The sequence below is a fragment of the Lolium perenne genome, chromosome 4 (genome assembly GCF_019359855.2).
Source record: "Lolium perenne isolate Kyuss_39 chromosome 4, Kyuss_2.0, whole genome shotgun sequence".
In the NCBI taxonomy this organism is placed as follows: Eukaryota; Viridiplantae; Streptophyta; class Magnoliopsida; order Poales; family Poaceae; genus Lolium; species Lolium perenne.
The window spans coordinates 330,080,989-330,153,077 of NC_067247.2; the positions used below are offsets into that span (position 1 = coordinate 330,080,989).

General features: G+C 43.1%; 3 protein-coding genes across 4 annotated transcripts; all 3 read right to left on the bottom strand.

The window, feature by feature from the left end:
- Nucleotides 1–11,295: 11,295 nt before the first annotated feature.
- LOC127296436 (two-component response regulator ORR21) lies at nt 11,296–17,545 on the bottom strand. Of its 2 annotated transcripts, none has more exons than XM_051326506.2 (6): nt 17,156–17,545; nt 14,416–14,568; nt 13,905–14,303; nt 13,623–13,699; nt 11,766–13,085; nt 11,296–11,452 (listed from the first exon to the last, which is right to left on the bottom strand). In XM_051326506.2, the coding sequence occupies exons 1-5, from the start codon at nt 17,280–17,282 to the stop codon at nt 11,781–11,783; spliced, it is 2,061 nt and encodes a 686-aa protein (XP_051182466.1). In that variant the 5' UTR covers nt 17,283–17,545; the 3' UTR covers nt 11,296–11,452; nt 11,766–11,780. The 2 variants fall into 2 exon arrangements, with proteins under 2 accessions (XP_051182466.1, XP_051182465.1); XM_051326505.2 differs by having other exon boundaries at nt 11,758–13,085; nt 17,156–17,543.
- An 8,083-nt stretch (nt 17,546–25,628) lies between these two features.
- On the bottom strand, nt 25,629–30,002 carry LOC127296437 (probable UDP-3-O-acyl-N-acetylglucosamine deacetylase 1, mitochondrial). Its single transcript, XM_051326507.1, has 7 exons — nt 29,869–30,002; nt 29,483–29,788; nt 29,179–29,385; nt 28,400–28,498; nt 27,800–27,864; nt 27,152–27,296; nt 25,629–26,090 (listed from the first exon to the last, which is right to left on the bottom strand). Exons 1-7 carry the CDS (start codon nt 29,926–29,928, stop codon nt 26,025–26,027), a joined length of 948 nt encoding a protein of 315 aa, XP_051182467.1. The 5' UTR covers nt 29,929–30,002; the 3' UTR covers nt 25,629–26,024.
- Nucleotides 30,003–32,961: 2,959 nt separating this feature from the next.
- On the bottom strand, nt 32,962–43,581 carry LOC127296438 (nuclear pore complex protein NUP155). Its single transcript, XM_051326508.2, has 13 exons — nt 43,320–43,581; nt 41,652–41,821; nt 40,881–41,007; nt 39,516–39,778; nt 37,802–39,431; nt 37,517–37,729; nt 37,146–37,393; nt 36,638–37,031; nt 35,728–35,915; nt 35,298–35,643; nt 34,527–34,745; nt 34,113–34,441; nt 32,962–33,445 (listed from the first exon to the last, which is right to left on the bottom strand). The coding sequence occupies exons 1-13, from the start codon at nt 43,479–43,481 to the stop codon at nt 33,343–33,345; spliced, it is 4,392 nt and encodes a 1,463-aa protein (XP_051182468.1). The 5' UTR covers nt 43,482–43,581; the 3' UTR covers nt 32,962–33,342.
- Between the last annotated feature and the right edge of the window lie 28,508 nt (nt 43,582–72,089).

Consider the following 72,089-nt stretch of genomic DNA (forward strand, 5'->3'; position numbering starts at 1 on the left):
AAAGGCTACTACTGTTGCAAAATTCCAAGATCAGGTGCAACAAGTGCACCGATTCTTCGACAAGTGTCATGCATGCATGAAGATGATCTGGAAAACAATGTTTCCCCTCAACCCAATACCTCCATCATTTTTGGCCTTGATAGTAAACTTCACGAATGCTAAAAAGGTGCGCGAATTAGTTCGCAATCAACTTCTTGCAGGAGCCGAATCAGCTTTCGCTTTTGTGTTGTCGCAGCATCCTTCATTGGACTTGATGGCAATTGCAAATGCTGATAGTGACGTAAGCCAATTTTATCCCGCTGTAAAAGTCCCCGCTTCTATAGTAATTGATAGGCTAGAAGACAGCACGGAAGTAGATGACCCAGTAGGAATTCCGTAAGAATAACTTTGATGATGTTTGTATTCCTGTTGTAATGATAACTTTATGCATCTGATAATTTCTTGCACCCAAATATTCGGGTGCATTAGGTACAAGTTTATTCATGTGTATGATGTAACTTTTCTTACCCAATCTTTTAAAAAAAATTAGGATGAATTACTTGTTGGAGACGACACATTTGCATGTCCCTTCTTTTGGCAAAATATCGATTCCTCACAGCTTATCTTCAAACGACGGTGGCAGATTTTCTGATGTATTTGTTGACTAGGTTGCAATTCTTGATGCTCTTAGCTTTTTTAGGCATCGGTATTGTGATGCTCTTTTATGAAAGTTATCGGTGGCAAAGTCTTTGAGTGATCATCTCATGTTGCGGGTTCAATGAACCCGTAGTAATCGCAACTTTGCCACAACCGATGATGTATGTTTTGGCGGCAGCCACCGAGTAAATCGAGGAAACTATGCCTACTATCGAATCCGTCGCTCTTAGTACCTCCTTGTTCGATGTACCGGCATGGGCTTTCCATAATTATTTTTGTCCTTGCCATCAGTAGCACTCTCATGTTCCCTGAGGCTTTGGCAAAGAATAATTGTATATTGTTATTTTGTAAGTCTCGGTTATTACCATCCATTGCAGCGCTCGTATTTTTCTCGAGGCTTTAGATGATAATTTCGAGTATAACCAGCGACCCTCGATCTTTTTTATCGGGTTTCACTTGTTGAAGTCAATGTTCGCGGTATTATGCGAAATAGTCTTGAAAAGATTGCTCAGGTGTCCCGAACCAACCCAATACTCGAATAAACGAAACTTGTATCTTTATTAATAATTCTATGAAGATAAGATATGCTAATACTGCTATGAATAAAAAGCCTTATTGAAAGTAAAATTCTATGAAAATAAAGATGTATGCCACTGCTCGTCTTCTTAAGTAAGAGGAGGGTCCTTCTTATCTTGATCCATGCCTAAGGAACCGGTAGCTCTTGAGGTGCCGATGATTTACGGTGCAGCGTCGATGGTTTCCTTAGGAGTACTTGCGATTATCGCCAGAGTGTTAGCGCCTTCGACTAAGACTTTGTCATCAGCTGCCGAAGGTGCAATACCTGGAACTGCCATTGCAAAATCATCTGGTTTCTTCTTCGACTTATTAACGATGTCATCCTCCTTAAGCTTGGGATCTTTGTCATGAGAAGCTAACTGCTTAGAGGGGAAGTCGATAATTTCCTGTTTTACTCCAAACTTGGCAACAATATTCTGAAACTCGCGATCACAATTATCCGACCGAGAGAAGCTTCCATGAACTGTGATATTGGTTCCATTGTTGCCTGGCATTTTGAGCTTTAGATATGCATAATGCGGCACAACCATGAACTTGGCATAAGCTGGTCTCCCAAGTATAGCGTGGTACTGCGATTTCCAATTCACTACCTCAAACTCGGTCCTTTCTTTCCTGAAATTGTCGGGTTTTCCGAAGACGACATTCAAAAAATTCTACCAAGAGGATATGCTTGCAAAGTAGGGACAACGCCATGGAAACATGTATCAGACTCCTGCAGCATATTGGTTGTGATGCCCATATTTTTGACTGTTCTTGCGAATATCAGATTCAATCCACTTCCACCGTCCATGAACACTTTGCTTATACATAATCCTCCAATTTGTGCTTCGACTACCAGGGCAGCATGACCTGGTCTTGGGATAGACATCGGATGGTCGGCCCTGCTAAACAAGATGATCTGTGATGATCAGTCGATATATTCCGGGATGTTTGCCATGGTACTTTCTGCGAGGTTGATTTCTTGCGTAAGCTTCTTCATCTTTCTTCTAGAAACACCAGTTTTATGAATCATGCTCATTTGTCCCCGCGGTGGGGGAAAAGCTTCATTAGAAGTACGAGTTTCAATTTGCTGAAGTGCTGAGGCGGAGGTGGTGGCGGGTTCAGCTGTTGCGGATGTCCCCTACCTTTTTCGTAGAACTTCTGAATGTCAATAAACTGTCGACAGCTGAGCAAATGACTCGACTTCTTGGTCTTATCCTTGGGATCGATGTACGCGTGTCTGTAACAGGGAGCATTTAGCTGTTCAGCAAAGGGTAACTCTGGGACCCTTGAAGGTCGCTCCCTGTAATTGCCGCGATTTCCTCCCAAGTTATTGCGATTGCTGTCCCGATGATCATCACGCCTATCGCCATGTTGATCATCATATCGATCGTCACATCGATCGGAATATCTGGTAGCTACAATATTAGTATCATCGTACCCATGATCTTTCCTCTTCTTACGACGATCACGCCGATGGCCTGAAACATGCCTCTGCTGGTCATCATCTTCATCATCACTGCGCGGACGAGGTTTCCTTACGTGATCTTCTCCATCAGCCCAACTGTTGGCAATCTCCATAAGCTTAGTAATGGTTTTTGGCTTCTTCCGACCAAGTTCTTCGATATAGGATTCTCGTCGGATGCTATCACTGAAAGCATCAATCGCTTTGTCGACGGAAACATCTTTGACAGTGTTTAGGAGCTTAGTAAAACGCCCGATGTACGTGCACATTGATTCCTCCGGCTTCTGCTGACAGTGACGTAGTTCTTCGGTTCCGACCGGCCTCTTGTACGTGGCCTGAAAGTTCTTGACGAAAGCGTCGACCAAATCTTCCTAGGATCTGACGGCAAGCCTCTCAACCATGCTCGTGCCGAATCTTCTAGGTAAAGCTGCAGACATTGCATCACTGCTATTTGATTTCCCTTGTGTAAGATCACGGTGAAAGTAGAGGGTAGAAATAGGGAAGGGTATTCAACGGGAGGTGAAGAAATCCTTCCCATCCATATTTTCCCTTTTCGCAGTACCCCGCCCATGCTCCCACTATCTCCATGACCGGCCACACTCGTGCATGCAAAGATGCCCTTTTTTAATCGGGGGAGCACGAGAGGGTGGCTCCAGGGAACAGCTGACTCAACATTTTCTCTCAAGTTAGACCCAAAGGTGCTTTAAGAGCATCTCCACCGGCGGCTCCCAAATAGGCGCCGGCAGGGGCGCCGGCATAGCATCCTCTATTTGGGGATGCTTCTCCCACACCCCCCCATAGTGTAGCCCCAATAGAAACTTAAATTTAAAATGACATTTAAAAATCGAAATTCATAGAAATTTATAACTCGAATTTAAACCTAAATAAAACTTAAACTCCATCCTAATCTAATGGTCGTCAGTTAGGGCGTGCGACGGGCCTGCCTCGTCGTCGTTCTTCGCCTTTGCCGCATGCGTCCGTGCCCGCTTCTCGTCCCTTGCTTCGCGCATTTACCGGTGGAGCATGGATGCCGGCGTCGCAGGAGCTTGCTGGTGGCGCTGTCCCCGCGCTTCCAGCCTTTGCCGAGAAGCCTCGTTCTCAGCGCGCCTCGCTTGCTCGCGGGCGAACGCCTTATAGTGGCGATGAACGTTGAGCTCGTAGAGCTTCTGTCGCTCTGCCTCCATGATGAGGCGTCCCGACTCCTCCGTGGCCGCTCGCTGGCGCGAGATCTCGAGGGTGTGCTCGAGGTTAGCATCATTGACGAACTCCCGCTCCTCCTCCTTCAACCTCTGGAAGCGTTGCGCGTTCAACGACGCCAGGATCGGCGCCTGCTCCGGGTCGGCAGGGGCCTGCGGCTGTTCTCCCCACTGCGCCACCTCCTCCGCTGCCTCAGTTTCCACGTCTGCGACGTAGGCCTCGTGCCACGCCGCGAACCATGGGCCCTCATTGTCGTCGAAGCTGTAGTCCGCGTCGGGTTGCGGCTTCGGCTCCGGCTGCCGGTGGTGGTGGAGGCGGCACGTGGCCATTGAGGCCAAGCATGGAGTACATCGTCTTCAGACGGCACGACATTTTTGAGGTGGAGAGTGGAGAATGGCGCGGCGGCGGTGGTGGAGATGAGAGGATAGCACCGCGATGGTGAACGGCGTACGTACTAAATAGTGGTGGCAACTACCCGCATTTACGGCGGCGTAGGCGACTGGACAACGCGTGGGCAGTCGCTGCCCTCGTGTCCGCCTCGGTTTCCGCGCGGGAGTCCATTAAACGCCAATTACCAACCTTTCCGCGTCGCGACTGATGTGAACCATCGCGTCCTCTCGCTGACAAGGCGCCCCCTACCCGCCAAAACCGTCGTGTCGCGAGGCGCCTGCGCGCCCGATTGGCGCCCTACGAGAGCGAAGGGGCCGGCACGGGGATGCCGGCAATTCTATTGGGCTCAAAAACTAGCCGGCGTCGTTTGGGGCGCACCAGTGCGAGCCCAAAAACCACGCCGGCCCCCAAAACGCTATCGGGGCCGCCGGTGAAGATGCTCTAAGAGCCCACGCTAACCACAACATGGAGACCTACCGGGCAACCAATCAGCTCATTTTTCTACTTCACGGGTCTGACGGGATATCATACGAGCTACCAAGGGTGCGTTTGGTAGGCTGCATGCCCCGTGGCTCGCATCGGCGCAGCTTTTTTCGCCTCGTTTGGTTTCCTGGTCGACGCCGTGTTCTTGCAGGAACCGGTTCTCAAAGCACCCTCAGGCCAGGCCCTGGAGGAACGCCCGGTTCGGCCGTTTCTAGCGAGCCACCCCCGTTTCCGCAGAAGTGGAGAACGCGGTGTCCTCGCAGAGCCACCGCGGGAGATGGCGGGAGCTCGCGCTGGATGGCGAAATCTCTGCGCCATGAATTCGGTCACCGCGCTTGAATTTTCGCTACCGTATATAGGGTGGCCTCTCTCACCAACAAATCCAAATCCCCCATTTCCCCCATTTCGAGCTCATCCAGCATCCCCGATCTAGCGACATGGCCGGCTCTACCTCACCCGCACGGTCGGCGAGGGCGGCTATGGCGGCGGCTACTGGCCGTGGAGGATGGTCGTCTTCTACGTGTGCGTCGATGACTTCGGTTGTGGTAAGCTTCTGTAAACCTTAGCCTTAGATCTAGAACTTATGGGTACACAACCTGGGTCTGAACGAATCCATTGTAGGACATTCCTTCGTCGCCGGTGGAGGTTGTGGAGGTTTTCCAGGTTCCATCTGACTCTACGACGGGGACGGTGGTGCTGCCTGCATCTTCCACTGGGACGGTGGTGCTGGCTGCATCTCCGCCAGGGTCCCCTGCTTCCCCTACCTCGGTGTTGTGTGTGGCTTCTTTGACTGTAAGGCCGATCTTACCTACCTCGCTGTTCTTTGATGTGGTACTGGTAGTTCATAGATCTGCTAGTGCTTAAGGATTTCCATTTGGTAGTTCATTGATCTGGTAGTGCTTACGGATTTCCATTTGGTAGTTCATTGATCTGGTAGCGCTTACGGATTTCCATTTGGTAGTTCATTGATCTGGTAGTGTTCATCATGTAGGCGATCATACCTTTGGGCTCCCCTGATCTGTCTGCGGCAAGTGTGAATGCTCAGCCATCTCTGACAGCAAGCAAACCAGCCATGGTTTGGAAACCTGAGCTATCAGAGTTTGTGCTGAACCGGTTGGTTCAGCTCGTCCGTAGCGGTGTCTGCTTCAACATGGGATTCAAGGAGGAGCAGATGAAGAAGGTAGCCACGGATGTTCTTGCATTCGCCGGGGTACATGTCACCACTCTTCAGCTGTACAACCACATCTGAAACTGGAGGACGAAGTGGAGCGTCATCACGAAGATGAAATCCGATCGCATTCTGGACTGGAGCGATCGCATTCTGGACTGGAGCGAAGCTGGTTGCTGCTTCTACGGCGGTGATGAAGGGACGGCGGACAAGTACATCCTGGTACGAATCCTCATGCATAGATCTCAAAGTATATACTCCCTCCGTCCCATGGAAAGTGTCGGACCCGCTGTATAAATGTAATTTTACAAAACCCCCCCTTAAAATTACAATTCTTCTCCAATCAAGTCCTTCCACGTTCAAATCAAAATCGCGTCTGTTCCGAAGACGACGAGGCCATCCCTGGCCATCCCCGGCCGTCCGCCGCCGTACGCCTCGGCCGTCCTCCGCCCTCCGTAGTCACCTCTCGCCATCCGCAGCTCCCTCCGCTCGACTAGGAGCTCCACTTCCTCCTCCTCTCCTCCGCACGACCAGGAGCTCCGCCGGTGGGGCGCACAGGAGGAGCTCCGCCTCCGCTTCCTCCTTCTCTCCTCCGCTCCACCAGGAGCTCCGTCGGTGGGGCGCATAGGAGGAGCTCCGCCTCCTCTTCATCCTCTTCCGCTCCAGGTGGAGCTCTGTCTCGCCGAGAGGTTCTGCTGTTGCTCACGATCTCCCTGTGGCGCTTGTGGTGGCCACGATCTCCCTGCGGCGCTGCGTTGCTGGTCCTGCGTTGCGCTGTTGCTCCTCCGCTGCACTGCTGCTCCTCAGGCTCGCCGCTAGCCTACTCGTGGCCCTGCTGCCCAGCTCGTCGTTGTCCTCAACAGCTAGACCTCTTCCCTGCGCCACTGCGCCGTCGGCTGCTGCGAGGGCGAGCTCCTCTGCTCCCTGGACAAGATCGTCGTCCTCCCCTGAACATGCTCACTGTCCTCTCCTGATCGAGCTCGTCGTCGTCCGTGAATTGTTACCTGAAGAAGGTACTGCATGCAGTTTAAACTTTAGTTTCAGATAAATTGCTGCAAATGCTCAGTTTCAGAAAAACTTCAGTTTCATATGTAGTGGATGGATCTATCTTGGAAAAATATTACTGCAAATATTCGATCACTATATTTCCCAGCCATCATACTCCAACAAGAAGCCAGACACTGTTTGATGGGAGTAGAAGTAATGGAGTACAACAGAAAATACACCAAATGTAAAACTGTAGAACGGAGACATGCTTTTAAATGATTATTTTCACTGGAATTGTATTGCTTGCTGCTACTGGACAAATTACTCATGCTTTTCCTTCCATTTCCTGGTACTCTGGAGTACTACTGTAAAAATCCCTTCCAGTCTTTAGGCAACACATCTGCCAATACTATCAGCGAAGAAATGTTACTCCTACAGTATACAAAATGGGTGCTGGTGACAAGCAGAATTGGTCCTGTACAGAATTGGTGCTAGTGACTTGTAGAAGAATAAACTCATGGAGATAAATGCCCCACGCTAGCACTAGCACTACAGACCTGTCATCTGAAAATTTTGCTACTGAATATTCTTTTTCTGTCGATGACTAGGCCAAAAGATGCTCAGGAAAAGGTGCAAAACAACATGAAACTATTAGTAAGAGGATAGACCTGTAGTTCAGGATATCCCTGATGTAGTCCACTACCAGCAGAAAGCAGAAATATGTCCCTGATGTAGTTGTAACATATGTCCCTGAAGAAGCAATCAGAAAAGGAATTGGTGAAGATGAAATGTATTGCTCAGGCATCATACTTACACTTGATCTCCGCCCATCTCTTGCTTGGTTCACAAACTGATGCAGACGTCGCTTCATTCTCCTGTAACAACGCATGCAACCCATCCTTTTTAGGGTCTTGCATAATCTTTGACAGTACTCGGTAGTTTCAACCAAACTACTCTCAAAAAAGCTACCCATCCTTTTTAGGGAATGCAGTATCCCTTATAAAATGCATAATTGACAGGGTACCTACACAGGATGTGGAGCATTAGTAAGAAACATCAGAAAGAAGTTGAGAGTATGAATGACAGGCAAGAAACATCAGTATAACAGTAAGAAAAAGGCCCTATGCTGACGCATCAGTAATGACAGGCAAGAAACATCAGTATAACAGTAGTTTCTCACAGTTAAGATTTATACGATGACAGTGGATTTTATTGCACCAACATACTGAACTTGTTGCTTACAACCTGTCATCTGAAAATTATGATGCCTTTTGGATTTTAAGATTTCTTTGTTTGAAAATGCAGACAACAAGAGAAACTTGTTAAGAGCATGATACAAGACATGTCTAGCCTCCAATATGATGAGGAGATTGTGCTTTCGAATGAGTAAGAATAAAACTTGTTAAGAATATAACTTGTTATTTCTGACGGATGGTGGTGCTTAAATTTGATCTTGTCTTTGCACAGGTTAATGAGGCAACTAATTGCTGGCAACAATTTACGGGAGCTGGTTTCCAAAAGGAGAAAAATGCCAATTACAACAGTGGATGTGTAAAATGCCAATTTACGGGAGCTGGTTTCCTTTTGTAGTTCTCTGTTGTCTTCAGAGATATTGTATCAGAGCCACATCCCACAGCCTCAGAGCCATTGTAGCTTCATTAGCTGTAGTTTGCAATCGGGATTACTTTGTGTGATCAAATGATTTTGTTTATATTAAAGCCAGTCAATGAATTCCACCCGTACTTTCACTGAACCTTGTCTAATAAAAAGGAAGAAAACTAATCAGTACTTCTGACAAAGAAATGGTGAAGAATGTGGAACAGCAAGTGCATTGAAGTAGCCAGTGACTCTTGGCCAAGAGAGTGAACAAAGCAGTATTATTTTCAGAAGGGGAAAACCGTGAGCTCACCAGATGAGAAATTGAGAACATAAGAAAACCGTGAGTTCACCACATGATCACTTCACCAGACCGGAATGTCAGCATAGTTTCAGTTGGTTCAGTACCAAATATTCCTCTCTCTTTAAGGTTTTCCAGAGATCCTCTGAGTATGGGTGGCATCCATCCACTAAAATACTGCCAAAAGAAACTATGCATGTAAGAAAGCAGGTTACGTTCATCAGTAGAACAAGTAACCAATCTAATGAGGAAGACCAAGTACATCAGCTGGTTCAGATAGACTGGCCACTGTAACCTATAACCAATAGTAACTTAATTCTAATTACAAGCATAAAAGGGCTAGGAAATAAACATGAACCACCTTTGCATCATGCTGAAATCCTTGCAAATAAAAAAATAAAACTGTATACACAGGTGTAATAATCACTACAACCTTAAGCAAAGGTATAAGCAGTTCCATAACCACTGATCGAAATTCTGAAGAAACTCTAAATTTCCACACCACGTGATCAGACAGACCCACTCAACCGCATCCAACCCATCCAATCCCCATGAACAAATCCAATACTAGTAGCTTCTTATCGACTATAGTAAGCAACACGTCCCGGATCAACAAGCGTGGGTAGGTTGAGGCGCTCACCAGAATACCAGATGGCTGGCCAGGATTGCGCCCTTCTTGAGGAGGAACTTCATGGTCGGGATCGAGGTGCGGATGCGGGTGTCACAACTTAGCAGGCCTGCTCGCCGGCACTCTCCTCCACTCCCTGAAGAAGGAGCAGTACCTCAAGCGGGGAAGGGGGCCGATGGCCCATGCTGCTAGTGAAGTTGAGGTCGCTCCCGTGCATCGTTGGCGACGGTGAAGAACGAGGATTGCGACCTGGGGCTTCTCCTCGCCGTCAGGGAGCACATCGAGCAGCGCTGCTCCCAGATCCATCAAGGTGGCGTGGGAAAGCAAGAGTGTGGCGGTGTATTGGACAGCAAAATCGAACCTTGGGCAGAAAAATCCAAGCTTCGTAGCGCGGGGTAACTAGACGGCGGAAGGGAGCGGCGCGGGGGAGTTAGACGGCCGAGGGGACCAGCGAAGGCGAGCCATATGGCGGCGCTAGACGGCGGAAGAGGAGCAGCGCCGGAGATCTGCGGGCGTGCGAGCGAGGATGCAGCGTGCGAACGGGGTGAGCAGAGCGAGGAAGAAGACAGGAACTGCGCTGTTTGTCGGGAGAACGGCCCGTCCGACACTATCCGCGGGACGGAGGGAGTACATGTCAATGTCGTGTACGTTTACAGGTGTTCCTTGTCGATTGCAGCGGTACCCGAAGCACCGTCAGTACATCGGCACTCCGATCAACAACTACGCTCAGATGAAGACGATCTTCACTCCCCGGTTCGTCTGCAAGGCGCAGCTGTTCCAGCCTAACTTGTTGGTCAGGGCAATCGATTTCATTGCAGACAATGAAGCCGAGTATGCCGTCTACCGTAAGCTGCAACCACCGGAGAGGAGGAGCTGGCTTAGGACCTGGCTTTGCAACCAGTTTCCTACTTAGTGCTTCTGCTTCTTTCGTCATGAACCGCTGATTTTGGGAGGTGATCTTGTATCCCTCCATTAGCTAGAACTTGCTACAACCTGATCCCCGGTTTGTAATGATGAACTTGTTCGAGGTGGTATATACTAACCCCTCGTGACGAACCTGTGATGCATCACGAAGTAGTTGCTTCGTTCGTGATGCATCGACCACTAAGTAGTAGTTGATGTGTATTACCAGCATATTTTCTGATGAACTAAATCTCATGTATGTTGTTATTCAGTACTAGGTAACTTCACCACTCAAAATGAAGGGGTTACCACAGCACTGAGCTATCTGCAACCGGGCTAAGAAGAATGAGCTAGAAATGGGTAACCAAACGATGGGGCATGGATTCCTTCTCCGGAGCGCAAAAAAACTCACAGGCTACCAAACGATCAGCCGAAAGTGGTCCATGGCCCGTTCGCAACGCAATGCGTCCCATCTCGCTGGCGCAGTCATGCAAGGAATCGGCCCAGTCACCCCAAAATCATCAGTACTGCACACACCTATCAGACAGACAACACGCAGATCGCAATAGGACTCTGAAGATCCTGTTGCTGGCACTGGTACCGGCATAAACCAGGCACTACTTGCCAGATGAGACTCGCAGTCTATGTAACAAAGGATCGATTTTAGGATCGAATACATTAGGAAGAAACACGGGTGCAGCGAGTCCGGCATAGGCTCAGTTTCCGAAGATAGGAACGGCATAGGAGTTAGGCAAAGCAGAAACTATTGTACTACCTCTGTCCATAAATAGATAAATAGATGTCTTAGATTTATCAAATTTTAGATGTATATAGACACTATTTAGTGTATAGATACATCCAAATTTAGATAAATATAAGACATCTATTTATGGACGGAGGGAGTACAAAAATTGCTGTCAGATGAGACTAAATGAACACATATAAACTTAACTAAGGCAAGGAGCTACGTAAAAAGGACTAAGTAATTTAAAGTTCTTTAAACCGAACAACTTTCTATAAACCAAGATTCGACATGCTGTCACAGAAATTATTCCCTTTATAAACCAATTACAGAGAAGAAAGATGAAACGAAAAAGACAAGCAACCATTCATCAAGCCACTAAATTGTTTCCGGTGATCACCCTGCACAACGTAAGCAACTCTGTTAGAAAACAGGCGTTCCAATTAAAAGTGATGAACATGATACAACAGGCTATGGTTAGATTAGGTTGAACAGTATGCTCAAGTTAAAGGCTACTGTAAGAGCTACTAAGTGACAATAAATAGGATGGATACAAAAACAAAAACAAATAATTGAACGCATCAAAAGTTAATACTAATAGGGAAAGAAAGGTATTGTTAGCTTGAAAGCTGACCAAATCTATCCTTGTCCAAAAGAAACAGTACCATGAATATTATGACAAAGTTGCATAGGAAGCGATGCTTACCTACTTACAAATTCAAGAAGCCTTCACATCTGTCCACTAAATCCGTACATGTCAGGGATATCTCCACTGCTTCCAATGCTGTGACTCAAGCTGTTCGTTGGAGATTCAATTTCATCCACTGCAAAGCGGTTTGGGATGCAAGTACCTTTGCCAACAAACCCAAGATTTTTTCCTCGTCCTTGATCAGGCAATTTTCCAAGTGCCGCATTGGAACTCTGAAAGCTAGACGAACTGGAAACTGGGTGACTTGGCCCAACAGTATTCCTATAGTTATCCATATTTTGCAAGGAAGACCAGCCACCAGTGACATCATTTGGACTATGCAGGAAACCAAACTGTGCATTTTTTGACTGAGAAGACAGCAAGCCGGAATCCATGGGGTTGCTACCATAACCATAGCTTTGGCTGAGAGAGTCAGTGCTCTCAGTCTTTAGAACACCTTGTGGTTTAGAGCCCAGTCCCATGGAATTCTGATTAACCAGATACAGATTATTCCCAGTCTGAAAGTTACTCATTCCTTGTGATGGTATTACATTTGAGTTGCGGTTCATGAGACCAGGAAGATTTCCTCCATGGCTACTAATGAAAGGTTGACTGGTTGAAGCTTGATTAATCAGATCAATTCCACCTAACAGACTGTTTGGTGATTGAGAAGTTGGGAGAACAGAGTCTGCCTTCATGGACGGAGGAATGGATGTTAGAAAACCTGACGATTGAGAAGGCATAATCAAAGGATTTTGATTATGAGAGAGACCCTCGCTAGCTGTGAAAGTGTTTAGTGACTGAGATGGCATTACTATGCCAGAAGGTTTGACATCTAGAGTGTGAAGGGTTCCTGACAGCATGGTATCTGGTTGCTGCTGCAATTCATGCAAGACTATATTGCTATTCTGAGAATTATTCACATTACCCAGTGTGCTGGTTGGATCTGTCATGCCAAGTTTATTATTGGGCCAACCTGAAAAAGAAGGCATTCTTCCAGCTGCAGGGCTGCTTTGTGGGAATGCCCCATATGAATTATTCTGGCACTTGTACAGGGGCTGACCAAATGCTATTTCTCTTTCTCCATGGGGCTTATTTCCTTTGATTGCAGCAAGTCGTAAAGATGACTGGTCCCTTGCAGGCAACACCAGGCTGTTCGCGGGTCGACCTAGGAGCTCATCCTGCAAAGCAGCCAGGGCTTGAGGAGGGATCTGACCTGAAGCAGCCAAAGTTTGGAAATCAAGTCCTCCTAATGAGGCCATTTGAGCACTAGAAGCAGGCACACCATATGGATTAGCCATGCCTGCATGATGCTGAGCTATCCTCTTCAGATACAATCTGAATTTCTGCAAACAGAAAAGAAATGCACTGTGTCACCATGATTATCTGGTATAACTGACATAAAAGTTACCACAAGGAAATCAACACAGTATACTGCCTGGCTGAAAACAAACAGTAACTATTATATGCTATATGATGAATCTAGAGGTAATAATAATAGTTTTGCGCTCAACACTGAAGGAATTATCAAGTTTGAAAATGCATAATGGGGATGACTGGCATGCCAGCATCAAAACGTTGAACGATTCTTCTGGTCAGAACTATCCAAAATAACGAGGGTTAATTTATGTTCCTGCAATACTTTTTTTATTAAATCAAGAACTTGATGCAGTTACGTTTTAGAGCAAAAAGTGGAGTGGAGCAGTAGTCGGTAAAGCATAAATACTGAAAACCTTAAGTTGCCATCCGCGAGTGTAGAAAAACAGTAAAACACTCCAAGAAGTTCACCAGTAAACAAAAGTGATAAGTCACCAGAAAAACAGTAAAAGATCATGCTCATTGAGGATACTACAAAGGTACCAAGATTGAGGCCAAAATCAAACCTGCAAATGGCTGGCCACGTTTTCCCTTGTTAAACCAGGGACATTCATCAACTCCAAAATTTTCTTAGGAACAGCTTCTGTACAAAAAAATTATAAATAAAATGAAAACATGAAACTGGAGAGGTGTGCATACTTCTATAGAACAAGTGTGCAACGGTACCAAAAATTACTAGATAAAGTCAACCTAGAAGGAATTTAACTAGCATATCATACTTACGATAAAGTCCTAATGAAGACCAAAAATAATTAAAATAAGAACTAAAGCAGGTAATGGAAGCTTACTGTCTATTCCAAGGTGGTTGACTGCATTTACAAACTGTTGATGGAGCTCAACTGACCAAACAACTCTTGGTTTCTTTGAACTATTAGAAGGATCACCACTTTCCAATTCACTGTCATCGTCTTCTTTATCCCGTTTCTTTTTCTGAGATTTCCAGCTATCATCAGCTCCATCATTTGCAGAAGAAGCATACTCGTTATCATTGTTGGTTGGCCTGGTCCGATCTGTATCATCTAGGCTACCTGAATGCTCGTGCTCCTTGTTTCCACTGAATTTTTTCCTTACAACATGTTGCCAGATGTTTTTTAACTCCTCCATCCTGACAGGTTTAATCAAATAATCGCATGCTCCATGTTTGATTCCTTTCATTACAGCATTTGTACTTGAATCAGCAGACATCACTGAAACATTAAGAACAAGATTTAGTACAACATCTCATTCACAACTGAACATACTGAATATGAGATGGTAGAAAAAAAATCTTTAACAGAGCAAATAGTAGAATTTACTTACTAATAACTGGAAGATCCAACTCAAGGCCTACAAGTTCAAGTAACCTGAATCCATCCATATCAGGCATGTGAACATCACTAATTATAACATCAAAACCACCCCTGTTCTCCCGTAGCATAGATAAAGCTACTGTGGCCCGAGAACAAGTTGTAGCTGCACAAAAAAGGGGTATATGATTAAACTAGCTGTAAATATAATCTTAAGGAAAAATGAATAAAGAACAGCAAGCATCATGATGTAAGAAGAAAAAACATATACAAGGCATATGGTACCATAGATGGGGTAGGTAGAAACTATTACACTGGATCACAATGGCAGTAAATGCATCAAGGACTGATGTGCAAGTCATGCATATCCAGACAGACTGTTTTCAGATGTTCTCGGGTGTACAAGGTGTTTTGACCTGTCCCGTTTTAGAACTGGGGGTGACTCGGAAAAGGGCGCCCTCAACGCGGAAAATGGGATGGTGCTTGCAGCACATGACACGTCACGTCCAGCGACACTAGGTGTATTGTCTTGTACGTATTCTAGCGGTATTTCTTCTCTCTGCCTACGTCAAGTTTTTTGTCTTACACGGATTGTGGAGGAGACACAGGTCAGAGCACCCATTCGTCAAAGGCAAGATGAGATGAAACGCCCTCTATAGGATTCGCTGAGTCACAGGTTTCGGCATTTCAACATTATACAGATATATTGAAATCATAGGTCAAAGGCCCATTAATCAAAGGCGACATGACTGAAGAGAGATATAACACCTGCTACCGGCTGTGCCGAGTCATGGCGCCTTCAGCACAAAACAGCAGGAAAACTAGTAAAATAACTTGGAAAATATTTCACTGTAATATACTCCCTCCATATCACAGCTTAAGGCGTAAATCTCTGAGCACGCTTATTAAGGAGCGACTAGGCAGCGATCACCAGGAGAGAAAAAATCGTGCAGTTCCCCTTTTACCCCTGCATGCATGCAATTACTCATGTTTTGCTTGGACTCTTCGGTTCTCACTCAGCGCTTATTAAGGAGAAGTACATGGTCTAGATGATCTAGCTGAAGGATTGAAGCGACAGCTGTTAATACACGCGTGGAAGTCGAAGCAAAATATGAGCAGCGCTTTTACTCCTGTTGCGCTTTTCTCCGGAACGAGGGAACGGGGGGAGGGGCAAAGTTGGAATCCATCTACACAGCTGGACACCACGCCTTAAGCTATGAGCAAATTTTGAAAAAAATTATGCGCCCTAAGCTGTGATATAGAGGGAGTATCTAATAGTGGGTCTAGATTTAAAGACCTTGACATGGGAAATACAGCAACACAAATGGATCCATATTCACAGGCACGGTTGAAAAGCTACTAACTCCTGATTAGAGAAGTAAATACATACACCCACGCACTGGAAATGCAAAGGGAAACATTGCAAGTCATGCAAGTGTGGCCCCCATTGCAAGCAAACCACACGCACCTTGTACGGCTGTGACCGAGTGACATATGGTGCTGCGACGTGTCGACGCTGTCAAGGATGCTGGACTGACCTTTGGAAAGGGGTAACCTCTACCTAGCATTTCCATATTCTGCAGTAGGAACATCATTCTGTTCGAGCAGAATCGGACAAGATTTTCAGTTCTAAACAGCTTACGATGCTTCGGATAAAGTCAATGTCTCAAACCCTATGTCCAGAAAATGGAGACAGACATGTCCCCTCCCTCCCTACCACCCTGTATTAGATATTGTACCGAACTCGCATTCATAACACACTAACTGTGGGCTGGGGGTACAACCTCCAAACGCTCCAACCTTGAAGCTTCCTTGGGCAAGCTACCCATATGAATGCCTAGTAAATACACTAGGTACAAAATAGGAACATTAAGGGACAGCAAATATAGCAATACGATATTTTAGGAGCATGATTTTCTTCTTACACTATTTCCCCCTGGGTGTGTGATGCACAGGTCTGGGCATTTGCGCCCAGAGTGGAAACTAAGCAACGGGTAGTAGAACAAGGATTTCATATATGCAGGAAATGATAGATACAGTATATCGCTGCGCAAATAGATAGCGTTACTAACTGGGTTGTATTGACAGTGTGTTGCGGCACCTGCACTAACTTTCTCATTGAAAGAAGAACCAAACTGTACATGGACGATTCTAAGTCATTAGGCGTAATATAGGGCCCAAACAGGTGCGTGAACTACCTATTCCTAAGACATTGCAAGTGCTAATATGTACATACAGGAATCATAATTCAAAGCTTGATTGAATCCCCATAATCTAATCCTAAAATTTCTGCTAAAATGGATTAGGCAATTCGAACGAGCAATCAGCGATAATAGACATGAGCCTGCACAGATTAGAGCGAGTCCACTCAGATCCCCAACACAATCGCTGGTTCTAATGCAAACATGCGTCGCGAATCCAACCGCATACACGGAAAACCTGGGGAGAAGGGAGCACAATTCCTCGAAACGGAGGATTACGCGACCGTTAAAAATCCCCCCAGAAACACGGAAGGAGCAAATCACCAAACTCCTAAGTACTACTATATGCGCTTCCCAACTCGGGGCAAATCAAAGCACGGAAACACAACTAGTATGAATCATCAACGAAACTTATATAGTACTATCAAGCTTATCTGATGAGCAACGAATCAGCTGGGGGCAGAACAACACACGCATACGACAGCACACCACCGCAGCAAGGGGGGAGACGAGACGGTAAGGAGGAGATGGGGGCGAAGGCGGCACGCTCACCGTCGTATCGGCACTGGACGAGCATCCTGTTGAGCACGGCGAGGCAGGTCGGGTCGTCGTCCACCACCAGCACCTTCATCCCGACCGGGAACTGGTCCCCGCCGCCGGCCTCCTCCGGCGGCGCCATCCCGCACACACCGGAGAATCAAGCTCCAATCGCCTCCATCGCGCGCGGCCGCAGATCTGGCTCCGAGCGCGAGGCGGCTTCCGGCTCCGGCAGCGGCGCCGCCTCTGGAGCCGAGGATTCGCACGCGGGGGGAAAGGTAGAGCGGGCGGAGGAGGAAGGAGAGGTGGTGGGCTGCTGGCTGCAGGGGAGAGGGAGGAGGAGGAGACTAAATCGCTAAGCGTGATTAGTAAAGCAAGCAAGTAAATTGCGAGATTTCGGGATTAAATTTGCGTCGGGGGGAGCGATTAGGAGGAGTTAATGATTCTCTCTTGCCCTGCTGCTGCGCTGCGCTTTCCACTTGCGGCGGCTGGCTGCGTGCGCGCTGAGCTGGCGGCTACCCGGCGCTTCCTTTTTAAAAACACCTTGGATTGATTTTCCACTGATTTCCTTCCATAATTCTATGATTTCCTTCCATGTTTAGGCCTTTTGGGGGGATGGAATCTATTAACTTTCCTTTGCGTCAATATGGTAATGTTTCTGTGCTAGTATATTACAGCTGTGTTAAGATTAGCTGTGGAACCCAGAGAAAATATGGTTGTTGCCAATATGTATGGACGACTAGTAAGTTAAACTTTCACATGAATTGTTGTTGGGTCATAGTTTTAAGCTAGATAACAACAAATCCAAAACTACTAGAAAATTTGCTTGGCGTTGTCGTGCACAAAGAGATTGCTCATCTTGCTCAATCTACAAAGCTATGCATTTTACGGTAATCACATGTTGGTAAACTAGGCATGCACCATAGATATTACGGTTAGATCCTTAAGGTTGTGTGTCTTTGTTTATACGATAGACTAGTGTCATCAATGTTAGTTTTCTATTTCTCTCAACCTATGAAAGTAAATGTGTAGACAATATATCATGTGCACACTCCTATAAATAGGTTTGACGATCGGAAATGATCCAAGGGGCAGTTCCTATCTATGTAAAAAAAATTGAACACCAATCACATAAATTTCTTGTTTGGTAACTATGTTCACCTCGATAAGCATTGTCACAAATCAGTGGAAAATCACTTAGCAATCTTGAGTGATTGAGTTGTATGCGATCTTGAATCTCGTGTGAACGGAAAAACCTGAATGATCATAGAATAAAAGATAAATCCTTCGAATGGTACAGATTCATATGAAACGCGGTGCAAAAATTTACAATCCTCTCGGTGTTTTTGGTTTACTTGTATAATTTGAATCTGAGCACTTACAAGATATTATTTGCTTCTACTCCCTCTCGTTCCATAATTTATGGAACGGAGGGAGTACTTTATAATTGTTGGTCAAACTTTAGCCTCTAAATTACATTATGTGCCCTACATTTTAAGATGGGGAATACAGTAACCTTTAAAATGGTTTAATTTAGTCTTTGGTATTTTTTCAGAGGACAAAATTCCTTTGCATGGATCTTTATGTTTCGTGTTTTCGAATACATGTGTCCTCATCACATATTGGTGTTGCACCACTGGTATGTGGACCCGCTGCAAAGTTGGCCACACTAGAAAAGGGCACATTACTATAATATTAACGACTAACAAATATGATCCTATGATTGGCCAAGGATTACTGGGAGCTGAGAGTGCATGATATTTTTAGGTTAATCATAGCGGGCAGTAACTTAGATTAGTAATATATGTCATGTTACTAGTCTAAACTACTACCTTTAGGCTGGTCATAGTGGGGAGTAACTTAGACTAGTAACATATGTCATGTTAGAGCAAGTACAATAAGTCCTAGTCAGCTGGCTATAAGGATTAAAATAGTATATTATTGCTTAGTTGGAGGAGAGAGAGGAGGAGAGAGAAGGAGAGTGGGCTCTTATGCAAGAGCCAGCTCTAGCACGTGCTCCTAGGCTCTTTGTGAGAGTGAAAGGTGGGCCACACATTGATTAAGTACTACATTTTTATAGCTCACTATTGTATATGTTGGCTCTAAGTTGGCTATAGATGACATGGCACTTGGCTTGTAGCCAGCAGCTGGCTACACTATTGGAATTGCTCTTACTAGTCTAGGTTACTACCTTCATAGTGGGTAGTAACTTATACATGGTATCATGCATTGTGTCTTTTGTTATGTTATAGACTCATTTTGCTTTGGGTTGTGTGATGTTATGGTAACATAGCTAGTTACCACCTCACTCTTTTTCTTCATTTATTGGCATGCCATATCATCAAAATGCTTTGAGATGTGTGATGTTACTAGCTATGTTACTCCCACTATGAGCAGTCTAAAGTTACTCTCCGCTGTACCAGCCTAAGTAGTGTTAAGCTTATGAGGTGAGGCTATATATGTGGGTTGCATGTGATTAGACTTGACCTTTAATACACGTGCAAAGACCAAAATACACGACTACGCTGACAGGAGGGCATGATGGGACGAATCATGTGTGTACTTCTCCTGGCACTTGGGCAAGCTACTTGGCTCTTTGATTACTCCAAGATGATCAATTTGGTGTAAAATATACATAAATAAATGGTATAGGCTATTTACTATATCCACTACGACAGATTTTTCATAGATATAATGCAATTTGTGTTAGTATATTTTCCTTGCGGGAAATGCAGTTTGAGATATCATATACTCCACGCACCATGCACCATCATAGTACTAGTACCACTGTCGGATCATATATACTATCATGCTCCCTTAGTTTCAAATTAAGTGTCCCTGTTTTGTTTAGATTCTATGTATTTAAACATATTTTAGTATGTCGATACATGTAAATTTAGACAAATCCGTGACATTTAATTTGGAATTGAACAACGGAAAAAATATTTTATAAAACTAAAATACTGCTAGAGGTTGGTCAACAGCTTGTGTTAAACACTTGCTAAATTTTGTAGAAACAATACCGTTCATGGCTTACTTCAAGATTAGACCGGTAGTAAACCCATTCCGATTTGACAATCCAATTAATTTATAGCCATCATCAATTCATAATGTATTCTATCGTTGCATCAGCAAGCTCATTTGAGAATTACCTGAAAGGAAGCGTATGAATGGACAAATGTGATTGATTAACTTCTCCCAAGAAACTCATACCTTGCTAATGAATATCCAGATTTTGTGTTGATCTATAAACTAAATGGACGCCAACATTATACTCCCTCCTTTCACCATTACTTCATGTTCTGGGCTTAGTCAAAGTCAAATTTTGTAAAGTTTGATCAGATATCTAGGAAAAATATAAACATCTAAAATGTAAAATATATAGTATTAGAATCGGCAGAAAGTATCTTTTTAAGTTACGTGCTTTTGGTATTATGGATGTTACTATTTTTTCCCTATATTCTTGATCAAACTTGACAAAGTTTGACTTTGACTAAACCTAGAACATGAATTATTTCAAAATAGAGGGTGTATTAATTAAATAAACTTAAATTCAAATTCTTAATGTCCCCAATAATGTTGAATTCCGAGGAGTAGAAGTGTTGGTACTATATATATGTGTCAATTCATCGGTTGGGTGTGGTAATCATGCTCGTATTAAATCTTAACACTTTGAAATGTATGTGTAGAATACAACAATGTTTGTCTAAGTATGGACCTTGTTTCTTACGTGGTGATTAGGGGTGAGCATGCCCTCGAGTTTGGTCTGCTTACGTCACCTACTAATCAAGCATCAAACTTTAGGTTTAATCTTTGTGCGTCTCACAACAAATTGATATTGCATACAAAACATCGTATGTGTGTGTGTGTTGTTTGTGCAAGTAGTTGGTGTGGTCACGTTATACATACTCTTTGGGAATAGAGAAATTACCAGGGTGTACCCGATGTACCGGTCCTCGGTTTATGTGTTTATAAACTTTGTGAAAAATTGAATAATTAGAGTGCATGAAAACAATATTTATGCAACACTACAAAAATTCAACCATAGGTTTAAGCACGATTCGAGAATAGAAAATAAATTAAATGATTGTCCCTAGTGTTAATGGTCTGAATTCATAGTCCAATTTACATTAAGGTTCTTATCAGAACACTAGATTAGCACAGACAGGTAGTCTCGTTGAGCCAAAAAGAATTGGTACATGTCGGTGTACTTGGATTACTTCAGGACAAAAATAACACGCATATATACTGATGTGGATCTCATCTTGGCTCCAATGAGAACTGGACAAGTCATCCAGCATTTCGGCCGCCAGAGAAATCTATCTAGGTCTGCGGACCAATCGCGACAGAGTGCAGCGCCAAAACACAACCAGTGGGCAGCTGCCAACGCAAAAGAAGAAGCTACCAAACAGAGCTTACAAAATGCCCGGGGCTCTCAAGTCTCGACCCCACCAGCGGCGGCTCCACTGCTAGCTGCGCCGGTGTGCCCTACCGCCGCCGATCTACTCTTTTTTTAGTGCATCAGAATTACTACTACGGGTGCTCTCCTACAACGATTCAGCAGCCCACAGTAGATCGATCGCAAGATTAACACACGACGAGGAGATCTGGATCCTAGCTACTCGGCTACTCCTGTGGGGTCTGCAAAAGAGACATGCGCTTGTGCCATTTGCCAACGTGGCATGCTAGGTGTCGAGCCCTCATGACTTTGTAAAAACGAATCACAAGTTAAAAAGTCACTCCACTTTATTTTACTGTACGAATTTGTGAGAGTATTTGCACGTACTCCCTATGTATCCAGTTACAAGATGTTCTAGTTTTCAAAAAAAAAGTTACAAGATGTTCTAGATTACCAGAACAGTATGCTAGAATGTCTTATAATTTTGTTGGGGGGGGGGGGGGGGGGGTGGGGGGGGGATACATCGTCGCGGCTCTTTGTGGTGTGGGTTTCGGCTGCTTTGGTGGAGCGGAGCCGTCGACCAGTTTAGGGCGTGACCTTGGGGTTGACGTGCGAAGGTTGGTGGATCCGGTGGAGGCATGGGTGGAGGTTCGCGGGCTAGATCCAGGGGAAAGCCTTGTCTTCGGTTGTGGTAGCTGAAGCCAATGACAGCGGCTTCCTTGGGCGTCGTTCCCTTCCTGAAGACGTCGTTGAGGTGAAGCCCTCGTTCCACCCTTGGTCAACTTCGGGGAAACCCTAGATCCTTGTGATCGGACAATGGCAACATTTTAGTATGGCATTTTCCTCTTGAGGACTTCATCTTTGGAGATTCACCTTGCCTGGAGTGACAAGCGGAAGTTGGCGTTGACGGTGGATGGGGATGAGGAGCTCTGGGCGTCAGCTAGGCAGGGGCGCGGCCTCGGGTTGGCGTGGTTTTTGGAGCAGTGGCTCTTTTCCTAGGTATCAGGTTTGGTCGCTTGGCCGACAAACCCGTCAACTAGTTTGGTGTGTGGCCTCGGAGTCGGCATGTGTGCGTTGTTCATGTTCTAGCCGGAGCGGTTGCTCAGGAATCATTTGCTTGAGGGTGGTTATTCTGGCTGCTTAGGCGACAGTCGGCTCGGCGGGTGCATCGCCTCGGGGCCAGTGTGGGTGCCGGAGTGGCGGCTCCGGTGTGGTAGGGTGTCGTCTCTAGCCACATGGGTGGTGGAGTTGGTGGCTCGGCAGATGTGTGGTCTCAGGACCAGCATGGATGTAATGTTTTTTGCTCGGTGTTTTTTCATAATTAACTGGGCAAATATCTTCTTAATCAATTGAACGGGCAAAACTTTTGCCTCGCCCTTAAAAAAAACTTCTTGGGTACCAAGTAGATCGACAGTCAGATTAACACACGACGAGGAGATCTGGATCCTAGCTACCTGTATGTAAAACCTCCGATAGATGGCGTGGGAGCCATTAGCAGTGCGAGCCCGAGATGCTGTGGGGAATCCTGGAGCTCTTTCCCTCGTCATTTCTTTTGTTTGCCCCCAGGAAGGATATGTGGCCATGCATGATTCCGTTAGCCGGTAGATGATTAACAAAGTTCCACCTGATGACGAATCTTTTGCGCGTATGGCAGGCACAAGTATTGAAATGCTAGTCAAGTAGTCAAGTGGATTCTTTCTTTTTTTTACACTTCGTCAAGTGGATTTAGTCAGGCCCGTGGAACAGATGTACTGCTGCCTTCTTTATTTTTGCAACTAGCTCAAATGGTAGAAAAACAATGCTATTTCTGAATTAGTTGTCGCAGGTTCTATCAGTTTCTAGCGCGGCACTAGAGGAGTACACACTCCATAGTCTCCATGCTCAGCCGGGGAATCCACGGTTCGAGGACGCCAGTAGATAGCACTCGAGTCGTCGTCCCCAAGTGTGTGCGGTGTAAAATTTCTCTTGATATTTGTACTCCGTTTCAAAATTAAATTTCTCATATTTATCTAGATTCGTTATATCTTGATAAATCTGCCACATGTAATTCAGGATACGGGAAGTATATGATTGACTTCCATTCGAATTGGCACTGTGGGCTTAGGGTACTTCAGCGCCCAACGCAAAACAGACACTTTTTGTTTTATCGGGTTGGGGCCGCAAACACTAGTTTAGCCTCTGGAATGTCTGTGTAGACCTAGTGGCCCGATGCATTTTTTGTTTGCCCGGTCAAAGATTCAATCTTGAACCAAATTGGCATACAAACAATGTTACAACGAGATAACAATGTTAGGTGTGCTGTATTTTCTTGGATCACACATGATCCTATGTTACAACGAGATCAGGAGTGGATTGCGAATATGAAATACATCTACAACTCCCACAATGTAGAGTCTGCTTCTCTTTGTGAGGTCGGTGGTGGATGGACGAGGGCCATGTGGTGGGGGTGACTCTCGGTCGTACCTGAAGGAGAAAGGGAAAATGGGACAGAAGAGGAGGCGGCGGCACCAGAGGGAAGAGAGGCTAGGGCCAGACCACATGGTTACATGAGGGAAACTTATAGAGCAAGGGGAGCTCGGGTAGCCGTCTCATCGCTTGCACAGTGCTCGAGTGAGAAGAAGAGCAGAGACGTCGTCTCCAAGTGCTAAGGTGGGCCGCTTTGATGGTTAGGTGGGCTAGAAACAAGATATCCCATGTCCAAATGATTCGGATGAGAGGAGCCCCTTTCTATGCACTTGTGAAAATGTCCATGGGGAGAGGATTGCTGGAAGATAGCATCTCCACCTCTGTAGAAGAGCAAGTTGTTATATTTCTTCATGTCATGGGACATAATTAGAGGTTTATAGTGATCCATAGCATATTCAGGAGATCAATGGAGAACGTTTCTCGCTATTTCAAACAAGTATTGTATGCAGTTGGAGAGCTCTGATGAGATGTGATCAAGCCACCAATTGGTCGCACACCTCGCAAGATAAAAAAAAAACTACTACAAATGGTGGTCATATTTCATGGTGACTACTAACTCTCTAGTTTATTTTCATCAAATGACTACATGACTGTTTGTGTTTTGGTAGGATCATATTGACGCTACCGATGATCCTCATGTGACTTGACTTCTAGAGCGTTGAAATCACATTCTTCAGCGTGCAGGGGAAGAAAACACTACACCGGCCAGAATGTGATGGTTGATGTTGATTTCTATCTCAAGCTCACATATATGATAGCTATTTAGGAAGGATTTGCTCATAATGCAAGCATTCTTGCTAACAACTTGTCTAGATCTAATGGGGTAAACATCATGAGGGTAAGTTCTACTTACGAGATGCTAGATATGCATGCCAACCTGGAATTCTACAGCCCTTCAGAAAGCTCATGCTCCTGGCGATGCAACACATATCTTCGAAATTCGAAAAAACTCAACATAGCTCAAATGCCATTTCGGACGGGGCATGACAATCATTTAAGATTAACCCCTCCAATCTCCATAAAATATCCGGGTACTACCACGCAAAGCCTAAAAATGTCGCCGGACCATATGTCCAAGTCCATGAATCGCCACAGCACCCAAGTTAACACGCATTCCAACTCTGACCAGACCACCTGGCAACTTTAAAAAGGCTAACATCGACGATAAAACAACATTTTTGGCAGCACCGCACATTTTGCATTGCTCCAGCTTTGCCTGGATCCGGGGCGCCAGCTCCCCCAGCCAAGGAAGACAAGTACGACTTTGGTTTTTTGCTCCGGGAGGCGAGGCCGCCACATCGCCGGCCGCCACCACTTCCGGAAACGCACGCGGCGGCGCTTTCGGTCGGGTAGATCTCCATCAGCCTGCTACCGCCACCACCACGGCCAGACAGCGAGCCGACGACTGCTACCTCCGTAAAGACACCACCCGCGTCGCTTTCGCAGCTTCGCATCCACACGTCCATCCGCATCCTTGCGCCCCAATACGGCACCTCAGCCACCTTCGAACTTATCCAGGCAGCAAAATGAAGGAACCTTCGACGTGGCGACCACTCCTTGGTCCATGGGTGGCAGCTTGCTTTGTGCGTCCACTACTACTCCAGATCGAACGGAACATTCACAGAGACAAGTTCAGGACGAGCTATGTTCAGTTCAGTTAATTGGGCACATACAGGATACAGGGACCCATATTTCTCTGCACTCTGCAGAATCGGCAGATTTTAACCATGCAGTGGTAGTTACAACTGTAATAAGTGGACTACAAATCTAATTCCTCGAACTAATTTTCTCAAAGGGATAATACTGTAGTTTATGAAACTAAGGAAATTTCCTGCCAAAGTTATGGAAAATACAGACATGGAGGATGGCACTTGTCCGTGAGTTGGGATGAGGGCCATCGGATGATGATTATCCTGAGATAAGCTTCCATAGTCCATATCACTATCTTTTCCTCGAGTTCCACTATCACCAATATATAAACAGCACCCACCATAGGCTTCAACACTTCTAACCAAGCAATCATTGGTCCGCAGTGATCTTTCCCAATAAATGATGCAGAAACTTGGTGTGCAGGGCATGGCCAGCCTTTGTTGTCACATGAAAACGAAATACAAAGTTCAGATGTCAGAAACTGGTTTAGCATAAATAAACAAGATAACATAGGAGTACCGAACTAGGACAATGCTCTACAACCCATTCTATCAGATAGATTATTCTTGTGCAAAGAGAAAGGAAAAAAAGAGTCTAGCAGGGAATATGCTATTGTTTTAAGATAAGCACTATTTTCCCAGGACCACATGTTACAGCGAAAGCAAGAGGCTGTGATGTGCCAAGCAACACGAAAAGGAGGTCTCTAGTTTAAGGTCACCATCAGAACAATGAGTGTTGCCACAACTTGCAACACCTGTCGCAGTAACGGAATAACCATACTTTTCTACTTCGTAATTAATATGCTCCCTTTCGGAGCAACTGTAACTTTTGCCAAACTTTGACTAGATCCCTGATCCACCATTGGTCAGGAGTCGGTATTCATAGTTTTCGTTGTCATGAACTGCATAGTCGTATTGCCTACCACTACAAAAAGTATTGAGTGGTTTTGCTTTGTAAAGGGAGTAATTGACACACAGCTAGAATAGGCAAGTCAGTGTGTGCTCGACCAGCAAAAGGCTCGTACAGTTGTGCTGCTGCTGTGTTTCTGTTCTTTTTCCTCGCTTTGGTTTCTTCCTCTCTTTTTTTGGTTGTGCCTTTGGTTATGTTTTGCACAACTTCCACACTTATACAAAATGACATGCATCTGTGTGTGTTCAAGAAAAAGTGAAAAACAGGCAAGTCACTGTGATTAACTGATTATCACAAAACCGGTCCAGACGAGTTGTGAACTTGCAAAAGTAAACAAGCCGAACAGAACCACACTTGACTTTTTATCTCAAAATTTCCTTAGCACGAAGCAATCTCAAGTATATTCTTGAACTAGCTCAGAAATTTGATAAATGTCCAAGACAGACAATGAACTGGAAATGGAGCCTAGAGTAAATCAAACCTAAAGGGCTGGATGGAATCTAACCGGTGCACAAGATGATCATGGAACGCGAATGCACAAGATACATAATACCAATCTTGTAGTCAATTGAATTTGAAGAACATACCTTGTAAGCAACAACATGAGCAATAGGAAAACCCTGGCTGCCATTCCGTGCAAGAAGTGAGAAATCACCTATAAGATCTAAAATCTTGTGGCGGCAAGGTTCATCCTCAAAACGCAGTGGTGGATTTAGCCAACCATCAGTCATACTGCCAAACAAGTATACCATTATCTGACTAAATTGATATGAGGATGATCATTTACTACAACACAAGTATAATGCATATGCATATACATCACTTATAATGTTTCTGCAAAGCTATTATCTGTAGTATGGAACTATGAACTACATAAGCAGTTACACACCAATTAAGTTAAGCCATGTAAAAAATCTGCAATGTAAATTCACATACTAAAATATACTCATACAAAATCATATCGAGCATGCATATTTATTTTATAAAGCTATAGCAGAATACAATCATGCGATTGCTTACTCATTCAGTTATTCCTCTCGAAATTAACAATAAAGTTGTTGATGCTGCAGCTAAATTATTGGATGATAACACTTATCTCTTATTTCTAAAGCCAGATGATTTTTTTTCCTATAAGTAGGCATTCTCAGATGTATTTATTAAAAATATATTAACGAGGACCGAAAGCTAAAATGCACTATAAACATAAGACAAATTTTTGGCACATTATTCTTCACCTGCAAACCACAGCATTTTCTAGTGATCCTCCTTTTATAAGCCCAGCACTACGCATTTTTTCCACCTGAAAAAAACAGAATTGCAGAAATAAGAAGTGAGTGTTTGCATTCATATCAAATTCATAAGGATGAGGCAAAAAATACTGCTGGGGGTGTATGATGTAGCCAGTAATTCTGCCCAAAAAAACGCAGATTGGGCTACTAGGCTATAAGGGAAATAAAAATAAAAAACTTGAAGTCCTTAGTCGTGCAAGATTTGTGTCATTATTCATTAGAGGTGAAAGGAATCTAAACTTATAAGGATGAAACAATGTGATAGAGGAGTTGCACTGACATTATCAATGGAGAGTACATGAGGACCAAACCATGTCCTAGGGGAGTTGCACTGCCATTATCATTAGGGAAAATTGATGATACCATATATTCAATATGAGAAAGAGATATCCATGTTTTTTCATGTAAGTACAGATAAATGAATGATATTGCCAGTATAGGTTTGTATCGTGGAAGATGTTCTTGTACGAATAAGTAAAAAAACAAGAGAATAAATTATACTCATAATGGATTTATAGATCAACATCAGTTAATGTATGAGCAAACCTCTTCAAATATACAGAAAGTTCTTGCAGGAGCTATCTTGGTCGAGTATATATCATCATCCAGGAAAGTATTGAACCATTGAGAACCGATTGGCGGTACCTGCAATAGGATGCATAGTTTTCTCATGTCCCAAATATATTGAAATGTCTTTAGCACTCTATCAAAGTATTATTGAGAAGTAGATACAAAAGCTACTCCCTCCGTTCCATAATTCTTGTCGTGGTTTTAGTTCAAATTTGAACGGATGGAGTAGCTAATATTCCTTTTGTTCATGTCCTTGCAACACAAGGCATTTGCATAAACATTTTATTGATGCAGATAGCAAAATAAAATGAAGGTGCTTACACTTCTATCACCTTACACAATACGCACAGAAAAGTTAAACCTTACATTTGATGTCCTGGTACACATTATCTGTATGAGCAATTACTGTTCTATGCATCAGCAATGTGACAGGCTTCAAGCTCTCCCAATTTTGTATCCACCATAAATCATTAAAACGTGAGCAAAGTAAGCCAAACCAGAAGACTAAATGGAAACAATCTAACAGCCTCTACCAAATCATGACAAACGTGCTAGAAAAAAAGTCAACTTTGGTAGCGCCAACCTCAGATAAATTTTGTAGCAACAAAATACCGTTCACAACAGAATTAAGGGGCACACAACACCACAAAGATAGAAAAGTTGGAAAGTAGAGCCTACAATAATTGCACAAAAAAGAAATGAATGAGCCAAATAGACAAACAATTTGTGATCTAAGGGGAAGGTATGAGACATACCTTCGGAAAATCAATTCCATAGGTAATGTGGATTTGCAAGGAAGGGAATGCAGCTACAAAGCAATCATCCTTCCGCAAGTAAACAGGCTGGTCAATTTTGGGCGCCATTTTCTCCAAGTTTTGTCCACTGACATCCTCGGCCGCACACAAACCTGCGGCCCGTATGGCCTCTACCCACTCTTGCGCTGATCCATCAAGCAAAGGAATCTGTCATCGCTTAACAACTCACATAAACCGGAAATACACCATACTGCAACATTCGTCTACTTGACTACTGAAACAGAATTAGCAGGAGGGAAAGTACCTCGTCGCCGCTGCTGACCTCGACGCGGCAGTTGTCGACGGCGAGGGCCTCCATCGCCGAGAGCAGGTGCTCCACCGTGCGCACCCGCGCAACGCCGCATTCGCTCCGCAGCGTGGTGCAGAGCGGGGACTGCCCCTCGGCATTCCCCACCTCCGCCGCCACCCTCGTATCCTCCCCCTCGACGACGAAGTACCTGCCCTCGCCGGCGCGCGCAGGGAGCAGCGTGGCGGTAGTGGTCTTGCCTGAGTGGAGCCCCACACCCGACCTACTCACCGCCGCCGCCAGCGTTTGCTGCGCCAGGCCCGTCTGGTTGAGGGAGAATACGTTGGTCAAATAGTCAGTCAGCGCTCCAGGGTTTAGGATCTCTTTTGATAGCTCTAACTCACCGGCTTCCAGGAGAGGGCGGCGCGGGAGACGGACTTGAGACCTCGAGCGGCGGCGGACATGGCAGTAGCGGCGGCGGAGGGGGGGATCACACTGTTGACTATCCAGACGCAGGGTCCGCTTGTGGGGGCCAGAAACTTTCTCTCTCAGCACCCAATACTCCAAAAAGGAATTTTTTAGATATTTTGCCACATAAATTTTCAGTATTTTTTGTATCTTTTAGGACTATCTACAGTACAAAGTTTTCAGGAAATTTGTTTTCTCCTGCTTTGATTTTCAGTTTTCGCCGTGTGTTCGTATCTATGTAACTTGATTTTCTATTATGCTGTGTTTGGTTGCAAGGAATTGGGCTCTGAATTGGGTTTTCAGAATTGGAAACCCGAATTCCACCGTTTGGATGTGTTTAGTATTCCTTTGTGGAATTGGAAACCAATTCAGAGGACACCCGGCCCGCAACTAGCTTACCCCCTCCCAATTCAGAGGTCAAGACCTCTGTATTGCTCAGTATTGACGAAGCGTCACGCGGAGCGCTCATCTCGTCTCCGCCCGCGACGCCCGCCTTGCTCGACGACGCGGAGCCAACGCCGCCCCGCCGCGCAGGTAATGCTCCGCCGCCGTCTCTCTGTCCCGTACCCTCTCTCTCTCCGGCCAGCATCCGCCGCCCCTGGCCCCCTATCTTCCCCGCCTCCCCTTCCCCTGGCTGCCCCTCCCCGCAGCGGAAACCTAACCCTAGCGGCCGGAGATGGTTGCGCGGCGGCAGGTGGCTCCACGGCGGCCGGAGATGGTTGCGCGGCCGCTGGTGGTGCAGCCTGGGCGTCTCCTCTCCTCTCTCTGTAGCGGCGGCCAGAGGGGGTCGACGGGTGTGTGTGACGGCTAGTACTGATTTTTTGCACTTTGATTTTGCAGATAATTAGGAGAAGAAGAAGTGTTGAGGATTGAAGGTTTGAAATTCATTCTCTGTACTTTGGATATGAGATATGAATTTGGGCAATATGGAATTTTGTTGTTTGTCATATGAATGCTTACATGTTAATTAGTTATATGAACTTGGGCTATGCATATTTAAATTTCAAACTTTGTTTGTGCATTGTAGAATCATCATGTCTCACCAAGAATTGGTTCATTACATTTGCAACTTGAACATCATCTCAAATATATGTGCATATTATGTAGGCAAACAAGGATGCAGCTCCATATAGGCACAAGGAAGTGAAGAATTGGCAAGCTATCTCTACTATATATTCAAAAGACCATGCCACAGGTGCAGGTGCAAGGAAAGGAGGTGAGTGTGCTTAAGTTGGATCCTCATCCGTTCCTCAGGTGGTGGAGGATGATGAAGAAACTCCTGAGCTGACTAAGAAGAAGAAGCAATGCAATGTTGATGCTATCATGAGCATGGTGGGAGAGAGCTGAGAATGACGTTTGAGGAGGCTTTGAACTCAACCGCCCCACTACCACCACCACCACCACCACCAGCACCGAAGGTTACTCCTTCATCTGAAATCCTGGTTGAACTGAAGAAAATACCAGATTTGGTGGGTACTGAGCAGTTGGTAGCTTATGGGAAGGTCACCGCCAACGAGCGCACCTTAGAATCACTCATGGCACTACCCATGGAACTGAGGAAGGCATGGCTCATGACCTTACCTTGATGATTGCTACCATATTATTTACTTTCATGTTTATGAATTGTTTGATTATGTATCCACTTTGTGCTATTTGTGAGACGAAATGTATCCACTTTGTGCTATTTGTGAGACGTAATGTATCCACTTTCTACTATTTGTAAGCATAATTGTCCACTTTGTGCTATTTGTGCTATTTTCATTCATATTACAAAGGTTATATTGTTCAAAGTCAAAAATACTCTCATTTCCACACATGTGACATCCAAACAGGATTTGGTATTCCATCGATCCCAAGACTGACAAATGGTGGTGACAAAGTCACATGTTGAACACGAACTTCTCCTTCCCACCTTCCAAACTCCTTCCAAACTCTTCACAGTTACAATCTACAACCCCACAATCTGCCTATGGGCCACCCTAGTTAGTTGTATACCTTTCTGATATATCTTCAACAAGGTGGGTATTGCGGACATCAACTACGCCAGAGAAAACTTCGTTAGATGGGGTGCACGGTATGCTACACGGAACACTAGAATCCTCGTCAACATCATGAGGGGAGGCCGAAGAAAGGGCCCAACCAAGGAGAACATATCTAGTGATACCTTGCTTTATTTGATACCGTGATACCACTCTTTAAAATTTAAATTTTAAATATTAAAAAAATCAAAACTGAAATTTTGGGCGTTCACAAGATGTGTGTCTAGATGCCCTGTAATTTTCATAACCAAATTCAAAATACCCTAAGAAAGAAATCAAGCATGAATAGTCTCACATAAAGACAAAAACACAAAATTCATGTAGCATTTGTCTTTTTTGTTTCTATTGGTGTATTTTAAATTTGGCTATGAAAAATCTAGAGAATGTAAACACACATCTTGTCAACAGCCATAAATTTATTTCAAAAAAGTTTAATACTTATAATTTAAATTTTATGAAGTGTCATTAACTCATCATAGTATTCCCTCAACCAGGGTGGCGGGGGCACACGGTCGCTGTGCCCGGCACCCACCAACATGCTCTAGCCCCGGTGGCACTCAGAAGGGGCAGCAACTTTGGCTACCTCGACTATTCTTGCTATTATCTAGACTAGACCCATCAAGCCATCCAAAAGCATATTGATAATTGGATCTGCTTTTAGAAATTGGAATCATCATACAAATAATTTGTGGTATTGGGCTTGCCGTCACATGAACCAAATCAAGCATGTACTGTTATTTTTTTACATTAGCATTTAAGTACTCCGCCAAGTACTTGAAAGCGAAAACAGAAAGACTTTTAAGTTTCAAGCAAGCATCGAAATTCAAATTAGCATTCTGAATCCATGTGCAATATAAGATCACAAAACTTGTATCGTCAGAGTTTATGTGGTGATATCCAAAACAAATAAGTGTAGCCTCTGCTACGGTAAAAAAATAATGTGCCACAAAATTCTGCTATAGAATGATGTTCTAACTGAAAACACAACGCTACAGAGACAAACAACTTGAAGAAAATCATTTACGAACTGTACAGCCTGATGGTACACATAACACAACAAATTGAAACAACAGGAGGCAAAGTTGGCGTTGCGCAAGATCAGCCTGCTGCTGTTTACCTAATCGAGGCAAACATTTCTGCAGATCCAAGCAAACTTCTTCAAGATAAAAAGGATGGTTGCATGTCCGAACAATCTGATTTGTGAGCCGCTTTGGTAGCCTTGGGTTCTTGCACAAAAATCCACTATATGGATGATATCGTATGAGATCATGTCCAGTAGAATTAAGATGTCCTAGCTTTATTCCCATACTTGGTACAACAACAAATGTGCATCCCACGCTTTACAATATCAAAAAGACAAATAAAGAATGCCTAATAAGGGGACAACAATTTCTCCTCTAGGTCACGGAAACCTCGGTAGACATTATCTGTTTGGTTCTGTGGAAGGTTTAACCGCCTCACCTCAGTCATATACCTGAAGATGAAAACACAATGTAAGCACGTATAATTATGTCGTTACATGATTTACAAGAGGTGACATTCAAATAGCAAGTATGAACAAACATGATTAACGATTTGATTTGGTGATTAGGAAATTATTACATGGCGACATTACAGGAACAAAAAAATGACAGAGCAAATATAACAATAAAACTCCACAGAATAAAATTCAAATTGTAGCTGCTGACAGAACAGTCTTTCATCTTTAGATTTTTGGCAGTAGTTGATTATGCTAATCCTGTTTTTGTTGCACTGGATTTCCATATTTTACCATTTAGTGACACGCTTTTGATACAATTCTGCAAAAAGGGGGTTTTAAATCTGTGGCTAAAATTTTAAAAAATAGGATAGATGTATCCAACTATGTGACAACTGTGGTATTTGATGTATCTGAAAGTTAGTTTATAGTCTGAACAAAAAACTAATTTTCAGCAGCTTATAAAGTTAAGCACAGCACAGTTTAGCAACCGCAAATTGAGCCTTAAATTCATGATTCATGGCCCGCATTAGAACATCCACACAGTGCAGATGTCTATTTACAAAACACAGAGCAATTAATATTACTACACAGTAAAAAACAATAGGAATGAAAGGAAACTTTGCAAAAGACCTGCCACAGATGTATCGTGTAAGTTGCTTACCTGTTGGCCAAACTAATTATTTTATCTCGAACACCTTGCTTGGAAGATCCTGTTTGATTCAGCGAAAATGTTCCGTCCAAAAAGAACGAAGCCCCAGCAGTTGTTGTGCCTAGCTTATGTGCAATGACTGACATTCCCCATTCACGAAGGATTACAAGAACTGATCTCAGAAGGCGCAGCTTCAGATTAAGTGAGGGCACAATTGCGCCATTCGATAACAGCTGATCATACACAGCAAGCACAGGTTCAGCTACACCTTTACAAGCTCCGAGAAGAGCTCTTGCAACATCCTCATCACCAATTAATTCTTCTCCTGAACTTAACCTATCCTGTAGATAAGAGCATGATGACATCAGTTTCCATGTGAAATGTAACGGTGCTAAGTACGAGAAATACAATGTAGATGCTATGTACCAAGGCGGCCTTCTCAAGATGAAGGCATATTATATCCAAAGGTAAACAAGCTCCATCTGCAGGATCAAGTTTGGAGCCAACTCTCTTCACCACAGAACATGCCTCTGCTACACCACCTCTTGTAAGTGTCTGGTCAAGGAGTCTGGCCCAAATTTCCCGAGCAATCTTGCTATCAGCGTCTCCAGAGTAATTTGCAAAGTTGAGCATTTCCAGGCAAACCTAAAAACAATAAGCTTTGAGTCATTAAATTCTGCAGCAATTGCCAAAACCAGACATAAGCCTTACCAAAGGTACTTGTAAGCACAGATGCATGACCCCACCCACAGAAAGAGAAGACACCAGAGCCAGTGTCAGTTTGTTTAGTAGTTTTGCAGTTCTTTGGTTCCAAAAGTAGCCAAACTTGCTGAGCCGCATCATTTATTTCTTTTTGAGGAAAAAAAACAAATAACAATAGCAGCATGATTTCCTAGTAGTATGTTTCAAAGTAAACAATAAGTCTGCACGATCGTACAGTACACATCAATCAATATCTCATTCAACTTTAATGCATAGTAACTTCGATCCTGGTTACAGTTCAGTTTTAGGTGAATAAGTAAAATGTACATGAACATGCTAATAGGTACAAAATGTAAGGTTGATTTGATTCAATGGAAATATCAGTATGGATGTTTTGAGAAGCCCATTCGCTAGCGTTCATAAGCTGAGAGATTAGAGCATCATGTTACAATGTTGTGAACCAACTAGAATTCCATGAGTAGCAAAAAATCATACCTCCCACAGATTAAATGGAACTGCGTAGTCATTGTATAGTTGTGTAATACTCTTAAGATTCAGTGAAAGCTCTTTCGCCTTGTCCTTTGCATCCTTGGCAGACTCTAAGTCAGCTACAATATTATCACGAGGAAAGGGGTCACTAGGTGATTCAGAACTGCTTGGAACACTTTCAAGCCGCAAAGCCATAGACTCCAATTCTTGTTTGATTTGCATTTGGAACTGAAGCACTGCAAGTTTGCCTTCAAGTAGATCCACTGTACTACTATCGATAGGATTTCTCGACGAATCAGCAGTAATGCCTGCACTTTTGGCCTGTAGCACTGCATTGCTCAGATATTGATACCTGGATTGCAAAGTTAAGTGTTAATTCATATAATGCATGGAAATGCAGCGGTAAACAAAAGAAGCAAAAACAAAATCTGGAGACCTCTGGTCAAGAGCAGGAGCTTCTTCAGCATTGGAGCACTGCCTTTCTGCCAATATCAATAGCATCCTGGCAGCAGCAATATGCTCCCCCTTGAGAACATAGTACCTGGCTAGGAGCTCAAGATACTTTGTCTGGGTAGTAGAAATAGGTGCACCTAAATCGTCCAACCTAGGAGGAGCTCCTCGAACCTGGAAGAAGAACTGATCAGGACAGCGCAACATGCATGTATTTTTAATACAAAACAGATTTGGCCTAAAGTTATGATGATTTATGCATACCAACTCGATACTTGGAAAGATCTAGCAAAAACAAAGGTATTTCCAATGGAAGGAATCATAGAACCAGAATTCGAAGAGGGCACTGTTAGATTGTCAAAGAAGGAAAACACTACGTAGCAGGAACAATTGCATGGTAGTATGACTAGATCTGGCTGGCATTAGACAAGATATGGGTAGGCTACATGCAAACCTAAGCAAACAATGCACTTTTTGGTTGGCACTAAAGAGGTTATTTGCCAAGGGAAATCATGCTAATAGTCTCAATTTGCATTTTATTAAGATGCATGGGTAGCCTACCCATGCAAACCTAAGCAGACAATGCACTTTTTGGTTGGCACTAAACAGGTTATTAACCAAGGGAAATCATGCTAATAGTCTCAGTTTGCATTTTATTAAGATGCATGGGTCCCTACCAGGACAATAGGTGCATGAAGCGGCGGAAGCAGAGGCCGTTGTGGAGCCTGTAAGATAGATAAGATGCAACAAAAAAAACTACTCCTACATAAAATGTTAAGATATTCTGCTAAACACTCTTCAAAAAGGCCTTCAGGTCCACCACGTCAACAAAGTTTCCAGTTTAGCCAACATAATAAATACATCTCTAACAATACCAGCTGGTTTTTAGGAATCACCTCTTCTTGATGCTTACGGCCAGCACTCTGAAGAAAAGCAACCAAATCCGAGCCTCCATACTCCAAAAGTTCATTATCCAGACCGAGCTCAATAAGTGTTCTGTACAGATGCTCGTGGAAAGCTGTGTCCGGCCACTGGACACTTAGTTGAATAATCTGTTTGATACATTTGCTTCGAGAAGCTGGATCAAGAGCAATCATTGGACCAGGTTTTCCACTTCGTCCAGCACCTTTGAGGGTACGCAGAGCATTCATAACTATTTCATAGCATTGTACACGCTGTGCAGTTATGCTATCATGATGCCTTGCATCAATTTGCCCATTGATAACACCGGCATTGGAATCAAGCGCCTGAGCTCTCTGTAGCGGCAACCTCACTACAGCCTCGTAGAACCTGAACTCAAAGCCAGCAACAGAGAAAACATCAGTTTGCAGACAGAATAAATCCAAGTGTTAAGATTTATGGAATGTATTCGTTATGTCCAATATAGTTCAGCAAGCAACTAACCTTAGGTTCTCAAACCGCTTGCATATAGCACTCAAATCAGCAGAGTCTGGAATTTTGGTCAAGAGATTGAAGGCTTCTCTAGCAAGAACATCTCTCTCCTCATTGTTGTCTGTTATAGATGCTTTCTCGAGATTTTCCACTGCCGAGTAATACTTGTAGTCTGACTCGTTGAAGTAGCTAGGACAGCCCTCCCTCAGTTTAGTGCTGATATCCTCAACAGTTCCTCTGCCCTCTGGACCAATGTAGTACTGAAAAATCACATGGAAGTACAGACATAAATAAAAATGAGTGAATAGTTACCAATGGTGTTGCTTTTTTGTTGGCGGATTGGGCAGGAAGGAGAGGGAGGGAGGGAGGGAGGAGAGTGCTACCTCCATGAGTGAAGAAATAAGCCGCATCGCGAGTTGGTCGCCATCCTCGGAACATACCAATTGATGAAACGTTAACTGCACTAACTTTCTGCGCAAATCATTGCCTAATGTCTGAACCAAGCGAGCAACATTATGCTGACAAATAAGTTGAAGTAGAACGAGTGCTTCACCGGATCTTCGAAGCAACCGCCTAAGGCACTCGATTGCCCTCACCTGTTTATCCAAGTAAAGTATTGAGCAAACAAATTAAGATTTCTCTTCCTCAACAAATTTCAGAAATATTACCTCCATAGCAGCTAGTTCTGCTGATGTATAAAGCGACCGTGGCTTCTTATTCAATGCAGCTTGATCTGCAGTGTCTGCGTCTCTAATACGGTACGGACTCATTCCGTTGATACGGACACCAGCGCCAATGGTAGGCCCTGTTTTGTACAGTATGGAACCAGAATCTCCCAGTCCAGCAACATACCCATAAAGCCCTCTTCTCTTGTTTCTTCTGGATCTCAAAAAGGTCTCCAATGAACGAATCTTACTCTCAAGAACCTTCATGGCACCAGTAGAGAGCCTGCAAACAACCACACCATCCCCATGATCATTGGAACCTATCAGTCCTCGAACAACCATAATTGGGAGTTCCCACACAGGATACAGCAGTCTCGATGAGCATAAGCAAAGCCCTTCATATGCACCAGAAAACAAAGGTTCTGCTTCCTGAACAACTTGTCCCATACTAAATCCTCCAGCCTGAGTTCGAGTGTTAGACAAAGCGGTAGTGCCATTAAGTTGAGGCATTCCAACAAGTCCAGGGTCCTCAAATGCTTCAGCAGCTTTCTCAGAGACTGCATTGCTTATCAGACTATCTTCAGCATAAAGTAACTTCGCGGCTAGCATCAAGCACATTGCTGCAGCCTCTCCAGCACCGAAGCGGTTAAAGAACTCCTCTATTTGTGATCTCAAGGTATTCCCATCAAACAACTTCCTTAGGATGTCAACAGGCCTGTTGAAAACTACTTCCATCAAACCCATTGTATTGAATACTACAATCCTCCTCCGAGGTAAGATATGTTGGGTAGGAAGATCGCCTTTGGCCCACAGTTTTATTGAGGTCTTCTCCGAAGGTTTACTGAAGGCTGATAAGCATTCCACATCAGCATACAAAGACTGCATGATGAAAGCAGCATCCGGAAGTGGGAAGACATCGGAGGCACAGAGCATCCGACCCTCGACAGGCAAAGCAGAGACTGTTTCTCGCAGAGCCCTAGAGCTTCTAGAAGCTGTTGCGAAGGTACTGGGGAGGGATAACTGGGCAGCAGAATCTTTCTGCACAGCTAGAAGGGAGGACATAGCTGTAGCTGATGAATCTGACATTATGAGGGCACCAGCAGAATAGAAAGCAGACTCCACTTTCAATGCCAGATCCTCCGGCTGTGCTCTGCCAGCAGCAGAAACAGCACCAAATGTGAGTCCACCACCAACCCCTAGAGGTGGGGAAGGCCTAGTAGCAACAATTTTTAAACAGCTTGGCCTCTGCAAACCAGTGTTCAGTCCAACTGAAGAACTACTTCCACCTGATGTAGAAATGAATAATCTCTTTCCATCTGATAAAACAGCAACAGCATGGAGCCATTTTGATTCCATGGCCGATAAGGGTGATATGCATACTATTGATGGCTTCGGGGATCGTGCAGCTCTTGGTGCATTAGGCCTACGACCGCCATAAGGTGCATCTCGTGGATCAACAAGGTTTTTTTCTTCAGTGATTTTTTTCAAAGGACCATCACCACTGGCTCCTAAATCAAAAAGTTGCAGTTTCATGCCTTCTGTGCGCGCATAGATAGTGTTCCTCTCCTCATCAATGACCATATCCACAATAGGATCAACAGCTGAGAATTTAAATGCATTTGGCAGGACCCATCTGAAAATCATGTTAGCTGAATAAGCAGGTGATCAAAAACACAAGCAAAGCAAAGGGTCAGATTTCTGATTTTACAGCTGATACCTGGAAAGAAGACTGCCTAAACCGGTGGTCAAGCAAACCTTACGGCAACGCTTACGCCAGCCTGAACCAGTTGTGTATTGCAATTCATATATATGCCCATCGCGTCCAGACAGGAAAATTTGACCCTTGTCTGTACATGTGATGCATGTCATTGTGACACCATCAGTAGAAATCACGTACTCGGGTAAAGGTTGCAACGAAAGCTCAGCATATGGATCTGTTCCATCAGCACTAGCAGAACAGCAAACTCCAACAAGTATCAGCTGACAGAATAGATGTAGGTGAGTGTATATTAGATAGAAAATAAGTATAATAAATAGAAACTTATGTAAAGCTTGCAAGATTTGCAGGTTCACGACAGTAAATATCAACTAGCGTGTGTGCACAAGGCTTAAATGGAAAATTGAACATAATGATTCGAAGGAATCATTTGTATTAAGCATTTAAACATGCCAAGAATACCCATCTAACTGAACTCCGAGCAAATGGGTTATTTAGCAATTCTGGATGGTCCAACTAGTACCTACCGGTATCAGTATAACCATTGTTGTTTGCGGATTATTTCTATCTAACAAAGAGGCAAACCATAGTCCAAAAGGCCAGCGTTTGATTTTCTATACAAATGCTGAGAACTCAAAACCATGGACAGCAAGAGGGAAAAACTTATCGTTGGTTTGGTATTTTGAGTAAGGTCTACTCTGATAAATTTTACTGCCAATATTTATGTATACATCAAGTGCTCATCACCTTGGAAGCATGAGCAGAACTATTAGGCATGACACGGCTATATGCAACAGAGCAATTGGTTCAAAATTTGAAGGTAGTATTTGCAAAGATAAAATGCCAAATAGGGGCTGGTATCCATGTCCCAAGACAGTCGGTGCTAGGTGTGTTGTTTTTGGTCTTCATCCAGCTTTCCTCCGCTTAAGTGGGCAATAATTAATCTTTTCTTGCTTAATGAAAAAGGCCAGTGTTTCGAAAAAAGAAGTGATCCACTAGTCAAGAACTCTGGAACACCAATATTGTCACACATAAAAAAATAAAGATAGGCATAATAGTAGTGTCCATCATTTTGTTAAACGTTATTTTCAGTTCTAGCTTGATATGTAAGCAAAAATAGGTTGGTGCGAATGGAAAATTTGGTCCTTTCCAAACTGCATTTAAGAGATTTTCAAGTTGCTTTCAGTTTTTCAACTTAAAGGTTGAACTGTTATGACAATATAAAATGAAAGAGTAATACATTACTGTATACCTTACATCCTCAAACTTTGCACATCACGTCACAACATAAAAGTACTTGCCATTGTTGAAGTTTGGTATGCATGTATATTGCAATTCAAAAGGATAACTCGCAAGCATTATTACCTCCACAGGAGTTGCTAATACTAAAATGTATTGAATCGCTTCAACAAAAATCCCAGGCTTTGCTCTAGCAAGTCCGACAGCACAAATTGCTTGCTCATCCGCATGATGCTCTTGGCATTGACCATCCCTGGTAAATAGAGAAAAACATATGCCATTAGATGGTTAGCTACAAAACTCCGTCTACCACCAGTGAGGCGAGGGGAATTAATATTAGACTCTACATATAGAAGTGAGATTGTTTGCATCACTAGATGTTACTATATAAAACGTAAAATCACTTTTGCTACTCAGACTTGGTCGTTGCTACATACTCAATTACACGTAAATACAGGAAGATAATTTTCAAAACCAGCTATACAGTAATGTTTCCCAGATGTGATAATACACTAAAAGAAGGTACAACTTCGCTGACAATAATAGATGCTTGGCCCGATAGAGGTGGTCAGTTGCAGAGCCCTACTGAATACGCAAATTAAGATCAATGGTCGAAAAATCAGGATTGCATAATTAAACAAGCAACTTCAACAGTGTACAAAGACTAACACCTCATAGACCAAACCCACAGTTAACTCAGTTCCTACCAAGGAAATAAGCATATGGAAAGTATGGTCCAAGATTAAGGCATTATGTGGAAAAATAAGCTGGCGACTACTGATAACGATGGAAAGAACTTTAAGATGCAAAACTAACAAAAGTAGCATCACTACAGTACTGTGTAGCTTAAGTTGTATGTCAGTATAGGGGACTGAATATACATAAATAGTGAATTACCACTTATCAAAGCGCCAAACATAAAATGAATTGTCAACAGTTGCCCAGGCCCGGTGCAATTCAGAAAATATTCCACAAAGGGCTGTTCCTTCACCAGCAGCTGCATTATATCTTTCAATCAGCATAGGAGGTAGCTGCCGAGTTTCAGCAACTTCTACCAGAGGAGGCCACTGCAGCAGAACATAAAGTATCTTATATAGTTAGTCACGAGAATACAAGCAAAAAAATTGCAATAACTTTCAGGATATAACTCCGAACACACACAGATGGTAGAAAAAAACTAGGCCTTGCTGGACCTATGTGTTTACACGAATGCAATGTCCTGCTTTTTGCAATTAAGAAGCAAGGAAAGATGTACATATGCCTCTGATTAAAATTAACCAACATTTTCCAATATCATGAAAAGGATTAGCAAGACTTATGGATCTCCTCATTTGAAGCAAAAACTACCTAGATCTCCCAATCTTCAGGTGAAACTCCTAATGTTAGAACTGAAACAAGTATTGATCCACAAAACTTAGTTCTTCCCAGAGAAACAAGCAAGAAAAAACATTAACCCTAATTCATTCATTTTTGTTCCCAATGACTAGAATTTGAGTTTGTTGCTACAAATCAAGGATGCTTACCACCTAAAAGAGTTTGGGTGGGTGGGAAAAGAAACACTTGAATAATCTCTACATGGCAAGAACATGGATGCAACTGGATTGGTAGCAGTGTGCCACATACTCTGGAATGTAAAATAGAGTTTGCTTTAACTACCCACGGTCGAAAGATCCAAAAGAAATCAAAAATAGTGTTAAATTATACCTTGCTGGCATATACTCTTGTCTATCAGTTCTGCAAAAGAAAGATGTTGCAGACCTAACGATCAAGAAGGAGCGATTGCAGGTGAGGCTGCAGAGAAGCTCAGGCTCAACAAGTTACATGGGCTCAGCTCAAACCCAAATCAACCCGAACTCAACTCAAGAGATTAAGTTTAAGCTGGAGCTCAGCACAATTAGAGATTACGACTGAATATATGCACGCATTCTACTAATACACATCTAGACACAAGTGTGCTTTACCACGTCGAGTCGTAGTGCTAGAAATTAGAATTTCTACTGTGAAATACCGATGCACAGTGCCAATTAGCTACACAGAGGCATGATTAGCTCTCTTTGAGCTCAGATGCATCCTTTGCGATTTTGATGACCAATTGCCAAGCTTAACGAGTATATGCTTAGACCTGCTCACAAATCCGAGAATCCCCCTGATTTAGTGTCCGGTGTAAGTTCCCAAACACGCACAGGTATAAGCTCTAGTTTGTTTCCCGGAATTTTGCATTAAATTTCACAGCATCTGCCACGAAGTTCCTCATAAACAGACAAACTTGTAAAAATGATACACCGCTGCATCTATGGAGGAAATTCGCCGTAATTTTCTACCAATAGCCAAATAAACAGGTCAAAATTTCAAGTCCACCATGTTCTCCACTTCAGGGCATCCCGCCCCAGCTTCACCCAACAGGTAAACGGGAAGGCTAAAATACTTTTGCGAAACCCCCAAAAACTACTAGTACTCCGCGGCAATCCTCAGAACAAATACTTGGCTCAAAACATACGCTGCTGCGGCTGAACGTCTCAGGCGCGCACACCCTCTAGAATAGAGTACGCGCGAGGCGGGGATTACCTCCTTGGGGTGCGAGGAGTAGGGGTGGGAAGCGTAGCGCGAGGCCTCGAGCGCCTCCTCCAGGTCGGGCTGCGCGGCGGCGTCGCGGCCGATCCGCTCGGAGATGTGCAGGCCCGCGGAGGCCACGTCGGGGCCGATGGCCTCGTCCTCCGCCCACGCCATGGTCGGAGCGCCGCGGCTGGGCGACTGCGAGGAGGTGGGGGAGGTGGCCGGTAGGGGAGGCGGGGGAAAACCCTAGAGGCAGAGCGCGAGGGGGTGAGTGGGGAACGGTTCGATTGGATGCGAGCTTTGTTTGAGGTTTTGAGGTTTCCGTGGGCGGGTTCGGGTTTTGGCAGTGGCGCGTTGGCCAAATTTTTCCTTTCCGTGAAATTACCATTGGCCCCAGCCACAATTTTTTTTAGGGACAGGGCAGGACTTTTCGGCGTGTTTGGTTCCACTGGAAGTTTTTTCTCGCACTAGGGAGAAGAAAACAGGAAAGACATTTCTGAACTCGGGTGTAGATACAATAAAAATTTCGAAAAAATAGCAAATAAATTCAAAAAGTTTGAAATTTTTATACAATGACTATGAAAAAATGTTTTACTGCACACCAAAAATCTTCGGAAAATACATATGTCAATACATATTCTCTCGGAGATTTTTGGTGTGAAGTTAGGAAACTTGTTCATTGTCCAAAAATTTTGGATTTTTTTGAAGGATGATTGATATTTTTTAGTTTTTTTATACAACTAGGAGCATCTACACCCGAGTTCAGAACTGTTTTTTCAAAGAAAACAGCCCTTTTTTGTTGCCCATACGAAAATGGTTCCCTGCATCACACGTTTTTAAAATAGTTCAGAGCTTGTATGGGGAGGCACGTTCGATTATGCCGTCTCTGCCGAGCCAACCTCTTCTCGCTCTTGCTAGGAAAAGAGGCGTGATACGTCTCAACGTATCTATAATTTTTGATGTTCCATGCTTGTTTTACACCAATTTATATATGTTTTGTTTACACTTCGTTGCACGTTTATATGATTTCCGGCACTAACCCATTAACAAGATGCCACAGTGTCAGTTTTCTATTTTCTGTTGTTTTTGTATTACAGAAAAGTTGTACAGAAAATAATCTCGGAATTGAACGAAACAAAAGTTGAAGTCAATATTTTACCGAAACGAAAACAAAGCCCAGAGGGGGGTCGAGGAGGCGCCAAAGGGCGGCCAAATCACCACATGGCGCGGCCTAGGCCTGGCCCGCGCCAAGGGGGTCTGGGCCCACCAAGCACCCCACCGACTTAAATCTTCCGCATATTTATACATCTTCTCGGTAAAACCCTGGATACTAGAGCCTCTATCCACGAAAAGTTCCATCGCGGCCACTGATGGCGTGTACAGCACACGTCCGTTGGGAACCCCAAGAGGAAGGTGTGATGCGTAAAGCGGCAAGTTTTCCCTCAGTATGAAACCAAGGTTTATCGAACCAGTAGGAGCTAAGAAGCACGTTGAAGGTTGATGGCGGTGAGATGTAGTGCGGCGCAACACCAGGGATTCCGGCGCCAACTTGAAACCTGCACAACACAAACCAAGTACTTTGCCCCAACGAAACAGCGAGGTTGTCAATCTCACCGGCTTGCTGTAACAAAAGATTAGATGTATAGTGTGGAAGATGATTGTTTGCAGAAAAGAGAACAAAGATTGGCAAAGAGATTGTATTTCAAGTATAGAGAATTGGACCGGGTCCACAGTTCACTAGAGGTGTCTCTCCCATAAGATAAACAGCATGTTGGGTGAACAAATTACAGTTGGGCAATTGACAAATAAAGAGGGCATGACCATGCACATACATATTATGATGAGTATAGTGAGATTTAATTGGGCATTACGACAAAGTACATAGATCGCTATCCAGCATGCATCTATGCCTAAAAAGTCCACCTTCAGGTTATCATCAGAACCCCTTCCAGTATTAAGTTGCTAACAACAGACAATTGCATCAAGTATTGCGCGTAATGTAATCAGTAACTACATCCTCGAACATAGCACCAATGTTTTATCCCTAGTGGCAACAGCACATCCATAATCTTAGAGGTTTCTGTCACTCCCCCAGATTCACGGAGACATGAACCCACTATCGAGCATAAATACTCCCTCTTGGAGTTACAAGCATCTACTTGGCCAGAGCATCTACTAGTAACGGAGAGCATGCAAGATCATAAACAACACATAGATATAAATTGATAATCAACATAACAAGTATTCTCTATTCATCGGATCCCAACAAACACAACATATAGAATTACAGATAGATGATCTTGATCATGTTCAGCAGCTCACAAGACCCGACAATTAAGCACAATGGGGAGAAGACAACCATCTAGCTACTGCTATGGACCCATAGTCCAGGGGTGAACTACTCACTCATCACTCCGGAGGCGACCATGGCGGCGTAGAGTCCTCCGGGAGATGATTCCCCTCTCCGGCAGGGTGCCGGAGGCGATCTCCTGAATCCCCCGAGATGGGATTGGCGGCGGCGGCGTCTCTGGAAGGTTTTCCGTATCGTGGCTCTCGGTACTGGGGGTTTCGCAACGAAGGCTTTAAGTAGGCGGAAGGGTAGGTCAGGAGGCGACGCGAGGGGCCCAGGAGACAGAGCGGCGCGGCCAAGGGTGGGGTCGCGCCGCCTGCCCTCCTGGCCACCTCGTGGCCCCACTCCGTTGACTCTTCGGTCTTTTGGAAGCTTCGTGGCAAAATAGGACCCTGGGCGTTGATTTCGTCCAATTCCGAGAATATTTCCTTACTAGGATTTCTGAAACCAAAAACAATAAAACAAAGAATCGGCACTTCGGCATCTTGTTAATAGGTTAGTTCCAGAAAATGCACGAATATGACATAAAGTGTGCATAAAACATGTAGATATCATCAATAATGTGGCATGGAACATAAGAAATTATCGATACGTCGGAGACGTATCAGCATCCCCAAGCTTAGTTCCTGCTCGTCCCGAGCAGGTAAACGATAAACAAAGATAGTTTCTGGAGTGACATGCCATCATAACCTTGATCATACTATTTGTAAGCATATGTAGTGAATGCAGCGATCAAAACAATGTATATGACATGAGTAAATAAATGAATCATATAGCAAAGACTTTTTATGAATAGTACTTCAAGACAAGCATCAATAAGTCTTGCATAAGAGTTAACTCATAAAGCAATAATTCAAAGTAGAGGCATTGAAGCAACACAAAGGAAGATGAAGTTTCAGCGGTTGCTTTCAACTTATAACATGTATATCTCATGGATATTGTCAACATAGAGTAATATAATAAGTGCAATATGCAAGTATGTAGGAATCAATGCACAGTTCACACAAGTGTTTGCTTCTTGAGGTGGAGAGAAATAGGTGAACTGACTCAACAATAAAAGTAACAGAATGGTCCTTCAAAGAGGAAAGCATCGATTGCTATATTTGTGCTAGAGCTTTGATTTTGAAAACAAGAAACAATTTTGTCAACGGTAGTAATAAAGCATATGTATCATGTAAATTATATCTTACAAGTTGCAAGCCTCATGCATATTATACTAATAGTTCCCGTACCTTGTCCTAATTAGCTTGGACTACCGGGATTATCGCAATGCACATGTTTTAACCAAGTGTCACAAAGGGGTACCTCTATGCCGCCTGTACAAAGGTCTAAGGAGAAAGCTCGCATTGGATTTCTCGCTATTGATTATTCTCAACTTAGACATCCATACCGGGACAACATAGACAACAGATAATGGACTCCTCTTTTATGCATAAGCATGTAGCAACAATTAATTTTCTCATATGAGAGTGAGGATATATGTCCAAAACTGAAACTTCCACCATGGATCATGGCTTTAGTTAGCGGCCCAATGTTCTTCTCTAACAATATGCACGCTCTAACCATAAGGTGGTAGATCGCCCTTACTTCAGACAAGACGAACATGCATAGCAACTCACATGATATTCAACAAAGAGTAGTTGATGGCGTCCCCAGGAACATGGTTATCGCACAACGAGCAACTTAATAAGAGATAAAGTGCATAAGTACATATTCAATACCACAATAGTTTTTAAGCTATTTGTCCCATGAGCTATATATTGTAAAGGTGAAGAATGGAAATTTTAAAGGTAGCACTCAAGCAATTTACTTTGGAATGGCGGAGAAATACCATGTAGTAGGTAGGTATGGTGGACACAAATGGCATAGTGGTTGGCTCAAGTATTTGGATGCATGAGAAGTATTCCCTCTCAATACAAGGTTTAGGCTAGCAAGGCTATTTGAAACAAACACAAGGATGAACCGGTGCAGCAAAACTCACATAAAAGACATATTGTAAACATTATAAGACTCTACACCGTCTTCCTTGTTGTTCAAACTCAATACTAGAAATTATCTAGACCTTAGAGAGACCAAATATGCAAACCAAATTTTAGCATGCTCTATGTATTTCTTCATTAATAGGTGCAAAGTATATGATGCAAGAGCTTAAACATGAGCACAACAATTGCCAAGTATCACATTATCCAAGACATTTTAGCAAATTACTACATGTATCATTTTCCAATTCCAACCATATAACAATTTAACGAAGAAGAAACTTTGCCATGAATATTATGAGTAAAGCCTAAGGACATACTTGTCCATATGCTACAGCGGAGCGTGTCTCTCTCCCACACAAAGAATGCTAGGATCCATTTTATTCAAACAAAACAAAAACAAAAACAAACCGACGCTCCAAGCAAAGCACATAAGATGTGATGGAATAAAAATATAGTTTCAGGGGAGGAACCTGGTAATGTTGTCGATGAAGAAGGGGATGCCTTGGGCATCCCCAAGCTTAGACGCTTGAGTCTTCTTGATATATGCAGGGGTGAACCACCGGGGCATCCCAAAGCTTAGAGCTTTCACTCTCCTTGATCATGTTGCATCATCTCCCTCTCTTGATCCTTGAAAACTTCCTCCACACCAAACTTAGAACAACTCATTAGAGGGTTAGTGCACAATCAAAATATACATGTTCAGAGGTGACATAATCATTCTTAACACTTCTGGACATTGCACAAAGCTACTGAAAGTCAATGGAATCAAAATATCCATCGAACATAACAAAACAGGCAATGCGAAATAAAAGGCAGAATCTATCAAAACAGAACAGTTTGTATTGACAAATTTTATTGAGGCACCAGACTTGCTCAAACGAAAATGCTCAAATTGAATGAAAGTTGCGTACATATCTGAGGATCACTCACGTAAATTGGCATAATTTTATGAGTTACCTACAGAGAATTTTGCCCAGATTCGTGACAGCAAAGAAATCTGTTTCTGCGCAGTAATCCAAATCTAGTATGAACCTTACTATCAACGACTTTACTTGGCACAACAATGCACAAAACTAAGATAAGGAGAAGTTGCTACAGTAGTAAACAACTTCCAAGACTCAAATATAAAATAAAATTACTGTAGTAAAATAAACACATGGGTTATCTCCCAAGAAGTTCTTTATTTATAGCCATTAAGATGGGCTCAGCAGTTTTAATGATGCACTCGCAAGAAATAGTATTTGAAGCAAAAAGAGAGCATCAAGAGGCAAATTCAAAACACAATTAAGTCTAACCCACTTCCTATGCATAGGAATCTTGTAAATAAACAAGTTCATGAAGAGCAAAGTAACAAGCATAGGAAGATAGAACAAGTGTAGCTTCAAAAATTTCAGCACATAGAGAGGTGTTTTAGTAACATGAAAATTTCTACAACCATATTTTCCTCTCTCATAATAATTTCCAGTAGCTTTATGAACAAACTCAACAATATAACTATCACATAAAGCATTGTTATCATGAATCTCATGCATAAAATAATTACTACTCCCAACATAAGCATAGTCATTCTTATTAATTGTAGTGGGAGCAAATTCAACCAAGTAGCTATCATCATATATAGGAGGCATATTGTAATCATAAAAGAAAATTTTCTCCTCAATGCTTGAGGGACTAAAAAGATCATGCTCATCAAAGCCAGCTTCCCCAAGCTTAGAATTTTCCATAGCATTAGCAACAATAGTGTTCAAAGCATTCATATTGATAACATTCCCATTAGCATGCATATAAATTTCCATGGGTTTTTTAATTCTCTCTTCAAACACATCATATCCTAATTCAAGATAAAGTTCATAAAGATCTCTCATATTTTTGTTGTTTTCCATTATGCTTAACTAGTGAAATAAAAACATGCATGATATTAAGTAAAGTAAAACAAGTAACTAATTTTTTTGTGTTTTTGATATAGAGTGCAAACAAGACAGCAAATAAAGTAAAACTAGCAACTAATTTTTTTTTGTGTTTTGATTTAGTGCAGCAAACAAAGTAGTAAATAAAGCAAGACAAAAACAAAGTAAAAGAGATTGGGATGTGGAGACTCCCCTTGCAGCGTGTCTTGATCTCCCAGGCAACGGCGCCAGAAAAATTGCTTGATGGCGTGTACAGCACACGTCCGTTGGGAACCCCAAGAGGAAGGTGTGATGCGTACAGCGGCAAGTTTTCCCTCAGTATGAAACCAAGGTTTATCGAACCAGTAGGAGCCAAGAAGCACGTTGAAGGTTGATGGCGGCGAGATGTAGTGCGGCGCAACACCAGGGATTCCGGCGCCAACGTGGAACCTGCACAACACAAACCAAGTACTTTGCCCCAACGAAACAGCGAGGTTGTCAATCTCACCGGCTTGCTATAACAAAGGATTAGATGTATAGTGTGGAAGATGACTGTTTGCAGAAAACAGTAGAACAAAAGATTGCAAGAGATTGTATTTCAGTATAGAGAATTGGACCGGGGTCCACAGTTCACTAGAGGTGTCTCTCCCATAAGATAAACAGCATGTTGGGTGAACAAATTACAGTTGGGCAATTGACAAATAAAGAGGGCATGACCATGCACATACATATTATGATGAGTATAGTGAGATTTAATTGGGCATTACGACAAAGTACATAGACCGCTATCCAGCATGCATCTATGCCTAAAAAGTCCACCTTCAGGTTATCATCCGAACCCCTTCCAGTATTAAGTTGCTAACAACAGACAATTGCATTAAGTATTGAGCGTAATGTAATCAGTAACTACATCCTCGAACATAGCACCAATGTTTTATCCCTAGTGGCAACAGCACATCCATAATCTTAGAGGTTTCTGTCACTCCCCCAGATTCACGGAGACATGAACCCACTATCGAGCATAAATACTCCCTCTTGGAGTTACAAGCATCTACTTGGCCAGAGCATCTACTAGTAACGGAGAGCATGCAAGATCATAAACAACACATAGATATAAATTGATAATCAACATAACAAGTATTCTCTATTCATCGGATCCCAACAAACACAACATATAGAATTACAGATAGATGATCTTGATCATGTTCAGCAGCTCACAAGACCCGACAATTAAGCACAATGGGGAGAAGACAACCATCTAGCTACTGCTATGGACCCATAGTCCAGGGGTGAACTACTCACTCATCACTCCGGAGGCGACCATGGCGGCGTAGAGTCCTCCGGGAGATGATTCCCCTCTCCGGCAGGGTGCCGGAGGTGATCTCCTGAATCCCCCAAGATGGGATTGGCGGCGGCGGCGTCTCTGGAAGGTTTTCCGTATCGTGGCTCTCGGTACTGGGGGTTTCGCAACGAAGGCTTTAAGTAGGCGGAAGGGTAGGTCAGGGGGCGACGCGAGGGGCCCAGGAGACAGGGCGGCGCGGCCAAGGGTGGGGCCGCGCCGCCTGCCCTCCTGGCCACCTCGTGGCCCCACTCCGTTGACTCTTCGGTCTTCTGGAAGCTTCGTGGCAAAATAGGACCCTGGGCGTTGATTTCGTCCAATTCCGAGAATATTTCCTTACTAGGATTTGAAACCAAAAACAGCAGAAACAAGAATCGGCACTTCGGCATCTTGTTAATAGGTTAGTTCCAGAAAATGCACGAATATGACATAAAGTGTGCATAAAACATGTAGATATCATCAATAATGTGGCATGGAACATAAGAAATTATCGATACGTCGGAGACGTATCAGCCACCATTGCAGAACCCATCTCGGGGGTTCTGAAGCTCTTCTCGGCACCTTGCCGGATGGGGAAATCATCGCCGGAGGCATCTACATCACCATACCCGCCTCCGAAGTGATGCATGAGTAGCTCATCTCTGGACTATGGGTCCATAGCAGTAGCTAGATGGTTGTCTTCTCCACTTTGTGCTTCATGTATAGATCTTGTGAGCTGCCCTACATGATCAAGACCATCCTTATGTAATCCTACATGTTGTGTTTGCTAGGATCCGATGAATATTGTATACTATGTTGAGATTGATTATATATTCATGTCATATGTTATTTGTGATCTTGCATGCTCTCCGTTGCTAGTAGAAACTCTGGCCAAGTGGACACTTGTGACTCCAAGAGGAGGTATTTCTGCTCGATAGTAGGTTCATGCCTCTAGTTTTCTAGGAGAGTGATATTTAACTTCTAAGATTGTAGATGTGTTGTTGCTACTAAGGAGAAAACAACAATTTTTTATCCGAGGGTAATTCTATTGTTTGCTTTACACATATTGTTTAATGCGATAGTTTGTTGCTTGCAACTTAATACTGAAAGGGGTTCGGACGATAACCTGAAGGTGGATTATTAGTCATAGACGCAGTTGGATTACGGACTATGTATTATGTTGTAATGCTCATATCAAATCTTATAGTAATCATCTTGTCATGTATTGGTCGATATTTTGTCAATTGCCTAGTTGTAATTTGTTCACTCAACATGCTATTTATCTTTATGGAGAGACACCTCTAGTGAACTGTGGACCCGATCCTATTTCCTTTACTGATAAATTCTATTGCAATTATGTTTTGTTTACTTTCTGCAAACATCTATTTCCACTCGATACGTCTAATCCTTTGTGTTCAGCAAATTGGTGAGATTGACAACATCACTGCAAGTTGGGGCAAAGTACTTTGGTTGTGTTGTGTGCAGGTTCCACGTTGTTGCTGACGCCGGTAGTGTGCCCTGCCACTAGTCAGCCAGCAACACCTTCAGAAGTCATGCCTTTCTCCTACTGGTCGATTAAATCTTAGTTTCGTAATGATGGAAAACTTGTTGTTGTGCTTATCACACCTTCCTCTTGGGGTTTCCCAACCGCTTCCACAACAACTGCCAACAAGATTGTATGGCGCCATCACCGGAGCACCATCAAGGCGTGACAAGAGCTCATGCACGTCTGTGAAAATCCCGCGGGAAGAATTTGGTCACCTTCGGCCAAATCGAGCCATCTATTTACACTGATCCGCCTCACCACCAAATCTTGTGCCACCATTTTCCCATCCAAACTCTAGGGAAGCTTCTTAATCGACGAGCATGTCCATAAGGCTTTAGGGTCCATAAGGCTCGTCAGCTTGCATCTTCGACACGGACATCTTATCTTCTTTTGGTTATTTTTAATCATCTCGGCTGTCGCAGCTTTCAAAAACCTAGCCACAACGCCTTCGCTCATCATGCAGAACATGGTCGCGTGCGGGTATAGAGAAAATGGATATCTTAGTATACCAAAAGAAAATTTTGGCATGACCTTCCCTAAAAATAGGACATATGTATATGCGTAGTATGCCCATTATTCACCGAAACAGAAATGAATCAACGTTTCGGCCAAATATTGGCAACTCCATCGCATTTCTAATCCCTGCAAACAAAAACATGTAACACATGTGTGGAGGCTTCGCATATACAACACATGCATGTGGAGGCTTCGCATAAAACACACATATGCACTTCGCGCATGCACAACACATGCGGAGCTTTCACATAACATATATGCACACACACGTGTGCAAGACGATCGTAACCGGTCACACACAAAGCATAAAACCAACAAAGTTACCGATACGGCGAGACCGAGAGTGTTGGATGAGGAAAAAAGTTGAGATTGAGTAGGTATTGAGCTATAGAAAGTTTCACCCTTACTTACCTACGAAGAAAATTAAGTTTACCACTTAATTTGGGTGAACGAAGAGGTCAAAATGAGGTGGGGAGGAGGAGCAACACGACCAGATCCAGATTTGGTGGGAGGTGGTGGTGGAAGAGTGTTTGGGGAAAGTGGGTGGCACATGTGAGTGGAGGGGGAAAAGCAGGAAATGGTCCCAGGTTAGCAGTGGCGCACCACGTAGCCGTGCGCCACTGCTAAGGTCACATAGCAATGGCGCACTGCTTCGTGGTGCGCCACTGCTCACCTGGTACCACCACCATCAACTCATGCCCAACTTAGTAGTGGCGCACCTTCAGAGTGGTGCGCCATGGCGCACCACATCAGTGCGCCATTGGTAAGGCTCCCATCTGTAAAGTGGCCCTGACCACCTCCTAGCAGTGGCGCACCACTATGCAGTGCGCCATAGGGAGTCAAGACAGCAGTGGCGCACCTCAGGGTAGTGCGCCACTACTAGGTTGGGTAAGGAACCTGGGCTCAGGCTCCACTTTAGTAATGGCGCACGAGAGAAGAGGTGCGCCACTACTACATTTTTAACAGTGGCCCACCACTTTCTGGTGCGCCACTGCTAAGTAGTAGTGGCGCACTACCTTCCTGGTGCGCCACTAGCACCCATCTTATGGCTAGGCCTTTTCCTAGTAGTGAGCATTGAAGCCTCCTCCCATGCTATGGGGTGGAGGGTCAGCATATAGCTAGTTTTTGAACTTCAGCTCATTCTCCTCATAAACCCCACATCCGCACTCCTTATATTCGTGGCCAAGTTTACCACGAAAGATGCGAATTTCTCGTATCACATCACAAACAGTTGGCGTTGTCCTTGTCTACTCAGCGAGACAAACCTAACAAGAGGCTTCCTCACATCATGTTTAACTCTGACCCGGACATAATTTCCACTGATTCCACCATCAGATTTGACCATCATCACCTCCAACCCAGCACGCTGCACTAGCTATGTCACAATCTTTGATTTGCAATATCCTTCTAGTAGTTCATGAATCTGAGCCCAAATTGGCATGTAAAATAGTTGCTTATCCTCCGCTCTCGTCAGGCCATCATAGGGCTCTACCAGAACAACCTAGTTGGGAAAGATCCAAGGACCCCGCTCCACAATTTGTTCCCAATCCCCTAGGCAAGACACCTGGAGGATGAATAGGTTCGATCCGATTGCTCTAAATCACAACCCCTGTGCAAGGTTCCATGCTGCCCTCATCTCGCCATAGAAGGCTGCCTGATTGAATGCTTTTTCAGTATGAACTCTCGCGATCGCCATCCATTGCACACTTTCCTGGATGTCATGTTCTACATCATCCACAATCAAATCATAGAAATCTTCCTCTTGGAGGTTTAGTTGACCCAGCATGGCATCAATGGACATTACTCTTGGAACTTTCACTTTACCTCCTCTCACAGCCGATTGTTCATCAGATGATGTCACTATCTTCTCACCCTCAAAGACCTGAGTCACCCGAGGAACCCTAGACTCAAAACCCTACCAGCAGACGGACCAATGCCGGGTAGGGGAAAGCCCCCTCCCCTTAATCAGCCCGAGAACGAAGTGCGGAGGGGAGAGGGAGGGGAAGCTCGGGAGAGGAGATCAAAACTCGGTTTGAGATGCCGGTGGACTCGCCTCCGGGAGGAAGAAAACCCTAGATCGCCTAGGGGAAAAAACACAAGAACTTGCAAAATTATTTTGTGCAATAATTTGACTTAAGAACCAGTTTTGTCAAAATGGACTTCACATAATAACTAGGAAGAAAAGTCGGTTTATCTGCCAACAAACAGGCCGCTACCCTACGAGCTTGTGGTTATTTCCCAATAATAACCCCACTCAACTACCCCGAACCGTTTTGCCCCGGCTCTATCTACTAGATGGCGGGCAGCAGATCCCATCTCCACCGGCGTGAGATCTGGGCCCCTCTCCCTCCGCTTGCCGCTCCGGCGGCAGGAGGGGGAGGGGACCTCATTCCTCCTCCGTTTTGTAGTTAGGGCTTATTTGCTGTGGTGCGTCGTTGGGGTGGTGGGAGCGGCGCCCGGGCAAATAAATCTGCCTCAACTCCACTCCCACACCGGCGGCGACCTTCACGGCGGCGTCTCGGAGTTGTTGGCAAAGTGTGCTTGTCGATCTTTGATACGTCTCCAACGTATCTATAATTTCTGATGTTTCATGCTTGTTTTATGACAATACCTACATGTTTTGTTCACACTTTATATCATTTTTATGTGTTTTCCGGAACTAACCTATTGACGAGATGTCGAAGTGCCAGTTCCTATTTTCTGCTGTTTTTGGTTTCAAAAATCCTAGTAAGGAAATATTCTCGGAATTGGACGAAATCAACGCCCAGCATCTTAGAATCCCACGAAGCTTCCAGAACACCCGAGAGCCCCCAGAGGGGGGCCACAGGGCCACCAGATGACAGGGTGGCGCGGCCAGAGGGGGGCCGCGCCCCCCTAGTGTGTCACCGCCTCGTCAGCCCTCCGACTCCGCCTCTTCGCCTATTTAAAGGTCCCTGACCTAAATCTTCGATACGGAAAAGCCACGGTACGAGAAACCTTCCAGAGCCGCCGCCATCGCGAAGCCAAGATCTAGGGGACAGAACTCTCTGTTCCGGCACGCCGCCGGGACGGGGAAGTGCTCCCGGAAGGCATCTTCATCGACACCACCGCCATCTTCATCACCGCTGCTGTCTCCCATGAGGAGGGAGTAGTTCTCCATCGAGGCTAAGGGCTGTACCGGTAGCTATGTGGTTAATCTCTCTCCTATGTACTTCAATACAATGATCTCATGAGCTGCCTTACATGATTGAGATCCATATGATGATGCTTGTAATCTAGATGTCATTATGCTAGTCAAGTGGATTTTACTTATGTGATCTCCGGAGACTCCTTGTCCCACGTGTGTAAAGGTGACAGTGTGTGCACCGTGTGGGTCTCTTAGGCTATATTTCACAGAATACTTATTCACTGTTATGAATAGCATAGTGAAGTGCTTATTTATATCCCTTTATGATTACAATGTGTTTTGTATCACTATTAATCTATCATGCACTCTAAGGTTATTTAAACATGAATATCGAATATTGTGGAGCTTGTTAACTCCGGCATTGAGGGTTCGTGTAATCCTACACAATTAGTGGTGTTCATCATCCAACAAGAGAGTGTAGAGTATAGCATTTATCTATTCTGTTATGTGATCAATGTTGAGAGTGTCCACTAGTGATAGTATAACCCCTATGCCTTGTTCCCAAATACTGAAATCATCGCTTGTTTACTGTTCTACTGCATCTGTACTGCCTGCAATATTACCATCATCAACCACACGCCCGTTGTAGCAGCAAGCTATTTTCTGGTGCCGTTACTACTGCTCATATATATTCATACCACTTGTATTTCACTATCTCTTCGCCGAACTAGTGCACCTATACATCTGACAAGTGTATTAGGTGTGTTGGGGACACAAGAGACTTCTTGCTTTGTTGTTGCAGGGTTGCTTGAGAGGGATATCTTTGACCTCTTCCTCCCTGAGTTCGATAAACCTTGGGTGATCCACTTAAGGGAAAACTTGCTGCTGTTCTACAAATCTCTGCTCTTGGAGGCCCAACACTGTCTACAGTAAAAGAAGCGTGAGTAGACATCAAGCATATTTTCCGGCGCCGTTGCCGGGGACCTGAAGGAACAAGCTTTCCTCCCTCGTCAACTACGCGCCAGTCCTGGACAGCATCAAATATTTTCTGGCGCCGTTGCCGGGGAGGAAAGGTAAAAGGTACTCACACTCCGGATCTCGGCTACTAAGCTATTTTCCGGCGCCGTTGTAAGTACTCGAAGCTATTTCCTTTAGATCCTGCAATTGCATCTTTTTGTTTCTTGTTTTACACTAGTTTGGCATAATGGAAAGCAACATGGAGCTTTTTATTCTATTTCCTGAGTTAAGACATGGATGGTTTGATGCGAAAATTAAAAAACCCATGGAACATATTAGTATGAACACTTTGAACACCATTGTTGCTAATGATATGGAAAATTCTAAGCTTGGGGAAGCTGGTTTTGATGAGCATGATATTTTTAGTCCCCCAAGCATTGAGGAGAAAATTACTTTGATGATACTTTACCTCCTATTTATGATGATTATAATGATAGTGGTCTTTTGGTGCCGCCTGTTATGGAGGATAAATTTGATTATGATTACAATATGCCTCCTATATTTGATGATGAGAATAATAATGATAGCTACTTTGTTGAATTTGCTCCCACCACAACTAATAAAATTGATTATGCTTATGTGGAGAGTAATAATTTTATGCATCAGCCTCATGATAAGAATGCTTTATGTGATAGTTATATTGTTGAGTTTGCTCATGATGCTACTGGATATTATTATGAGAGAGGAAAATATGGTTGTAGAAATTTTCATGTTACTAAAACACCTCTCTTTTTGCTGAAAATCTTGAAGCTGCACTTGTTTTATCTTTCTATGCTTGTTGCATTATGCTTCTTGAATTTATTTATTTACAAGATTCCTTTTCATAGGAAGCATGTTAGACTTAAATGTGTTTTGAATTTGCCTCTTGATGCTCTCTTTTGCTTCAACTACTATTTCTTGCGAGTGCATCATTAAAACTGCTGAGCCCATCTTAATGGCTATAAAGAAAGCACTTCTTGGGAGATAACCCATGTTTTTATTTTACTACAGTAATTTTGTTTTATATTTGTGTCTTGGAAGTTGTTACTACTGTAGCAACCTCTCCTTATCTTAGTTTTGTTGCATTGTTGTGCCAAGTAAAGTCTTTGATAGCAAGGTTGATATTAGATTTGGATTACTGCGCAGAAACGGATTTCTTGCTGTCACGAATCTGGGCTGAATTCTCCGTAGGTAACTCAGAAAATTCTTCCAATTTACGTGAGTGATCCTCAGATATGTACGCAACTTTCATTCCATTTGAGCATTTTCATTTGAGCAAGTCTAGTGCCTCTTAGAAATTCGTCTTTACGGACTGTTCTGTTTTGATAGATTCTGTCTTTTATTTCGCATTGCTTCTTTTGCTATGTTGGATGGATTTCTTTGTTCCATTAACTTTCATAAGCTTTGAGCAATGTCCAGAAGTGTTAAGAATGATTGTGTCACCTCTGAACATGTGAATTTTTGATTATGCACTAACCCTCTAATGAGTTTGATTTGAGTTTTGTGTGGAGGAAGTTTTCAAGGGTCAAGAGAGGAGGATGATACAATATGATCAAGAAGAGTGAAATCTCTAAGCTTGGGGATGCCCCGGTGGTTCATCCCTGCATATTTCAAGTAGACTCAAGCATCTAAGCTTGGAGATGCCCAAGGCATCCCCTTCTTCATCGACAAATTATCAGGTTCCTCCCTTGAAACTATATTTTTATTCGGTCACATCTTATGTACTTTACTTGGAGCGTCTGTGTGCTTTTGTTTTCATTTTTGTTTGGTTTGAATAAATTCATGCTTGTGTGGGAGAGAGACACGCTCCGCTGGTTCATATGAACACATGTGTTCTTAGCTTCTAATGTTCATGGCGAAGGTTGAAACTGCTTCGTTAATTGTTATATGGTTGGAAACGGGAAATGCTATATGTGGTAATTGGTATGATGTCTTGAATAACTTGATACTTGGCAATTGTTGTGCTCATGTTTAAGCTCTTGCATCATATACTTTGCACCTATTAGTGAAGAAATACATAGAGCTTGCTAAAATTTGGTTTGCATGATTGGTCTCTCTATGGTCTAGATATTTTCTGGTAAGGAGTTTGAGCAACAAGGAAAACAGTGTAGAGTCTTATAATGCTTGCAATATGTTTTTATGTGAGTTTTGCTGTACCGGTTCATACTTGTGTTTGCTTCAAATAACCTTGCTAGCCTAAGCCTTGTATTGAGAGGGAATACTTCTCATGCATCCAAAATCCTTGAGCCAATAACTATGCCATTTGTGTCCACCATACCTACCTACTACATGGTATTTCTCTGCCATTCCAAAGTAAATTGCTTGAGTGCTACCTTTAAACAATTCAAAATTTATCATCTCTGATTTGTGTCAATATTTTATAGCTCATGAGGAAGTATGTGGTGTTTATCTTTCAATCTTGTTGGGCAACTTTCACCAATGGACTAGTGGCTTCATTCGCTTATCCAATAATTTTGCAAAAAGAGCTGGCAATGGGATTCCCAGTCCCAAATTAATTAACCTTCATAATTTTACAAAAATAGACACTCCTCCATGGTATGTGATTGTTGGACGGCACCCGAGGATTTGGTTAGCCATGGCTTGAGAAAGCAAAGGTGGGGAGGAGTGTCATTGATACGTCTCCGACGTATCGATAATTTCTTATGTTCCATGCCACATTATTGATGATATCTACATGTTTTATGCACACTTTATGTCATAATTATGCGTTTTCCGGAACTAACCTATTGACGAGATGCCGAAGGGCCAGTTCCTGTTTTCTGCTGTTTTTGGTTTCAGAAATCCTAGTAAGGAAATATTCTCGGAATCAGACGAAATCAACGCCCAGCATCCTATTTTTCCACGAAGCTTCCAGAACACCCGAGAGTCGCCAGAGGGGAGGCCTGGTGGGCCCAGGAGGGTGGCCGGCGCGGCCCAGGCCCTGGCCGCGCCGCCTTACCCCCTCGCCGCCTCTTCGACCCTCTGACGCCGCCTCTTCGCCTATATAAAGGTCCTCGACCTAAAACAAAGATACGAAAAAAGCCACGGTACGAGAAACCTTCCAGAGCCGCCGCCATCGCGAAGCCAAGATCTGGGGGACAAGAGTCTCTGTTCCGGCACGCCGCCGGGACGGGGAAGTGCCCCCGGAAGGCTTCTCCATCGACACCACCGCCATCTTCATCACCGCTGCTGTCTCCCATGAGGAGGGAGTAGTTCTCCATCGAGGCTCGGGGTTGTACCGGTAGCTATGTGGTTCATCTCTCTCCTATGTACTTCAATACAATAATCTCATGAGCTGCCTTACATGATTGAGATTCATATGATGATGCTTGTAATCTAGATGTCGTTATGCTAGTCAAGTGGGTTTTACTTATGTGATCTCCGGAGACTCCTTGTCCCACGTGTGTAAAGGTGACAGTGTGTGCACCGTGTGGGTCTCTTAGGCTATATTTCACTGAATACTTATTCACTGTTATGAATGGCATAGTGAAGTGCTTATTTATATCTCTTTATGATTGCAATGTGTTTTGTATCACAATTTATCTATGTGCTACTCTAGTGATGTTATTAAAGTAGTTTATTCCTCCTGCACGGTGTAATGGTGACAGTGTGTGCATCCGTGTTAGTACTTGGCGTAGGCTATGATTGTGATCTCTTGTAGATTATGAAGTTAACTATTGCTATGATGGTATTGATGTGATCTATGCCTCCTTTCGTAGCGTGAAGGTGAAAGTGTGCATGCTACGTTAGTACTTGGTTTAGTTGTGTTGATCTGTCGTGCACTCTAAGGTTATTTAAATATGAACATCGAATATTGTGGAGCTTGTTAACTCCGGCATTGAGGGTTCGTGTAATCCTACACAGTTAGTGGTGTTCATCATCCAACAAGAGAGTGTAGAGTATGCATTTATCTATTCTGTTATGTGATCAAAGTTGAGAGTGTCCACTAGTGAAAGTATGATCCCTAGGCCTTGTTCCTAAGTACTGCTATCGCTGCTTGTTTACTGTTTTACTGCGTTACTACTGCTGCAATATTACCACCATCAACTACACGCCAGCAAGCACTTTTCTGGCACCGTTGCTACTGCTCATACTTATTTATACCACCTGTATTTCACTATCTCTTCGCCGAACTAGTGCACCTATTAGGTGTGTTGGGGACACAAGAGACTTCTTGCTTTGTGGTTGCAGGGTTGCATGAGAGGGATATCTTTGACCTCTTCCTCCATGAGTTCGATAAACCTTGGGTGATCCACTTAAGGGAAACTTGCTGCTGTTCTACAAACCTCTGCTCTTGGAGGTCCAACACTGTCTACAAGAATAGAAGCTCCTGTAGACATCAAGCTATTTTCTGGCGCCGTTGCCGGGGAGGAAAGGTAAAAGGTACTCACACTCCGGATCTCGGCTACTAAGCTATTTTCCGGCGCCGTTGTAAGTACTCGAAGCTATTTCCTTTAGATCCTGCAATTGCATCTTTTTGTTTCTTGTTTTACACTAGTAAGGCATAATGGAAAACAACTATGAGCTTTTTAATTTATTTCCTAAGTTAAGACATGAATTGTGTGATGCGAAAATTAAAGAACCTATGGAACCTCATTTGCATGCTAGTAGCAATGTTATTAGTATGAACGCAATCACTGCTAATGCTATGAAGAAGTCTAAGCTTGGGGAAGCTAGTTTTTGTGATCTTTTTAGCTTCCCACCTTTAGGGGAGAAAATTTGCTCTGATAATGCTTTATCTCCCATATGCGATAACTCTAATGATGCTTGTGATATTTTAAATCCACCAACTGCAAGTACTGCTTTCGAGATACCCATGAAAATTATTGAACGTGTTATAGATAACCGCTATGAAGGGGATGGAACTGTCCATCCTGGAGACCATTTACTGTTTTTGCATGAATTATGCGGGTTATTCAAGTGTGCAGGTATCTCTATGGATGAAGTGAGGAAGAAACTATTCTCTATTTCGCTGTCTGATAAAGCGGCGCATTGGTATAAATTGCTGAAGAATAGTCATTCTCTTGGTTGGGAGGAAATTGTATCTCTCTTTTATTCTAAATTTTATCCTCCTCGTGAAGTGCATATTGATAGGAATTACATTTATAACTTTTATCCTCGTGATGGAGAGAGTATTTCTCAAGCATGGGGGAGATTGAAGTCACTAATGCTCAAATGTCCCATTCATGAGCTCCCCCGTAATGTTATTATTAATAATTTTTATGCAAGGCTTTCAGGACATCACAAGGACTATCTAGATGCCTGTTCGGAGGGATCTTTCACAAGCAAGGAGGTTGAAGCTAGGTGGGATCTTCTTGATCGGATTGAGGAGAACGCTGAAGGTTGGGAGAACGACAAAGGTTATGTGGAGAAGCCTCCGTTCAAGCCTCTTCCTCCTAAAGAAGGGAACGAGGAGAAGGAAGAGAAGAAGAAGGGAACGAAGAAGAAGAAGAAGAAGAAGAAGAAGAAGGGAAATAAAGAGAAATAGGTAACAGCATATCCCCGCGTGAATGAGATAACGATAGGTAACCGTAAGTATGTTGCTCCTAATGATTATTATGATAATGAATCTGAATACAATGATCTTCCTATGCCCTTTACATACATTGGTGATCATGATTTGAAAGAGCACACTACTTTTGATATTGCAAATCTCTGGGAAACTAATTCTGAAAATGATGATGTTAATAATTGCCATAGTATCAGTACTATCCATGCTTCCTCCCATAATGATATAGAAAGCTCTAAGCTTGGGGATGAGGTGTTTGAAAATCCTTTTGCTACTGATCATTATATGGTTGATACATCTCCTTCTAGTAACAACGATGGTAAGGTTGCAGATGAACATACTGTGAAAGATAACTATTCTATTTCTTATGATGACACTATGCCTCCAACCTTTGATGATTATTATAAAGAATGCTATGATATAGGTTATAACTATCCTTATGAAACTTGTCATAGTCATGATTGGACTGCCAAAAACAATTCCCTTAGTATTCAACTTGTTTACCATGTTCAAATTCTTGATAATAATCCTGCTCCAATTACTATTAATGAGAAGAATTCTTCTTGTGCCAAAATTAATGATACTTTTATGCATATGAACCATGATAAGAATGTTTTAAGTGATGGGTATATTGTGGATTTCATCAATGATGCTACTGAAAGTTATTATGAGAGAGGGAAACATGGTTATATGCATCTTAATAATATTAAGTTTCCCCTCTTTATGTTGAGAATCTTGAAGTTACTCGTGTTTTATCCTCTTATGCTTGTCACTTTGTTCTTCATGAATTCATTTGTGTACAAGATTCCTTTGCATAGGAAGTGGGTTAGACTTAAATGTGTTTTGAATTTGCCTTTTTATGCTCTCTTTTGCTTCAACGCTTATTTCTTGGGAGTGCATCATTGAAATCACTGAGCCCATCTTAATGGCTATAAAGAAAGAACTTCTTGGGAAATAACCCACGTGTTTGTTTTACTACAGTAATTTTGTTTTATATTTGTGTCTTGAAAGTTGTTATTACTGTAGCAACCTCTCCTTATCTTTATTTTATTGCATTATTGTGCCAAGTAAAGTCTTTGATAGTAAGGTTCATATTAGATTTGGATTACTGCGCAGAAACAGATTTCTGTCTGTCACGAATTTGGGCAGGGTTCTCTGTAGGTAACTCAGAAAAATCTGCAAATTTACGTGCGTGATCCTCAGATATGTACGCAACTTTCATTCAATTTGACCATTTTCATTTGAGTAAGTCTGGTGCCTCTTAGAAATTCGTCTTTACGGACTGTTCTGTTTTGACAGATTCTGCCTTTTATTTCGCATTGCCTCTTTTGCTATGTGGGATGGATTTCTTTGTTCCATTGACTTTCAGTAGCTTTATGCAATGTCCAGAAGTGTTAAGAATGATTATGTCACCTCTGAACATGTATATTTTGATTGTGCACTAACCCTCTAATGAGTTGTTCTAAGTTTGGTGTGGAGGAAGTTTTCAAGGATCAAGAGAGGGAGATGATACAACATGATCAAGGAGAGTGAAAGCTCTAAGCTTGGGGATGCCCCGGTGGTTCACCCCTGCATATATCAAGAAGACTCAAGCGTCTAAGCTTGGGTATGCCCAAGGCATCCCCTTCTTCATCGACAAATTATCAGGTTCCTTCTCTTGAAACTATATTTTTATTTGGTCACATCTTATGTACTTTACTTGGAGCGTCTGTTTGTTTTTCATTTTTGTTTTGTTTGAATAAAATGGATCCTAGCATTCATTGTGTGGGAGAGAGACACGCTCCGCTGTTGCATATGGACAAATATGTCCTTAGGCTTTACTCATAATATTCATGGCGAAGTTTCTTCTTCGTTAAATTGTTATATGGTTGGAATTGGAAAATGCTACATGTAGTAATTTGCTAAAATGTCTTGGATAATGTGATACTTGGCAATTGTTGTGCTCATGTTTAAGCTCTTGCATCATATACTTTGCACTTATTAATGAAGAAATACATAGAGCATGCTAAAATTTGGTTTGCATATTTGGTCTCTCTAAGGTCTAGATAATTTCTAGTATTGAGTTTGAACAACAAGGAAGATGGTGTAGAGTCTTATAATGGTTACAATATGTCTTTTATGTGAGTTTTGCTGCACCGCTTCATCCTTGTGTTTGTTTCAAATAGCCTTGCTAGCCTAAACCTTGTATCGAGAGGGAATACTTCTCATGCATCCAAAATACTTGAGCCAACCACTATGCCATTTGTGTCCACCATACCTACCTACTACATGGTATTTCTCCGCCATTCCAAAGTAAATTGCTTGAGTGCTACCTTTAAATTTCCATTCTCTACCTTTACAATATATAGCTCATGGGACAAATAGCTTAAAAACTATTGTGGTATTGAATATGTACTTATGCACTTTATCTCTTATTAAGTTGCTCGTTGTGTGATAACCATGTTCCTGGGGACGCCATCAACTACTCTTTGTTGAATATCATGTGAGTTGCTATGCATGTTCGTCTTGTCTGAAGTAAGGGCGATCTACCACCTTATGGTTAGAGCGTGCATATTGTTAGAGAAGAACATTGGGCCGCTAACTAAAGCCATGATCCATGGTGGAAGTTTCAGTTTTGGACATATATCCTCAATCTCATATGAGAAAATTAATTGTTGCTACATGCTTATGCATAAAAGAGGAGTCCATTATCTGTTGTCTATGTTGTCCCGGTATGGATGTCTAAGTTGAGAATAATCAATAGCGAGAAATCCAATGCGAGCTTTCTCCTTAGACCTTTGTACAGGCGGCATAGAGGTACCCCTTTGTGATACTTGGTTAAAACATGTGCATTGCGATAATCCCGGTAGTCCAAGCTAATTAGGACAAGGTGCGGGCACTATTAGTATACTATGCATGAGGCTTGCAACTTGTGAGATATAATTTACATAATACATATGCTTTATTACTACCGTTGACAAAATTGTTTCTTGTTTTCAAAATCAAAGCTCTAGCACAAATATAGCAATCGATGCTTTCCTCTTTGAAGGACCTTTCTTTTACTTTATTTGTTGAGTCAGTTCACCTATTTCTCTCCACCTCAAGAAGCAAACACTTGTGTGAACTGTGCATTGATTCCTACATATTTGCATATTGCACTTGTTATATTACTTTACATTGACAACTATCCATGAGATATACATGTTACAAGTTGAAAGCAACAGCTGAAACTTCATCTTCCTTTGTGTTGCTTCAATGCCTCTACTTTGAATTATTGCTTTATGAGTTAACTCTTATGCAAGACTTATTGATGCTTGTCTTGAAAGTACTATTCATGAAAAGTCTTTGCTATATGATTCATTTGTTTACTCATGTCATTTACCATTGTTTTGATCGCTGCATTCATTACATATGCTTACAATAGTATGATCAAGGTTATGATGGCATGTCACTCCAGAAATTATCTTTGTTATCGTTTACCTGCTCGGGACGAGCAGAAACTAAGCTTGGGAATGCTGATACGTCTCCGACGTATCGATAATTTCTTATGTTCCAAGCCACATTATTGATGATATCTACATGTTTTATGCACACTTTATGTCATAATTATGCGTTTTCCGGAACTAACCTATTGACGAGATGCCGAAGGGCCAGTTCCTGTTTTCTGCTGTTTTTGGTTTCAGAAATCCTACTAAGGAAATATTTTCGGAATCGGACGAAATCAACGCCCAGCATCCTATTTTTCCACGAAGCTTCCAGAACACCCGAGAGTCGCCAGAGGGGAGGCCTGGTGGGCCCAGGAGGGTGCGCCACCTTACCCCCTCGCCGCCTCTTCGACCCTCTGACGCCGCCTCTTCGCCTATATAAAGGTCCTCGACCTAAAACCACGATACGAAAAAAGCCACGGTACGAGAAACCTTCCAGAGCCGCCGCCATCGCGAAGCCAAGATCTGGGGGACAGGAGTCTCTGTTCCGGCACGCCGTCGGGACGGGGAAGTGCCCCCGGAAGGCTTCTCCATCGACACCACCGCCATCTTCATCACCGTTGTTGTCTCCCATGAGGAGGGAGTAGTTCTCCATCGAGGCTCGGGGCTGTACCGGTAGCTATGTGGTTCATCTCTCTCCTATGTACTTCAATACAATAATCTCATGAGCTGCCTTACATGATTGAGATTCATATGATGATGCTTGTAATCTAGATGTCGTTATGCTAGTCAAGTGGGTTTTACTTATGTGATCTCCGGAGACTCCTTGTCCCACGTGTGTAAAGGTGACAGTGTGTGCACCGTGTGGGTCTCTTAGGCTATATTTCACTGAATACTTATTCACTGTTATGAATGGCATAGTGAAGTGCTTATTTATATCTCTTTATGATTGCAATATGTTTTGTATCACAATTTATCTATGTGCTACTCTAGTGATGTTATTAAAGTAGTTTATTCCTCCTGCACGGTGTAATGGTGACAGTGTGTGCATCCGTGTTAGTACTTGGCGTAGGCTATGATTGTGATCTCTTGTAGATTATGAAGTTAACTATTGCTATGATGGTATTGATGTGATCTATGCCTCCTTTCGTAGCGTGAAGGTGACAGTGTGCATGCTACGTTAGTACTTGGTTTAGTTGTGTTGATCTGTCGTGCACTCTAAGGTTATTTAAATATGAACATCGAATATTGTGGAGCTTGTTAACTTCGGCATTGAGGGTTCGTGTAATCCTACACGGTTAGTGGTGTTCATCATCCAACAAGAGAGTGTAGAGTATGCATTTATCTATTCTGTTATGTGATCAAAGTTGAGAGTGTCCACTAGTGAAAGTATGATCCCTAGGCCCTGTTCCTAAGTACTGCTATCGCTGCTTGTTTACTGTTTTACTGCGTTACTACTGCTGCAATATTACCACCATCAACTACACGCCAGCAAGAACTTTTCTGGTACCGTTGCTACTGCTCATACTTATTTATACCACATGTATTTCACTATCTCTTCGCCGAACTAGTGCACCTATTAGGTGTGTTGGGGACACAAGAGACTTCTTGCTTTGTGGTTGCAGGGTTGCATGAGAGGGATATCTTTGACCTCTTCCTCCCTGAGTTCGATAAACCTTGGGTGATCCACTTAAGGGAAACTTGCTGCTGTTCTACAAACCTCTGCTCTTGGAGGCCCAACACTGTCTACAAGAATAGAAGCTGCCGTAGACATCAGTCATCTAAATAAAACTAAAATAAAAAGGTAATCCTTCGTGGTATGAGATTGTTGGCAGGCACCCGAGGATTCGGTTAGCCATGGTTTGTGAAAGAAAGGTTGGAAGGAGTGCCACCCAATAAATAAAAATGTTTCATGGGAGCCGCTCTTTGAAGGTTTGTTTGGCAAGGGGGTTAGAGTGCCCACTACCATTCGTTGACAACAACAAACACCTCTCAAAACTTTACTTTTATGCTCTCTTTATGTTTTCAAAATGAAAGCTCTAGCACAAACATAGCAATCAATGCTTCCCTCTGCGAAGGGCTGATATGTCTCCGACGTATCGATAATTTCTTATGTTCCATGCCACATTATTGATGATATCTACATGTTTTATGCATACTTTATGTCATATTTATGCATTTTCCGGCACTAACCTATTAACGAGATGCCGAAGAGCCGATTCTTTGTTTCTGCTGTTTTTGGTTTCAGAAATCCTAGTAAGGAAATATTCTCGGAATTGGACGAAATCAACGCCCAGAGGCCTATTTTCACACGAAGCTTCCAGAAGACCGAAGAGGAGACGAAGTGGGGCCACGGGGCGCCGACACACTAAGGCGGCGCGACCAAGGGGGGGCCCGCGCCGCCCTACTGTGTGGCCCCCCTGTCAGGCCCCCTGACCTATCTCCTCCGCCTACTTAAAGCCTTCGTCACGAAACCCCCAGTACCGAGAGCCACGATACGGAAAACCTTCCAGAGACGCCGCCGCCGCCAATCCCATCTCGGGGGATTCAGGAGATCGCCTCCGGCACCCTGCCGGAGAGGGGAATCATCTCCCGGAGGACTCTTCACCGCCATGGTCGCCTCCGGAGTGATGAGTGAGTAGTTCACCCCTGGACTATGGGTCCATAGCAGTAGCTAGATGGTCGTCTTCTCCTAATTGTGCTTCATTGTTGGATCTTGTGAGCTGCCTAACATGATCAAGATCATCTATCTGTAATGCTATATGTTGAGTTTGTTGGGATCCGATGGATAGAGAATACTATGCTATGTTGATTATCAATCTATTATCTATGTGTTGTTTATGATCTTGCATGCTCTCCGTTATTAGTAGAGGCTCTGGCCAAGTTTTTGCTAGTAACTCCAAGAGGGAGTATTTATGCTCGATAGTGGGTTCATGCCTCCATTAAATCTGGGACAGTGACAGAAAGTTCTAAGGTTGTGGATGTGCTGTTGCCACTAGGGATAAAACATCGATGCTATGTCTAAGGATGTAGTTGTTGATTACATTACGCACCATACTTAATGCAATTGTCTGTTGTTTGCAACTTAATACTGGAAGGGGTTCGGATGATAACCTGAAGGTGGACTTTTTAGGCATAGATGCATGCTGGATAGCGGTCTATGTACTTTATCGTAATGCCCAATTAAATCTCACAATACTCATCATATCATGTATGTGCATGGTCATGCCCTCTTTATTTGTCAATTGCCCAACTGTAATTTGTTCACCCAACATGCTTATTCTTATCGGAGAGACGCCTCTAGTAAACTGTGGACCCTGGTCCATTCTTAACATCGAATACAATCTACTGCAATACTTGTTCTACTGTTTTCTGCAAACAATCATCATCCACACTATACATCTAATCCTTTGTTACAGCAAGCCGGTGAGATTGACAACCTCACTGTTACGTTGGGACAAAGTACTTTGGTTGTGTTGTGCAGGTTCCACGTTGGCGCCGGAATCCCTGGTGTTGCGCCGCACTACACTTCGCCGCCATCAACCTTCAACGTGCTTCTTGGCTCCTACTGGTTCGATAAACCTTGGTTTCTTACTGAGGGAAAACTTGCCGCTGTATGCATCACACCTTCCTCTTGGGGTCCCCAACGGTCGCGTGCTGTACGCGTATCAAGACTATTTTCTGGCGCCGTTGCCGGGGAGACCAAGACACGCTGCAAGGGGAGTCTCCACTTCCAATCTCTTTACTTTGTTTTTGTCTTGCTTTACTTTTATTTAGTACTTTGTTTGCTGCACTAAAACAAAACACAAAAAAATTAGTTGCTAGTTTTACTTTACTTGCTATCTTGTTTGCTATATCAAAAAAAAAAAATTAGTTACTTGCATTTACTTTATCTAGTTTGCTTTATTACTATTGCTAAAATGGTACTCCTGAAAATACTAAGTTGTGTGACTTCACAAACACAAATAATAATGATTTCTTATGCACACCTATTGCTCCACATGCTACTACAGCAGAATTCTTTGAAATTAAACCTGCTTTACTGAATCTTGTTATGCGAGAGCAATTTTCTGGTGTTAGTTCTGATAATGCTGCTGCCCATCTCAATAATTTTGTTGAACTATGTGAAATGCAAAAGTATAAGGATGTAGATGGTGACATTATAAAATTAAAATTGTTTCCTTTCTCATTAGGAGGAAGAGCTAAAGATTGGTTGTTATCTCTGCCTAAGAATAGTATTGATTCATGGACTAAATGCAAGGATGCTTTTATTGGTAGATATTATCCCCAGCTAAAATTATATCTTTGAGAAGTAGCATAATGAATTTTAAACAATTGGATAATGAGCATGTTGCCCAAGCTTGGGAAAGAATGAAATCTTTGGTTAAAAATTACCCAACCCATGGACTGACTACTTGGATGATCATCCAAACCTTTGATGCAGGACTGAATTTTTCTTCGCGGAACCTATTGGATTCAGCTGCTGGAGGTACCTTTATGTCCATCACTCTTGGCGACGCAACAAAGCTTCTTGATAATATGATGATTAATTACTCTGAATGGCACACGGAAAGAGCTCCACAAGGTAAGAAGGTAAATTCTGTCGAAGAAACCTCTTCCTTGAGTGATAAGATTGATGCTATTATGTCTATGCTTGTGAATGGTAGGACTAATGTTGATCCTAATAATGTTCCGTTAGCTTCATTGGTTGCTCAAGAAGAACATGTTGATGTGAACTTCATTAAAAATAATAATTTCAACAACAACGCTTACCGGAACAATTCTAGTAACAACTATAGGCCATATCCTTATAATAATGGCAACGGCTATGGTAATTCTTATGGAAATTCTTACAACAATAATAGAAACACACCCCCTGTACTTGAAGCTATGCTTAAAGAATTTATTAGTACATAAACTGCTTTTAACAAATCTGTTGAAGAAAAGCTTGGGAAAATTGATATACTTGCTTCTAAAGTCGATAGTCTTGTTGCTGATGTTGATCTCTTGAAATCGAAAGTTATGCCTAATGAAAATAATAATAATAAAATTGTTACTACAGCAAATGCCATCCAAGTTAGAATTAATGAGAATATAAGATTGATGGCCGAATTGCGTGCTAGGTGGGAAAAAGAAGAAAATGCTAAAGAAGATAATATAGCTAAAGTTTGGACTATTACCACCACTAGTAATGCTAATGCTCCACATGTTGCTGCACCTCCTACTATTAATGGTAAAATAATTGGTGTTAGCAATGTTTCCACTTCTAATGCAAAGCGTGAAAAACTGCACAGCTGCTAAAAGCTATTAAACGCACGTGATAAAACTGCTGAATTTTTTTCCAACATTGGGGACAATGATCCCATTGCTTTAGATTATAATGGTTTGGATTTTGATGATTGCCACATCTCTGAAGTTATAAAGTTCTTAAAAAAACTTGCTAAGAGTCCTAATGTAGTGCTATAAATTTGGCTTTCACGAAACATATTACAAATGCTCTCATAAAAGCTAGAGAAGAGAAATTAAATCGCGAAACTTCTATTCCTAGGAAGTTAGAGGATGGTTGGGAGCCCATCATTAAGATGAGGGTCAATGACTTTGATTGTAATGCTTTATGTGATCTTGGTGCAAGTATTTCCGTTATGCCTAGAAAGATCTATAATATGCTTGACTTGTCACCATTGCAAAATTGTTATTTGGATGTTAATCTTGCTGATAATTCTACAAAGAAACCTTTGGGGAGAGTTGATAATGTTCGCATTACCGTTAACAATAACCTTGTCCCCGTTGATTTTGTTGTCTTGGATAATGAATGCAATGCATCTTGTCCCATTATATTGGGAAGACCTTTTCTTCGAACTGTTGGTGCTATCATTGATATGAAGGAAGGTAATATTAAATATCAATTTCCTCTAAAGAAAGGTATGGAACACTTCCCTAGAAAGAGAATGAAGTTACCTTTTGATTCTATCATTAGAACAAATTATGAAGTTGATGCTTTGTCTCTTGATAATACTTGATACACACTTTCTGCGCCTAGCTGAAAGGCGTTAAAGAAAAGCGCTTATGGGAGACAACCCATGATTTTAGTACTGTAATTTTGTTTTATATTTATGTCTTGGAAGTTGTTACTACTGTAGCAACCCCTCCTTATCTTAGTTTTGTTGCA

Coding starts and splice junctions, on each gene's coding strand:
- LOC127296436 (XM_051326506.2), bottom strand. CDS start 17,282: ATGGCGCCGCCGGAGGAGGCCGGCGGCGGGGACCAGTTCCCGGTCGGG. Junction 14,569..17,155: donor CGTCCAGTGCCGATACGACG/GTGAGCGTGCCG, acceptor TTTTTTGTGCAG/CTACAACTTGTTCTCGGGCC. Junction 14,304..14,415: donor GTTGGATCTTCCAGTTATTA/GTAAGTAAATTC, acceptor TTAATGTTTCAG/TGATGTCTGCTGATTCAAGT.
- LOC127296437 (XM_051326507.1), bottom strand. CDS start 29,928: ATGTCCGCCGCCGCTCGAGGTCTCAAGTCCGTCTCCCGCGCCGCCCTC. Junction 27,297..27,799: donor GAAAATGCTGTGGTTTGCAG/GTGAAGAATAAT, acceptor CTTGTTTGGCAG/TATGACTGATGGTTGGCTAA. Junction 26,091..27,151: donor CTCATGTTGTTGCTTACAAG/GTATGTTCTTCA, acceptor GTGACAACAAAG/GCTGGCCATGCCCTGCACAC.
- LOC127296438 (XM_051326508.2), bottom strand. CDS start 43,481: ATGGCGTGGGCGGAGGACGAGGCCATCGGCCCCGACGTGGCCTCCGCG. Junction 41,822..43,319: donor ACTCCTCGCACCCCAAGGAG/GTAATCCCCGCC, acceptor GTTCTGCTGCAG/TGGCCTCCTCTGGTAGAAGT. Junction 37,032..37,145: donor AAGCGGTTTGAGAACCTAAG/GTTAGTTGCTTG, acceptor CTTTGAGTTCAG/GTTCTACGAGGCTGTAGTGA.